Source organism: Mytilus californianus, unplaced genomic scaffold (assembly GCF_021869535.1).
Source record: "Mytilus californianus isolate M0D057914Y unplaced genomic scaffold, xbMytCali1.0.p SCAF_5, whole genome shotgun sequence".
Taxonomy (NCBI): Eukaryota; Metazoa; Mollusca; class Bivalvia; order Mytilida; family Mytilidae; genus Mytilus; species Mytilus californianus.
In genome coordinates, this window is record NW_026262701.1 from 71,450,393 (window position 1) to 71,512,271 (window position 61,879).

General features: G+C 32.2%; 1 protein-coding gene and 1 long non-coding RNA gene across 7 annotated transcripts; both read left to right on the top strand.

Moving 5' to 3' along the window:
- The first annotated feature begins 1,684 nt into the window (after positions 1–1,684).
- Positions 1,685–58,321, top strand: LOC127702998 (E3 ubiquitin-protein ligase CBL-like). 6 transcript variants are annotated; one of them, XM_052207363.1, is made up of 14 exons: positions 1,685–2,223; positions 10,913–11,059; positions 20,456–20,587; positions 24,472–24,609; positions 26,212–26,431; positions 29,153–29,290; positions 30,588–30,728; positions 35,255–35,397; positions 36,099–36,113; positions 39,241–39,335; positions 39,866–39,880; positions 44,576–44,734; positions 50,968–51,076; positions 52,865–58,321. In XM_052207363.1, exons 1-14 carry the CDS (start codon positions 1,700–1,702, stop codon positions 53,088–53,090), a joined length of 2,202 nt encoding a protein of 733 aa, XP_052063323.1. In that variant the 5' UTR covers positions 1,685–1,699; the 3' UTR covers positions 53,091–58,321. The 6 variants fall into 6 exon arrangements, with proteins under 6 accessions (XP_052063323.1, XP_052063327.1, XP_052063325.1 ...); XM_052207367.1 differs by having other exon boundaries at positions 50,989–51,076; XM_052207365.1 differs by lacking the exon at positions 39,866–39,880.
- LOC127703009 (uncharacterized) lies at positions 42,920–44,013 on the top strand. The gene is made up of 2 exons (XR_007982635.1): positions 42,920–43,279; positions 43,447–44,013. It is a non-coding gene; the product is annotated as an uncharacterized LOC127703009 (long non-coding RNA).
- Positions 58,322–61,879: the final 3,558 nt, after the last annotated feature.

Sequence of the window (61,879 nt, forward strand, 5' to 3'; positions counted from 1 at the left end):
TCTAACTACGTCCTTATTACGACTGAGTTCATACGGTTCTACTTCAACTAGTTTTGGCCAGGACTACACTACGAATGTTTGAGCATATTCAAAGCTCCACGATCATGAAGACTTGGCATGTCCTTTTTACGACCTTACCACGATCTTACTATGACTTTCAAAATTTTATAATTTCTGAGATCGTAGTGGGATCGTGGTCCTAGTGTGATGGGGATATAAGTAATTTTTGTTTGTTTATCATATCAAATATATTCCATTTTTTCTCAATATAATCTTATGACAGTCAGGGGCGTAGCTGCCGTTAGGCACTTTAGGCACGTACCTATACACATATTTAAAAATAAAAAATAAAACAACATTATCTGTAGATACATGGGAACTCGGTAAAACGCTTTAATTATCAAATGTCATTTGTACACTAGTCTATCATCCTTAGTGAATTGAGTATTGAATAGAATGTCATTATATTCCACCTTACATAAACTAAAAACTAGATCTTTGGTTCAGATCATTTCATTTCTATCAACAAATACTTGAATTAGCCTCATCATGCTCAAAACCCTGCCTTTTTTATATACATGATTTATTTTTTATTAATTGTTGTTGACTTTTAACTAGCTTTCCACTTGGTCCTTATCCTACCTACAATAAATCCTTGCCGAAGTTAGGCGTTCGTTTGGTTGTGCGTAATGTATAATTACGCAGTCACGTCTGGTCAGAATGGGGACGTTAAATCCGATGCCGCTAGTGTAGAGAGAATGCCACGCTCTCTACACGTTAAGCAACTTGCAACAACTCTTTGAGGGGTTCGTAGGTGGTCTACTGACAGGCAAAATCTATGTTCCTATCCAAGAAAACCACATTTTCTATGCATTGCATTTCTAAAATTCCAGACCTTCATCCTCGACGATCAGGACCTAGCTACCTGTTGTATTTATTGTAAATTTTGTTTTTGTCCTGTACAATCATGAACTATTTGCCATGTTTAGCAATTAATCAATCAATCGATCAACTAGCTTTCAGCAACTTCGAGTACTCTCAAATCTACCCTAGACCTGCTGGGTGCATTCAGCGGCCCCAGATCCCCTGCCGCAATTTTTACCTACAGTTTATTGGACATGTAGTTACGCTTCTCACAGTCTTGGCGCCCAGAGTACCACCCACCTTTGGCGAGTCACTGACAAACTTTTTGTATCATTCCTAAATTTGTGACACCAGTAAGCCATTTATCGGTTCCCTGATATCTTGCCAATGGTAATACAAGTGTGATATTCCGATAGGAGGGCTCTTGCAAGGCGACTTCTTATAAAAAAAATATAAGCGGGAAACGGAAAACTTAAAAAATGATAAGCGGGATACGGGAATCTGACAAAACAATAAACGGGATCCGGGATTAGAACCCCCCCCCCCCCCCCAATGAGACCCCCTAAATTTTTTTAAAATAATTTATAAAGTAAAAATTTCAAATCTTGTAATTATTAAAATGTAAAATCAAAATTTCAGTTTATTATCCTGTTAATAAATGTTTAAAACTACAAATGAGATGACAAAACTTTTAATTTGAGTATCAAGGGTAACTCGATTGTTTCATAAATATCGCGGCATTAACTTAATTCACCATGATCAGCGTAGAACGGAACAGGGAAATCCCCCAGGTTGTTCACTATAGAATAAGGTAATAACCAGGAAGGAAAACAAAATGGCGAACAGGGATAGACCGAAGAAAGAGTTCGGTGGTGTTTTGGGCATGTTACAAGTTGTTTTCCCACAGCAAAAGCTTGTAGTCGATAAAAAGACAATAGAAAAATCATGGAAGTTAATGGACAAGGTTGTGAAATCGTGCCAACACCCGAGAATGAACCTAAGAAACAGTCCTCCATTCATTTTGGATATCTTACCTGACACTTATCAACACTTGCGTTTAGTGGCTAACCGTTATGACGATAAAATAAACACATTAAACGAGAATGAATATTTTAGAATATTTATTGAAAATTTAATGAACAAATGCAAAAATACAATCAAGCTTTTTAAGGAAGGAAAGGAGAAAATGTTTGATGAAAATTCACATTACAGAAGAAATTTGACAAAACTGTCACTTGTCTTTTCACACATGCTTGCAGAATTGAAGGCCATTTATCCTAATGGCACATATGCAGGCGACACATTTAGAATAACTAAAGCTGATGCTGCTGATTGGTGGAAGGATTCATTTGGAAATAAGTAAGTACAATGACAATGTATTTGCAATAATATTCATGTATTTATCCAAGAAACAGATATTCTAAGATCATAATCAACCAACTCCTGATAATGTGCACAAACTTCACCACTTGGAACCCTTATTTAATGTTCAACATCTTCTTTGTAAGCAGCAACCCTCTATCAAGGAAATTATGAAAGAAATGCAAGCTCTGGAAAATCGTATCAACTGGGAGATACTATATATATATAGCTATAAGCTACATGTAGTCCATATATAGAAATAAGAAGATATGATATGAATGCCAATGAGATAACTATCCATCAGCGTTAAAATGATGTGGTAGGAAGCAATTATAGGCCACCGTACAGCCTTCAGCAATGAAAAAAACCCATACTGAATAAAAGCTATAATAAGCCCCAACATGAAAAATATGAAACAATTCAATTGAGAAAACTAAGGTCCTAATTTATAACAGCAATTTACGAAATAATAAATATGACAAGACATGAAACAACGACAACCACTAAACTTCAGGCTCCTGACTTGGGACATGCACACAAAGAATATGGCAGGTTAAATATAATGTACGTTTGTGAGCACCCTCCCCCTAACATACATGTATGCATGTGCTGTTGGGATCTATCTATGTTTGTATAGAAATGGAAAGTTAACAATTGGGAATCTGAAATCATCTCTTTTGTCTTAAAGTTAAGTTCTCTACTGACACTCACTGTCAATTTCTAGATGCAAATCAAGATATGAGGCAGACTTAACTGTGTCTGTTGTATCCTATATTTCAAGTTTGATTGGATAGATGTATTCAGTATAGTCATCAAACTTTGCACTTTTTAGTGGAAAGATGTTATCTACATAGCTGAAACATGAAGTTAATGGATAATACTTACACATACATGTACTCAAAAATATTGACAGAAAGAATGCTGACTATTGATGGTGACATTGGTGTATATTAACATTAGTTAACAGCCCTGCAGTAATGGCATATATATATCTTTACTGCATTATCATGATTATCATAATTATAAATAACTTCATATTAGTGCATATACATCCTATACAAATGTACTAATTTGATAATTACAATGCTATAGTTAATGTTATATTGTCACAGTACATTGTAAAAGGCCATTGTTTAATAACATCCTTTACACTGACTGACCCCGGATTAACAGGTGTACCCATTCATAAGAAAGGAACTGGAAATTGGTCTATACAATGATGTACAATGTATACCAGCAGTCACTTTTGGTTGTTTATTTATATATACCTGAATCATGATAATGGTAAAAAGAATAACAAATACTGTGAGCAAGAGGTAGAGAGTTTTGCTTGTTGTGATATAAAGAAGGGTTCTTTAAGCTTTAGATAGAACACTGACATACATATGTACACGATAAACACGTATGCATATGTACATCTACATTTTAAGCTGTACATATGTAAGTGAGTATGTTTATTTTAGGTTTTATCCTGATGCTGGAGTTGTCAGTGTTAAAAGTTGCAAAAATCATCAACCTACAGTGACCTGTATTTTCGGTTAGGGACCAACTGGCCATTTGTCTAAGTTGTTTTTTGTCAGTCAGATATATTTTTACTTCGTTTTCTACAATAGTATTATACATTGTACTTGTTGATGATTTTCGGCATTTAGAAAACGGTTGTCAGGTTAAACAAAAAGGACATTGCTGTCAAGAACTAATTAATTATGGTGAAAATTATTTTTCAGTGAGAAAAAAAGTCTGGGCCAGCCCTCCAAAATTAGGGTACACACAAATTTCTTTTTTATGCCTAAATTGACATGTACACAATGTACAAAATGTATGTCATATAACCATGACCCTGATCTCAGTTTCATGCTCTTGTAATCAGGTTAGGATTTCGGGATAAGGTCTGTTTTCCTCAGTTAGTTTGATAATTATAGAGTATCTGTGGTTTCTGAAACAAGACAGAGTTCAGTTATTCAGCTACAATCTCATCGAAGGGAGATAATCCTGAGATGTCTTCTATGCAGTATTGGATTTGCTCATTGTTGAAGGCCGTACAGCGACTTTTAGTTGCTAACATCTACTTCATTTGGTCTCTGGTAGATAGTAAATTGTTTCATTCAAAGCCTCATTTATATGAGATCTAGCTATAGCTGATAACTTCTTAAATAAGTTAAAAGACCATTGGAAATCAATCTGCTTATCATTCTTTTCCCAATCATGGTCAATGACCTCATTTGCTTATGACATCATGATGCTGCCACTCTACTTGATGGAGAAAACCATTCTCAGGCAAGGATAATGTGCACAAACTTCACCACTTGGAACCCTTATTTAATGTTCAACATCTTCTTTGTAAGCAGCAACCCTCTATCAAGGAAATTATGAAAGAAATGCAAGCTCTGGAAAATCGTATCAACTGGGAGATACTATATATATATAGCTATAAGCTACATGTAGTCCATATATAGAAATAAGAAGATATGATATGAATGCCAATGAGATAACTATCCATCAGCGTTAAAATGATGTGGTAGGAAGCAATTATAGGCCACCGTACAGCCTTCAGCAATGAAAAAAACCCATACTGAATAAAAGCTATAATAAGCCCCAACATGAAAAATATGAAACAATTCAATTGAGAAAACTAAGGTCCTAATTTATAACAGCAATTTACGAAATAATAAATTTGACAAGACATGAAACAACGACAACCACTAAACTTCAGGCTCCTGACTTGGGACATGCACACAAAGAATATGGCAGGTTAAATATAATGTATGTTTGTGAGCACCCTCCCCCTAACATACATGTATGCATGTGCTGTTGGGATCTATCTATGTTTGTATAGAAATGGAAAGTTAACAATTGGGAATCTGAAATCATCTCTTTTGTCTTAAAGTTAAGTTCTCTACGAGATCTAAATCCTGAGATGTCTTCTATGCAGTATTGGATTTGCTCATTGTTGAAGGCCGTACAGCGACTTTTAGTTGCTAACATCTACTTCATTTGGTCTCTGGTAGATAGTAAGTTGTTTCATTCAAAGCCTCATTTACATGAGATCTAGCTATAGCTGATAACTTCTTAAATAAGTTAAAAGACCATTGGAAATCAATCTGCTTATCATTCTTTTCCCAATCATGGTCAATGACCTCATTTGCTTATGACATCATGATGCTGCCACTCTACTTGATGGAGAAAACCATTCTCAGGCAAGTAGCGTAAGATGGAAATTATCACACAGAAATTGCGAAAGATCATTACAAAATTGCAGAAAATAGCTATAACATTTTATATATATGGATTATTTACATGGAGTATGACGTCATATTAAGGCTTGTGATGCTTGACACTGCTCAATTTCTTTGAATTGTATACAATGTATATTTCATCGTTCATACTCATACAGTACTTTTTAATACACTTTTAGGAATTTATTTCATATATATAATGTCCAAAGGCCACATTTGACTTTCCAGGACTCTTTCTTTGAAGTGAGCTCTACAGTAGAAAAATTACTGACTTGTGTTGAATTTGTCGTTCATCCACAAAGGAGTAGGTTCTAAAATGGCCCTTATTTCTAGCTGAAATTTGAAATTAGGATTAATTGATCTAGATCTCAATGAATCATAGCTAAAACAATGACTAGATAGAAAAATATGTCTTTTTGTTGAAAGTTTACATACTTACATTCTATTCATGACTTCACAAATAGCTCATTATGATTTTCCACGAAAATTCAATGAAAATGGGTAAATTTCCATTGATTTCTTTGATAGTAAACATAGAGCGCTGTGTTATGAAATTTTACATATATCTGGCTTAAATATTTAGTTTGTCGACTCCTGTGCTGTATGTTTCCTAAGTTATCAAAAGAATATTGCTTTCAAACTTGCACTCAGAACATTTGTAAGCTTGTAAATATAAAAATAAGAAGATGTGTTATGATTGCCAATGAGACAACTCTCCACAAGAGACCAAATGACACAGAAATTAACAACTATAGGTCACTGTACTGCCTTCAACAATGAGCAAAGCCCATACCACATAGTCAGCTATAAAAGGCCCTGAAATAACAGATGTAAAACTATTCAAATGAGAAAACTAACGGCCTGATTTATGTACAAAATAATGAACGAAAAAAAAATATGAAATGCAGCAACAAAGGACAACCACTGAATTACAGGGTCCTGACTTGGGACAGGCACATACAGAATGTGGCGGGGTTCAACAGGTTAGCAGGCGCCCAACCCTCTCCCTAACCTGAAACACGGTACTTATACATCCCCAAGCTTACTTAGCTTAGTGAACAGGAATGTTAACTTTTCCTACATGTATATAAAATCTGTATAGGGACCAAAGGCCTAATGAAATAATATAATGAATGGTCCAGGCCATCATATGTCATCATTCATCCTTATAGAAGATAGTACATGTACAGTGTCCTTGTATTAAGTAAAAATCTTTTGCAGTGGGAATCAATAGCTCATTGAAATTGTGTCTTTCTTGATTGTTGGACAAAGGTATGTTTATAATTCAAATTGAAATGACAGAATCATTTTCCAACTCTTTACTAGACACAAACAAAGGAGCTGTGTTTTGTTTAGATCCGGTTTAAGAAAAATGAATGTTTATTCGAAAAGTAAATAAATATAAAATACTTAGCACTTAATCATGCATAAAATTGGATACATATGGCCCTGGACACTGCTACAAACTAAATTATATCAGAAAATTAAAATCTTTTATAATTTAGACATATGTTTGATGAATAGAAAAGAAAGTGGTTAAGAAATTAACTACCATTACATATATATATATACCCACTAAAACATTACGTTTAAATTAAAACATTAGAAGTTACGGAAGCTGTGCAAATTACCAGACATTGATCTGTTGCATGAACATGATGAAAGATTGATAATTTATAAAACAAATTTGCAACAGGAAACGAACAATTATTTTTTGTAGATACTTGACCTAATTTTTGCAAACTTGTCTGATATCCTGTTTCTGTCAATATGTTACTACATGTACATGTATAAAATCTATATTTATGTCATTTTTACTATTTAAATGATTAAATTTTTTGTGCGTTTAACTGCATGATCCAATTAAGGGCTTTTTTTGGTAGTGTTTCGTTTGATTTGTTATTTTTTGTGGTTGATGAATATGAATGAAAGGAGGTGGTTTTTTTTTGGGGGGGAGGGGGGGGGGGGGGGTGTTATACATTTACATCAATTAGACAACAATTTATCAACAGAATATGTAAAATGTATATATACATATGTATAACACCATAGAGACATATACATATGGTGTTGGTTTTGCTCATTGTTGAAGGTGGTACATACAGTGAACTTGAGTTGTTTATATCCTCTTCATTTGGTCACTGATGGATAGTTATTTCATTGGCAGTCCTACCTTATTTTCTTATTTTTATGTTAAGAGACAAGAATGGTGGGATTTGGACCTTTTAATTAGCATATACATCATGTACATGTACATATATATATATATATATATATATATATATATATGTTCTGAGTTGGTAGATTCAGAATTGAATTTTTAGGATAATATACACATTGATACACTCCTTTTTCAGTACACACAATTTTCCATTTTCTGTATATGTCAGTGACTCAGTACATGTGTAAATTAACTGTTTCAAAAGATTTATGGAATATTTTTGACAGTTAATTATCAATTCATGGGGTAAATTAAAAAAAAAAAGAGAATAATAGTGATTCATTTTTACTGTTATACCAAAAGTAAAAAAGGCATTTTGTTTTTTACTGTCCATCTGTCAAACTCAAACTGCCTTTACCATGTTTACTATATATTATCAATTGGATATTCTATTCATTTTGAAAAAAATGGTACCAGTGGTTAAGGTGGGGGGGGGGGGGGGTGGGGGAAGAGATTTGTTCTGATATCACTATAATTGTGTTGTTTAGGATTCACTTTCGTTTCTTGTCTTACTTGTATAACTTTCAACTTATATAAGAACGAAATATCCGAAGTAGAGAACCATTTTGTTGGTAGTGGAATTCAAGCCTTTCCTTTTATTGGGACATATAGGGTGGTTGTTAGCAAAGTTTGAATAGTTTTTATACGCCCGTTTATGGGACGTATTATGGTATACCATTGACCATCTGTCCGTCCCTCAGTCTGTCCGTCGTCAACATGTCGGACAATAACTCAAATAAGCTTTAACCAATATGCATGAAACTTTGGTGAATTGTTTATATCTATTGATGTGAGCTCCCTTTCGTTTTTTATAAATTTCAGATCTACCGTTTCCGAGTTTTGAGGTTTTATTCATTAAAAAAGGGGTGATTTTCCAGTTTTCCGACAATAACTCAAGAATGCTTTCACCAACTTTGAAGAAATTTTGGTGAATTGTTTATATCTATTGACATGAGCTCCCTTTTGGATTTTTATAAATTTTAGATTTAACGTTTTGGAGTTACAGGGTTTTATTCATAAAAAAGGGGGATTTTCCAGTTTTTGGACAATAACTAAAAAATGCTTTCAGCAGTTCTCATGAAACTTTGATGAATTGTTTATATCTGTTGATGTAAGCTCCATTTAGAAGTTTATAAATTTTAGATTTTACATTTCTGAGTTATGGGGTTTTATTCATTAAAAAAGGGGGGATTTTCCAGTTTTTGGACAATAACTCAAAAATGCTTTCAGCAGTTCTCATGAAACTTTGGTGAATTATTTATAGCTATTGATGTAATCTCCCTATTGATTTTCATAAATTTCAAATATGACATTGAGAAGAAATTGAACTTTATTTGTTTATAGTCTGACAACAGATTTACTAAGTATTGCACAACAGCACAGTGTATTGCACAAAGGAAGAAATCTTTAATTGAATATAAATTCAATTCATATAACCAATTTCAAGTTCTTTGACTACATTTATTCAGAAACCTATAATATGTCAAATATTTAATTACAATCCAAATTCAGACCTGTATCAAGCTTGATTATTGTGTCCATTTTTGCCCCAACTGTTCAGGGTTGGACCTCTGCAAGCGTATCCAGCTGCGCTCAGCGAAGCAGTTTATTCATTTTTAAAACAAGTTTAGTGGTCTTAATATATGTCTGCTTGTACAGGTATGTATTCTGGGAGGCTGTGGTTTAGTTACAGCAGAAAGGATAAAGAAAATAATTGGAGGCATGATCTTGTAAGGCCAGTAACTGCTGTTATCTTAGATTGTTTAAGGGTTCCAGAAAACAATAGACACTTGAATGTTTTGCACTTTATGATCAGATGACAGACCCTTATCATGCTTATCATCATTGTATTTTCTCATGAGTAAAAATGTCAAATATATATATGTTATATCAAAGGAGGTCCTTAATATGAATTCCGCACATCAATGATTTATACAAAAATGTATTTATGGAGCACTTAATGTATTACTTCAATTCAGGATATCCTGGAATATTTCAGGAGCTCAATCTTGTTTGTGCTCCAATGAAATGTTTATAAATTCCAACCCTAAATGAAGATGCTTAAGTTTTTTAATGAGCTCAAATTCTGCTTCATATAAGTAGAATGTATTCTGAATTTGCATAATGAAAAAAGGGAGAGAATATATACGATGGGGGCAATCTAAAATAAGTCTTAAAGAAGTCCAATTTAAAGGATAACACAATGGTGAAAAAGACAAATGATGAATAGACAGAAAACTTCAGATTTAGCATAAAAAAAATGGTGTGAACTCAGGTGCTACAGAAGGGTATGAAGTTGGAAGTTCTGATATGTAGATTATCAGGTTTTCTACATGCATTGATAAAAATATCACCCATGAGCAAAAAGCTTCATATTGTGTTGCACAGCTAAAATTTTATGATACATTTTTGTATCTACATGTGTATATGCAGAAAACCCAATAATCTGTTTATGGTGCTACATTGTATGTCTGGTCTTTTTTCCCTACATAAGACAGTTTTACTCAGTTTTTCTCAAAAATTATGGAGAGTCTGATCAGGATGATATAGGCAAAGGGAAGCACAATAAATTTATAGAAGCACCTTTAAATCTTAAAATATACTAAATTCAAAATCTCCCTTTAAATGTTCAAATGTATTAAATTTAAAATCTAGACAATTTGTGGGCCTGACTTCTGAATCATTGTATATCATTTCAGATCTTCAGGAAGTTTAAATACGATCTAATGTCAAAATCAAATACATGTTTTGCATAAGAAAATTAGACTATTTGATTCATATTTATAGGGCTGCTGGCAAAAACATAACTTTGACAAAGGAAATTTATGTTTATCAATGTAATACATGCATTGTTTTGATTTCTGTGCAGATTACATATATTTATTTTTATATTGTCTTACTATATATATATCTCTATTTCCTTGAGATTTAGTTTTTAGGGTACATGTAGATTAAAAAGCATAGGCATACAAATACTTCCTTCTAGTTAGAATATAAAATGTCCTATAAATAAGATCAGATAGGTGTGCCATTTGTTTTTCTTTTGGTAAATTTAAAAATTGGTATTACTGATCCAAAATTCAAGATGGCCTCCACCTTTGAGCACATTTAGATGAGATTCTTTTTGATGATTATGTTTTTTTATATTAATTACAGATGAACTAAACTTTAGTAAGTATTTTTTAATGTGAAAATTTAATTAAAAATTTGTCCTCTATTTCTTTTTCAGAACGATTGTTTCATGGAAGATATTTAGACAGACACTTCATGAGTGCCATCCTATCAGTTCTCCATTGGAGGCTATGGCTCTTAAATCGACTATAGATTTGACCTGTAATGACTTTATATCAATATTTGAATTTGATGTGTTCTCAAGGTAAGTTTTCTTTAAAGATAATTAAAAACTATAAATTGTTTTTCAAACAAGAAGGTGTTTCTCAGCTACAATCTCATCGTAGGGTGACAGCCCTGCTATGAGATGAAACCGAGAAACATCAGCAATAATTTTCTATCTCAAGCGAGTAGCATGATATGAAAATTATAACAAAAAAAAGATGAAAGTAAAAATACAAAAAAATAGCCATAAAAAGTTATCAAAGGTACCAGGATTATAATTTAATACGCCAGACACGTGTTTCGTCTACATAAGACTCATCAGAGACACTCAGATCAAAATAGTTATAAATCCAAACAAGTACAAAGTTGAAGAGCATTGAGGATCCAAAAATTCCAAAAAGTTGTGCCAAATACGGCTAAGGTAATCTAGTCCTGGGATAAGAAAGTCCTTAGTTTTTCGAAAAATTCAAAGTTTTGTAAACAGGAAATTTATAAAAATGACCATATAATATTGCCATACATCAGTATTTTAACTGAACATAAAAAAGAATAAGGTTTTGCAGTTTGATTGGTACCGTTTATGTTATTACTACCACTGGGTGGATACCTCTGCTGGTAGACTGTTAGTCCTTTATAGTATCACTAGCCCAGTAGCAGGCATAAAAATATGGATATTGTTTTATTTAAATTTGCTGTTATAAAATTAAGATAATACATTACTGCCATACATTAGTATATAAAAATCTATGTTATTATTACAACTGGGTCGATAGACTCGATACCTCTGTTCTTATACTGTTAGTCCCAGATACATGTACATGTAGCAATGTGTAGTATGACCAGCCCAGTTGCAGGCATGAAAATGTGGATATTGTTTTATTTAAATTTGCTGTTATAAAATTAAGATAATACATTACTGCCATACATTAGTATATAAAAATCTATATTATTATTACAACTGGGTCGATAGACTCGATTCCTCTGCTCTTATACTGTTAGTCCCAGATACATGTACATGTAGTATGACTAGCCCAGTAGCAGGCATGAAAATGTGGATATTGTTTTATTTAAATTTGCTGTTATAAATTTTGAAATAATTTCAAATTAGATAAATGTATCTTCCTCTTTAACAGCTGAGATTCATTGTACTGGTTTGGCTTTACTTGTAGTCCATTTTGGTTTAAGGATGTACTTGGGTCAGGTTTAGGAATTTTTGTCAGATGTTCGGACTCCTTGATTTTTTTCCTACGACACAGAGTAAAATATTTTAGCCCATAACACCAATTTTTCTTTTCATATAAGACTTCAATAGCTCATAAAAGGTCATTTACCAAAATTTAAGCAGATTCTAGATTTCTTTTCTTTCGATTTGAGACCCAAATAATACCAATGCAAATATAAGTCAAAAGTCTGAGTCAGCCTTTTCCCGCCATTTAAAAAAAAAAAATATCTTGAAAAGGAGCTCCATAACCTATCAATATTTTTAGCTTATTTTGTTCCTTAACTAATGCTCTTCTGACTTGTAGTATCAATTTTGAATTCTAGATTTTTATACGCCCGTTTACGGGACATATTATGGTATACCATTGTCTGTCTGTCCGTCCGTCTGTCTGTCTGTCCGTCCGTACAATAACTAAAAAACACTTTAACCAATTTGCATGAAACTTTGGTGAATTGTTTATATCTATTGACATGAGCTTCCTTTCCATTTTTATAAATTTTAGATATCACGTTTCCGAGTTATGTGCTTTTATTCATTAAACAAGGGGGATTTTCCAGTTTTCGGACAATAACTCAAAAGTGCTTAGAGCAGTTTTGATGAAACTTTGGGGAATTGTTTATATCTTTTAAATTAACCTCCCTTTAGTTTTATTATAAATTTCTGATATGACATTGAGGAGTTATGGAACTTTATTCTTTAAAAAAGTGACGGGTGTATCATGCGCTCATTAATCAGCTGTTCAACGTTTTTGTTAGGTTTTGGACTTACAATTATAAAGTCTATTTTGGCCTTTAGCATCACTGAAGAGACATTATTCATTGTGTTATTTGTCGAAATGCACATCTGGTGCAGGAAAATTGTACTATTAATTGAACTTCATACTCAGAACTTGATTTGATCTTAGTGAGGGAAGGAAGTAGTTAAAAAAAATTAAATAAAAAAAAATGAATTAATAATATTTTTGATACATGTACTTATCAGATGGAAATGATAAGAGACTAACAGGAAGATTTAATCTATGACATTTATTTAATAGTAGTATTAGCTTTCCAAGTTCTTAGACAAGATTAAATTTCACCCAAAAAGGTTTTATTGGAATTAAATGTGAAATTTTAAGGTTGCTACCTGAACCTGTAGTGTTTTTTTTTGCTTTATGAAATTATTTTCGTTCATTAGTAAATTTACAACAATTTGAATCATACTGTTAAACATGTTAAATTTGGATAGACAATGGTTTAAAAAAAAATCCAATTCACGATTATCTCAATATTTAGAACCTGTATACAGTCATTCCCAAGGGTGCCGTACATTGGGCAAAGACCAGTAATAATTGGTTTGATCCAGATAAATGATATGCATTACTGGACCAAATGACCAGAAAAATTTTGAATTTTGTCCTAATCATATGTGTAAATGTCCAGTAAAAAAGAGTCTGGTCCAGTTAAGAAGATTAGTTTACTGGACCAAATGTCCAGTTGATTTCTCAAAGCCTTGGGAACCACTGCTGAATATATATAAAATTTGGAGAAAAATGGAATAATTTTCTTCACACATTGCGAAGTCCTTTATTGTTCAACGATTAATAGAGTTTTTTGAAGACACAAGCAGTTTTTCGTGCAATTTGTTATTACTATTGCATATAACAATTGCTTCTCTCGAAATATGTTACAAAAGCCGTCATGTGGTAGAACAGTGGAAATTCTTATGACAAAATATTACCTCCCCTGTAAACACTGAAAACTAGATCTTCTCAATGTTTGTCCCATTTTAGCAAGGATGCTATCAATTATGGATTCAAGGAAAAACGTTCTGGTAAATAGTAAAAATTGAAATAAATTGAAATAAAACAAAACTTCCACTCAATGTTATCATTTTCCTCCTTAAGTAGCAAACAATGAGTATAGCAGGCTATAGAAGCTTGGTGTAAAATTGGTTTAAAATGTTGCTATGCGAATAAATGCCACGAGTACCAACTTTAATTTATTTTTTTACTGTCTGTATACCTCTCTGGAACATGCTAATTATTCGTATATATAAACAAATAGATCAGAGAAAGTCAGGGAAAAAATTCCAAAGGAATCGATTGATATGCAGCAAAGATTGGCACTTTTGAAATTAAGTTACTAAGCAAAATCAAACAGACCTTATCTCGATGTAAACATTGAATGTGAATAGATCGAGAAGACCGCAAATAATTGTACAAAATTCAAGACATACTTTTCTTAAAATTATATACAAAATAGTAGAAAGATACATACTTTATAAAAAATGTTATCTTTAATTTTTTAACCTGCACAGACAGACTTTTAAATGTTTATATTCACGAAAAGACAATAGTTCTCTATTGAATGTACATGTAACAAGAGCAGACCGGTGTCCTCGATAACTTAGGTGTGAAAAAAAAGGCATACTTTGGGAAATTGTAACATGCTAAGGACTTTTTGGAACACTCAGAAAATTGGTGACCCGAAAGATCTTTCAATTTTGTATGTACATGTTTTTTTCCAATTTTTAGGCAGTTAAGCTGCCTTATGCGAGCACCCTAGATTTGTGTTCTACCCAATAAATGCTGAAATACGTGCCATTGTTATTATCTAGCTGGATATAATGTTATTTATAACTAATTGAATAGTTTTTTCATACTTTTAATTCTGGATTACAAAAATATGACCAGAAAAAACCTTAAATGATCGTCGAACCACCCAAAAGTTTTGAAGTTGCACATAGGAAGTAGAGCACATTAGGAATCCTTATGTAGTTTATTATCCCCTGTGCTTTTGGCTAAGATGTCAAAGAACAATTGTATGAAATATTTAAAGACAAGTAGTTTAGATTTCCCAAATGGCAAAAGTCGTAGGAATATTGTTTGTCGTCAATACGTGGTACAACTACGTCAGTAGTCTATTAATAAGTTCAACTGTTCATGCTGTTGGCGGCAATTTCAAATTAGAAGACGAAATTTTCGTATCATTTCAATTTGGAGGCAGGGGTTCAAATTAGCGGTGGTCCGAGGTCCGCGACCTTCCACTTTTGCAATCGGACTCTCGACTTGGTTACTAGCTACGCCCGACGGACCTTTCACTTGAAAGAAATTAAAAATAACTTTGCAAACCTTTTTACCAAAGTCTCTAAATAAACGATCTCAAAACGTATTTTCATCTTTATTATTCATAACAGCGATGTTCATTTTGTTCAACCGCTAGCTTTATACAGATAATCGCCGACAAGTAATGTGTAAATTCGAGTAAAATCGTATCTGACTGACAAAAACAACATCGAAAAACAATGGATGCCGTGTAGACAATTACAATATCGGGTCCGATTCCGGAAGCGGATAAGGGTAATTCCGGGTTTTGGAGATCAACTACAAAAAAAAAATTTCAGGCAGGTGACAAAATACATCTATGCATGGTAAATAAATATAAACACTAGAAATGGAAACCAAAAGATATATGTAAAAGAAAGAAAAAGCAAAAAATATTTGATACAGAAACTCAAAATTACTTTCTGACAAATTTTAATGTCCAAATCCAATACAATGTGACAGCTGGGAACAGTATATCTAACAATATATATGTTCCTGGTGACAGTATAAATCTTCTTTATCAGTGATAAATGTTGATAATGCATGTAAGATTCTTTTAAAGTGTAAACATATTACTGCAATTTTTTTCTCAATTTTGAAGGGTCAGTTAAAATAGCTGGAAGTTTCTTACTTTGTTTTCACAAATAGTGCAACTAGATTATATGATACCTGAATGTAAGCAAATCATATGATATATAGGTTGAATCCTTTGGGTCACTCTACCCCCTCCTGTTTGATAACTTTGAAACGGATGAGATCCCCACTCCTAAACCATATATATTCATGTATGGGACAATATAACTAATCAAATGAAATACAGGGGAGTCCCTGGGGTCACCCCAACCCTCCTGTTTGGGAACTTTGAAATGGTCGAGATCCCCACCCCTAAACCAAATATATTCATGTATGGGACAATATAATAAATCAAATGAAATATAGAGGGAGTCCCTGCGGTCACCCCACCCCTCCTGTTTGAGAATTTGGAAACGGTCAAGATCCCAAGACAAGACAAGACAATTTATTTAAACTTAAGCACACGTATGGTGCTACAAGAGGATAACAATTTTACATTAACAATTACATATATACTTATACATTTACAAGCAAGACACACAATAAATAAATAAGTGATATCATACAATAAAATTGAAATAAACCATATTTGGTTGATTTGTTTGCAAAATTCTTAATTGCAACGTGGATATGAAGTTATTGTAACATGCTTTGTATTATGAAAATATTTTTTCAATATGTCTTAGAAACATGCACACTTTTGTTAGCAGTGGCACGTTACAGTGTGATAATAGACCAGTAAGTTTCAATTGGGAAGGATTTTGTGTGTAATATGTAGGTATATACCTTTCTCTTAAAGACATAATTTGTTCATTGGAGCATACAAAAAAATAATGATCCCATAAACCATACATATTCATGTATGTGACAATATAACAAATGAAATGAAATATAGGGGGAGTCCTTGGGGGTCACCCCACCCCTCCTGTTTGAGAACTTGGAAACGGTCGAGATCCCCACCCCTTAACCATATATATTCATGTATGGGACAATATAACAAATCATATGAAATATAGGTTGAGTGCTTGGGGCCACTCTACCCCTTCCTGTTTGAGAATTTGAAAACCGTCGAGATCCCCACCCTAAACCATATATATTCATGTATGGGACAATATAACAAATCAAATGAAATATAGGGGCAGCTCCTATGGTCACTGTAAACCATCCTGTTTGAGAACTTGGAAACGGTCGAGATCCTCACCCCGAAACCATATATATTCATGTATGGGACTATATAACAAATCAAATGAAATATAGGGGAGTCCCTGCAGTCACCCCACCCCTCCTGTTTGAGAACTTGGAAACAGTCGAGATCCCGACCTCTAAATTAAACCATATATATTCATGTATGGGACAGCAGAACTTATCAAATGAAATATTGTCCTGTTTGATAACTTGGAAACAGATGAGATCCCCACCCCTAAACCATATATACTCATGTATTTGGCAATATAACAAATCAAATGAAATATAGGGGAAGTCACTGGGGTCACCCCACCCCCTCCTGTTTGAAAACTTGATAACGGCCGAGATCCCCACCCATAAACCATATATATATTCATGTATGGGACAACATAAAAAATCAAATGAAATATAGGGGTAGTCCCTAAGGTCACCCCATCCCCTCTTGTGTGTGTTTTAAGAACTTGTAAAAGTTTGAGATACCAACTCCTAAACCATATTCATTCCTGTTCGTCATTTCAAACAGATTTGAATGACATACAAGGTCAATCTCATAGGCATCACATATGCATATCACTTTACTAGACCTAATCAATGTGTACTAGACTTTGCCCAATGTCAGGCGACCATGGGAATGAATAATTATGGGAGCTTTGTTTGGGAGACTTTGTAACAGCATTCTGTTACAATTATTTCTTGTTTATTATAAAATTTTATTGATGCAAAAAATGAGTAGGTTTAAAGAATTTACCTTAATTATATTTTGAATAATTTCTGGTTCTATAAAAAATTTCATTTTAATATGGCTCATTTTAAAGAAAACATATCTTTCAAGCCCAAGAATGTTTGACCAACTTTATTATAATCACCTGTCATTTTATTCCAAACTTAGACATCATGGACTTGGGGTGAAGGCGGGGGTTATTTACATTTACTATGGGCAGGTCAGTCAGACCTCACCTTTGATCCCCGTAGTAGTAAACATTTGTCTGATTTGTGTCTCATAACTTTTGCACTGTAGAACACAAACTCAGTTTTCTTTCCAGGGAAACAAGTCCATGCATGCTATTACAAGCTCGTACTAAGTCAACTTGAACTACTAACAGTCAACTAATACCAACGTTAACTATCAACTAGAACAACTGCAATCATTTCGAACTTGTACCACTGCAGACACATGACCATTAAAAATATACTTGATATATGCGTTGCTTTGGAAAACCTTGATAAAATATGAATTATTTGCCTTAATAATTAATTCATTAAATGAACATAAATGCACAATATATGAATGTTTAATGTTTGTTCTTTAAATCTTAAAAAAAATGAAGCAACATAGCCACAGTTTTCATAATTATGTTTGCCTTGGTTTTTGGTTAACTGCCTACAGCGCTTACAGTGCTTTGATTTTTATCAATATGCAGCAAAGATTGGCAGTTTTTAAATTTCAGTTTCACAAGCTTCTTAAACAATTATCTCGATATATACTGAACATAAAACGTCGTGTATTTGCATGTACATGTATATTTCTAGTAACACAGTTTAACAAATAATTTCTGTAAAATGCACAATTATTATTTAGAAATAACTTTTGATCAGTATCGTCACCAGTATTGTTTTATTATTGACTTTCTCGACTCTATCATAAGAAGAGTGAATTTTCTTTTGTTTTCGTTCACTGGATATCCCACTAAGAATGCTTGCCTCAAGTGTGGGAAGTATTGTGATCTATTCAAGGCCTGGTCAAACCAAAGAAATAGAACTGAAAATTAGGGGAGAGGGTACCTATTTTGTGTAATCAACTCCTATAGTATTCTACCAAGGTCTCTAAGTCTTCACAGAAAAATTGCACACATGATGAAGTTATGCACCTGCTATTATGGAAATGTTTGAGGTATTATTTTCCACTTTTCCAGACTTGGGAACTTAGTGATTTATCTGCAAAATTTCCTAAAGCTGGTACCAATTTTTTCTTCAAACCCAGAAAGAGATGGATTTTGGGAATGTAGCACAAAGCACCCTGTTTACTACTTGTACTATCAAAAAAGTATTAAAATTACAAATGCATGTTATTTTTCTAAAATATGATTTAAAAAAGAAAAGAATACTTAATATTCAAAAAAAAAAAAAGATTATAAGGCAGATGTAACCTTGCTATAAATCTCAGTCCTGTCCCAGTTAACCACTCGAGCAGGAAACCAGATAATTAAGAAAAAATTCACGGGCTTGAATTTATACTGATTTTACCACGGTTGGCCCTTTATGCTAAATATTTTACCTGGAGCGATAACGAGGGGTAAAATATCAGCATAAAGGGCAAACCTGTGGTAAAATCAGTATAAATTCAAGTCCCCATGAATTATTTCTATTCTAATAGGACTAATCAGCAATTCTTTTGGATCGAAGCGATATAGGTGAAGGCAAATATTTGCCATTCCCATAAATTAACACACTATTACATTGACGTAAAAGAATGGAGCAAACTGAACTAGTGAAATGCTTAAACTAGTTACAATAACGTATTTAGATAGGTTTGGATGAATTTAAATGATAATCTTACTTATATGTAAAAAAAAAATTGGCTTATAACACGTTTTATCATCGTTTGTTTATGTTTCCTTGTTTTGATGACTTTCAGTTTCACAATTGTGCATTTTTCCGTAAAATGTTTATATTCTTACGTCATCGTTCAATGATGTTGGGTAGCTCATTCATAAAAATGCATATGATGTGGCAGTATTAGTGGCGGATCCAGAAATTTTCATAAGAGGGGGCCCACTGACTGCCTAAATAAAGGCAACAGTAGTATACCTCTGTTCGAAACTCATAAATCGATAGAGATAAAAACAAATCCTGGTTACAAACTAAAACTTAGGGAAACCCATCAAATATAAGAGGAGAACATGTACAACGACACAACAAAAACACAACATTAAAATGTAACACGCACAGAAACGAACTATAATATAACAATGGCCATTTTCCTGACTTGGTACAGGACATTTTAAGAAAAAAATGGTGGGTTGAACCTGATTTTGTGGCATGCCAAACCTCCCGCTTTTATGGCAACGTCATCCACAACACCAAAACGACAAGAGGGGGCCCAATCAAGTCATGCTTCAGTGATTCCCTATATAATCAACCAAATTTTTCCCATTAAAGAGGGGGCCCGGGCCCCCTGGCCCCCCCCTAAATCCGCCTCTGAGTATGATCGGAACAGCCTAAACAATATATTCATATATATTATTTTAACAGGGGTGTGTACTCAAAGCGTTTGAAGAACGTCATATTAGAATTACAGATTTGATCACATGTTATTAGCTAAAAATAATTACTAGTATTATGTTATATCAAGTATTATTTTTTTTATCCAGATTATTCCAGCCATGGATCAATTTACTACGGAACTGGAATGTTTTGGCAGTGACGCATCCTGGTTATGTAGCTTTCCTAACATATGATGAAGTCAAGGCTAGACTTCAGAAATATGTCGGCAAACCTGGAAGGTAATTAAATCACTAAGACATGATTTGTTTAGAATTGACATCGCTGAAATATAGAGCTATCCACTTGCCAGTGCTTGTATATCTCCTGACTGGAGGTGGAATAGGATCCCAGTTACAGGAAACCAGTCCAGTACACACGAATAAAGTCCCTTAATAAATCAACCATCTTTTAAATGGGATATTGTACCGAGATGAAATTATGTAAAGATGATTGAATTTGTAGTATATATAAAGGGTATTCATTAAGCTTACAACTGTTAAATTTTAATTGATTCTAAAATGTAGAGAGTGGATGATTGTCTGAGTATATGTTCCAAATTTCATTTTCAATTTTAACCAAGAAGTTGATTAAAGGACCCTATTAATACTCAAAACAGTATTGCTCTCTTAAATGCTGTCATGACCTCTCAAGAATTCTCCAGGAAACCATGAAGGGGGATACTAGTATGAGAAAGTAATTGAAATTTTTGAGTCAGATTTTTAGAGAGTACTCCCCCTGAAAATACAAATTTGCAGCTGAGGTTTTTGGACATGTTATTTTATAGATACAATGTACCACAATGTACATGTATTTAATAAAACTCCAAAGTCATACTACCGGTACTGTTCATTTTTATAAAGAATTTTTTTATTCTTTATCAAAAAAGTAAAATCACAAAAATACTGAACTCCGAGGAAAATTCAAAAAGGAAAGTCCCCAATCAAATGGCAAAATCAAAAGTTCAAACACATCAAACGAATGGATAACAACTGTCATTTTCCTGACTTGGTACAGGCATTTTCTTATGAAGAAAATGGTGGATTGAACCTGGTTTTATAGCTAGCTAAACCTCTCACTTGTATGACAGTCACATCAAATTCCATTATATTGACAATGATGCGTCAACCTTATTCTTTTATCTATATTATTAATATTTCTATAAAGTATAAGTTTGATGTTTTTTAAGTCTTGTTTTTTATATGGTTTTCTTTATGTATGTTAATAGTCATATTGTTTTAAACAACAGTTTTATCTATATGAAAGATCTTTTGTCTATAACAAAGTTATTGGTTCAGATTTCTGTTGCATGCATTGATGCACAATGTTGTTTTCTGTTGAAAATATGCACACAATAAGTAACACATAGAGTGTTTGTGTAATAGAATTAATTACATTTAACCATACACTACTGCAAATTTGTTGTATCATTAGAAACAAACAAAGTCCTAGAATTTTAGATTCTGAAAGAATAGGAAATAATATAACTAATATTTCAAAAGCTATTTCAGTTTTTGTTTCCATAACAATTTAGTTGACTGTTATAGAGTTTCTGTGTCAATTGTATAATCCTGTCCTTTTTTCTTTTTTTTTTTTAGAATATGAAAAAAAAAGCGTTGCTCTGGTATCTTTTGACAATTTTCAATGATGCTTTTAAAAATTGTTTGATAATCTTTTAAAAGTGTGTCAACTTTGCTCAATTATCATTCCTTTAGTTTACATAACTTATACATGTACCACAAGGTAGATTATACATGTACCACAAGGTAGCTTATACATGTACCACAAGGTAGACTGTAAACAAGTTAAAACAAGAATTTACTGTCGAATAACAACAGCATTCTCTGTATAGCGAAATTAATTTTTCACAAGAAAATGGAATAAAATGAAAAGTTTTTCCTGCCTGTTGGGCCTTAATAATTTTCACTTGTTAGGGTGAACCAACATTCATTTTTCCATGGTCTAAGATACAAAGTTCATGTTTTGGACTATATCATTTAATATGGAGATTGTCGTTTGAAATTGAAACCTTCAAGTGAGCATGCATAGAACAAATAGTAATTAATTGATATTCAAACTTGGAAGTATAAATAACCTGACCACACTAGTAGTACAGGCTTAAACATATTGATGGTCAAACCATTTAAAAGAGTAAAAGAATTTGAAACCACTTTCAAATTGACAAAGGTTGTAACCTGCTGACATTTTGAGAAACTGACAACTCTTTAGAAGTTTTTTTAGAAGATTCATACAAATATGTGTACATTTGGAGAAGGCTCCCTTAAATGGGGAGGGTTAACAAGTGTGATGGGTCCATTAGAAAATGTTTCATCAGACTGTGGGATATTCTGTTTTTAAAGCAGAAATTTTTACCATTCATATCTACATGATCTAGATTTTTTGTTTTTTCATAGTCATATATTCAGTGCACAAGGGTTATTGACTTGTATCTAGTATACTTTTTGTTCATAAGTATAAAAGGTATTATCTTAAACCAGGTGAGGTTTTTTTTTTTAATTGTGAATGTAAATTAAAATTCTAAATGTTGAAACCTAATATTATAAACACATTACATAAGTACAGTTTATAATAGCAAGATTATGTAATATACTGGAAAAAAGGAAGGAAGTTTATTCTATAGAGCATTTGTTTATCTACACCATGGAGGAGGCTTTAAATATTCATTTACCCCAGTACATATTTATTACGTATTGAAGGATGGTTCTAAATGCTGTTTAATTAAATATTTATTGTTTCCATGGAGTGGGTGTAATACAGATGTAATTGCTGTTATTCCCGATGTTTTAAACCAAAACTTATTAACGTTGGCCACATGATTAAGACAATGTATACTTTAATAAAGCTGGAAAATACGTACATGTTGTACATCACAATGTTTAGATAGCTTTTTAATTAAACATTGATGCTGTCGCCAACAGGTTGGGCACATTTGATAGTTCAAATAGGGTATTCAAAGATGTCACATTTCAAAATACATGTAATTGTAAAATAACATATTTGAAACACTTTATTTGTATTCACATCCTGAGTTTGGGTGAAATATTTGCAAACTGTTTTGTAAGCAAGTGATAATAAATTGAAGCCTCATATTGATTTTATGAAGGAAAATAAAACTCAACCTAAACCAATCTAGGTTTTTCTGGGGTCTCCTTGATTTCCACTTTCTATTTTCATGAGATGTAAAAATTACTTTTATATATTCATAATATTGATATGTAATTTACTATCTTCAATTGCAATTTTCAGTAGAATTTTCAAAATATATTGTATTCATTATAAGAGAGCCTTCTGGGTGGTAATATCTCAACACAATTTCAACAACTAGTCAGATTGCCTAAGCATGATCGTTTGTATTTGTATCTGTTACAAGTGCAGTTTTCATGGTTTGGTAAAGCTTGTCATAATGTTGGGAAACTTACAGTTTTAATGATGTGAAATTGCAAAATCTGACTCAGTTGAATCTTTTTAAATCAGGAAGCAACTCATGTTTGTAGTGTCTCTTAAAATTTCCCTTTTTATTATAAGATGAAATTATATACTCTTCAGATGGACTTTCTCAATTGTTACTACAATTGTAGTTAGTTTCATTATTGTGCTTCCTTAAATTTAAGGAAAAAAAATGGGTCAATTTGACAAGAACTGTAACAGATAGACACTTTGGTGTAGTGACTGTAATCAGATATGATTTTAAAATCTTCTGATAATTTTATATTCTTGTCAACAATCGTCATGGTTTCCTGTAACTTATATTTGAACCTGAAACCTTGGAGGCTGTCAACAATGTATTTTTCAATATCGACTTGTACAATTATAAATTATCCACTAACCCTCATACCCCTGTGCTGCTTTTCCTAAATCTGGCTATTTTATTTTATTTTTATTTTTTTATTTTTTTTGGGGGGGGGAGATGTGGAGAGAGGAATTGACGAGGATGTTACAATAAAACTATCTGAAAAGTTGAAGAAAATTAAAAATGAATAAACACCAGACCAAACAAAAAGAAAATATTTGCATACCATTGATACATTATAATCAGTACAAGTATATCCTTTACTTTCTAATTACTACATCTAATTATAACTTTGCCTTTTTGTTTTTTTAACAGTTATGTGTTCAGATTAAGCTGTACCAGATTAGGACAGTGGGCTATAGGATATGTAACAGCAGAAGGACAGATACTGCAGACGATACCACAGAATAAATCCCTTTGTCAGGCATTACTGGATGGCCAGAGAGAGGGATTGTAAGTTTAATAATAGGGGCAGTTATGAATTCACCGTTTCATAATCTAAAGAATTGTGGGTAATTTCATTGTCGTACCCCAAAATGAAAATAACGTCACATAATTGGTTGAATTTCAATTGTTTGGGACATTGTAAGCAAATTACAGAGTTTTGGTGAATGCTTTTATAAATATTACCCAGAATGCATTAGAATCTGAATTGTCACCAATCTAAAACAAATATCCCAAAAAACATTTTAAATACTTGTATGCATGCATAAAAAGCATGGAAGTATTTCAGATCATGTGTCGGAATACATAAACAGTGTTGTGTATTATTTATATCTTTGTACCAAACTTCTGAGGTTATATTTATATATAGAAAAACAACTAGTGTAGACAATGAAAATTTATCACAAAAATCAACAAATCCAACAAAATGATTTTATTCCCGAATTTTTTGACTGTTTTTTTGAGATCCCATTTTAAGGATGTATTCTTCTGACGTTTTAGTCTCGTTGAAATCTCGTTCTGGAATTATTTCTAAAATATACGATACAAGTGGAAAATATGAATGAATTTAAAAAATGTTATAATCAAACTTAACTCTGTGAAAAAAATGTGTATTTACAATGAGTAGTTTTTGAGAAATCAATTTTTCAAATTTTATTACCAATCAAGTCAGTCTTTTTAGCCAAAAATTTGAGAAAATGGGTGAGGGGTACAAGAAATGATTTTACCAGAAACATGTACATCCCATATCACTTTTTTCTTTTCAAATTTCTTAGATATGTATTTTTTCAATCATTTATAACAAAGAAGTTGAAATAATATGTATTTTGTTCTTAAAACAGAGAAAAATGACAAATTTACAAAATTGACAGCATGGTAAATTTGACACAAAAAAGCATCAAAATATGATAAAACTTTCTTATATTAACACCTACCTATAGTTTTTTAAGTTAAATTTATTCAAATTGGTCCACTCCATCCTTATTGAAAGTATGAAAAAAAGTTTAATTGTGGAACTATGATTTTTTTCACAATAATAGCCCAAAAATAGGTAAAAATTGATGAAAAATGGAAAAATCATCAAAATTGGGTACTTTCAAAGGGCCATAGCAAAAAAAGAAGTGCACCACCATATGATTTTTTCTTCACCAATTATTTTTTTTACAGTCATATAAACCCAAAAATCAGGTTAAGAAAAAAAATTTAATTCTAGAAATTTTTGGCTCCTCAGAGGTGTAAATCCTTAATAGGCAATGTCTGATATTTTTACAGATCAATACAGTACAGTGATGCATAAAATATCTACAGTCAATAACAAATATTTAAAAATTACATGGTAATAAAATGGAACATACCATGTATTTTTGTCATTTATTTGAAAGATGGTAATCAAAATCATACAAAAATTACCATCTGCCATATTGAAATAAAAAAAATGTATAATGTCAGACAGCTACAATACACATGAATGTATACCAAATTTGGAAGAAAAAAAATGTTAAAAACATATTTCTTCTTTATCTCAAATACTGTTAAGTTCTTTTCTTTTATTAGACGATGTTCCAATTATATATCAGTAATGTAAAATTTTCACCATTTGCTCTGTTTCAGTTTTAAATATCCAGATGGCAGAAGTATAAACCCAGACTTAAGTTATTTAGTTCAGGATTCTCAGGAGGATCATATAAAAGTTACCCAGGAGCAGTACGAACTTTACTGTGAAATGGGATCAACATTTCAGTTATGTAAAATATGTGCAGAAAATGACAAAGACATTAAGATTGAACCATGTGGTCATCTATTATGTACACCGTGCTTAACACAATGGCAGGTAGGTCACAAAAAGTAATTGAAAAACAGAGGTAATTGTATCAGATAGTTTTTGTCTTGCCTGCAACGAATGTAAAATAATGCGAGACTTCAAGATGCTAATCCGGTGGCAGCTTAAGGTATTCATATAAAGCTTTATATTTCAGAAGATGAATAAACCTTGATGCTTCATACCTTGTATATAAATGCCTTATATTAACAAGTTTATGACTGTCATATGTCTATTGTCCTTTACCTCATTTTCATGGTTAAATTACTGCTTAAAAAACTGTATTGTTATATACCAAAAGGATGACTGAAAAAATTTATTTAACCAGTGTGTTTTTACGTTGACTAGCTAATTCATTGATAAGTGATCACCTTTAAGTTTTTGTGATTAGGTCAGTTTCTCAGATACTCTCTCTTACTAGAAGGTAAACTGTATTTGGTGCATGGAATGACTGTAAGGTATACATGTTGGTCTTGCAGGGTTCATCTGACCTTGACCTCATATTCATGGTTCATTGGTCGATATTAAGTTGTTTTTTTCTATGCCCTTTTCTTAAATATAGCATTTACACATAGCAGTAGCTCAACTATATATGGTGTATGGAATGATTATAAGGGTATATATGTCCTACTGGCAGGGTTCATATGACCTTGAACTCATATTAATAGATCATGATTATGTTAAGTTTATGTGAAATCTGCAGTATAACCTTGATCTTAAACAAAGTTCAACATCAATTTTAGTCATAATTAGTTATACAGGCAAGACATCTCAGCATATGCACTCTTGTTTAATCATGTGTGGATTTAAAAGGACAAAATAAGCTAATTTCTCTTTCAAAAGGGAAAATTTCAATATGAAAGGAAAGAAGGGAGACACTCAGTGAAAAAGGCCGAAAATATTATTACGATGTTTTCTCTAAACTGAAAATATAAATCTTCTTATGAAATATATATGCACAAAACATGTACAAATTCAGTTATTTAATTTTCATTGATTAATAAAAAGCCTTTTGATATCTAGTTATTTAATGCAGTTGTAAAGCTTGATAAGATGATCAAGGAAGTTAAAAGTGACCTTTAATTTTTATCGACACTCAGGAAACCCTGCATTCAAAATGTAGGGTAAAACAAGTCCACTTTGAATTATGTAAACAGTTATATATATATATAAGGACAATCATTTATGGTGTATTATTTGTTACTCATGTTATTCACACCATTGGTTGCAGTGTATTTTTTAAGGGTACTCTGTGTTTAAAGAGGAAGAGAAAAGGAGGGGGCTCTGTTGTAAAGTTCTTAAATACTGTTAGGTTGAAGATTATAACTTGATGAAAATCATAGGGTTTATAGACGGTGATTCCATTCTACTTTTACAAAATTCTTAACATGAATTGGGTAGACTGTTCTGTGAAGTTGAGGTGTTTGATTTCTTTTTCCTATGTGGCTATAAATTACATTGAAATTGGCATAATATGTACTATCTCAAATGGGTTTTATATATATTCTTGATTTTTAAAATTATGATTTTGAAAAAAATTATATAGGTTCTAAAAAGGAAGAAGCTCTATTTAAAAGACATGAGATTTCAAGCAGGAAAGGAAATGAAGAATACACATAGATGAGACAGCAACCAAACAACACATAAAACTTAAGACATCTAGAAATGTACATACTGTCTTAAACAATAGACAAGTGTCTTTACAATATTTCAAGCTTTAAATAAGATGATTTTCATGTCAGTTTATTCTTTTTCTAAAAACTAGTATGTTCATTAAATGTGATGAAAGATGCTCAAAGTTGTACATAATTGAGAAAACTGGTCTGTTTCAAATTTGGAAAAAGTGCTTTATAAATCCTTAAAATTCTTATAATTTCTCACGTGAATTTCAGTTGTTTGTATGTTTTGCTTCCTCGTTATGAATAGACAAACTACTTTCTGTAATTGTGATTTTATCATTTCCTGCAGTTTATTTGGAATTGGAACAAAACTTAATATCAGTACCTGTCTCTATTTGTCATTGTTCATAAGTGTCTTTTTCCAGCATTATCAAATAAGTTTTGTCACCGTCTATATATCTGTCTGTCCTTATGTCCATTTGTTACATTTAATTTCTGTCCCATTTGTCTTGGGAACTACAAATAATAGCTTCAAAAATTGTTATTGGGCTTTATGTCAGCATGCTATACCATTTATCACAGTTTCAGATCCAGCACTCACCAACTTCCTGTTTACCGAATATTTATACATTATTCTATAAATACATACTGGCCATGTATGAAATTTTTGTTGCATTTTTCTACTGAACTACAAATAAGAGCTTCCTGAAATTATCCATCATACTTTACTGTATAATGCGTTTTCAGATTCAGTTGTTCAACTTCCTTTTTTACGAATACTTAAAGCTGGGGTATTTTTAGTGAGCAATAGCTCACAGTTCTATTTGTTATTTATTGGATTCGTATTTTAGTTAATTTCATTGACACTCAACAACAAAAAATCTTTCAATAGACCATGTAACAAAAACACAATGTTAACTGTAAGTGAAAAAAGTACATTACATTACATTAAAGGGTATTATTTATTATTTCGAAACTTTGCATTACATTACATTAATATAAATTTTTGTTACAATGTATTTCAGAACTCTGCATTACGTTAAATGTTATAATTTGCTGTTATTTCCCTGGACTCTGCATTACAATAACTAATAAAATTTTGTTGTTATTTCAGGACTCTGATGGTCAGGGATGTCCCTTCTGCAGGTGTGAAATCAAAGGTACAGAGCAGGTGATTGTTGATCCGTTTAATCCACATCCACAGAAACGGTCACATATGATGATAGTCACACATGACGATGATGATGACGATGTAAGATAACATGTTTTGTAAATATTTTAAATTGAATGTAACAATGTTACAGGTAGCAGTTTGCAGTGATGTCGCAAATATTATTGCAAAAACTTAAGACTATACCTGACCTCTGTTTAGCAATAACAATAGCTTGGGCTGCTTTTATCAAGTCAGTTGGAGATCACTTATAAATATATTTGTATGTCTTAACAGTGTGAATTAAACAATTTATGAGCATGACACTGAACTTTGATTTGCATACATTATATTGTGTGTTGTGTTTTGTAGCTTTTATCAAAATTTAGTTTGTTAATATGTGTAGATCGTTTTGTTGTAGAAATTTGATTCTCACAATTTTTTTTTCTGTCTGCATTTAAAGGAGACCTCAGTTTGACTCTTAATGAAGTAAACTAATGCATTCTTGTATTGTTATTATATTATTAAAGTTCATGAGGCGTTTCTAAGTGATTCTTTCATGAGAAAATGAACATATTTCTCTGCTTTTTTTTTATGCTTTTTTTTTTATTCCTGTGCTTATCATGTACCTTTAGCAGATGACATGCCTGCCATGGAAGTATTATGCTGTGTCTTTTATCTGCTATATTTTAAATATGATCATTTTATTCCACTTTTTAAGGAATTTTGTAATTTGGAATTTATCTTACAATTTTTTTTTAATAATGCATAACATATAGTCATTTCCACTTATATTTTTACAAGCAACTTAATCTTTGCCAAAAATTATTTTGTTTTCCTGACATCCAGGTACTCAATGCGCTTTAACTTCATACATTATTTGGCCTTATTAACTTTTTTTTATTCGAACGTCACTGATGAGTCTTTTGTAGACGAAATGTGCATCTAACGTACAAAATTTTAATCCTCATATCTAGGATGAGTTTATTTACTTGTTAAGGTGGTACATAACACTACAGGGAGATAACTCTGTAAAAATCAGCTGATTGTTTTAATCACATTCTATTGTTAAGGAAATATTAAGCCTATCAATGATCAAAATTAGTGTTTGTCAAACTGCTATCCTATATATCCAATGAAATTTTTCTGATTAAGTGTGTGTTTCAAGTTTTTTGAAATTTTTATATTTTTTTCAAAGGGTCAAAGTTGATATTTTGTCAAAATTTTATGAAAATTAAAAAAGCCAAATTAATTTTAGTCAAGGTGTTTGGTACCACCTTAATATAAATTCATACAAATCTCTCCTTGTAAAGCTATATTTGTATTTTTAAATTCTTGAATAAATATGTTAGAAAAGTCCTTGCTTTGGAAAGTCAATACATTAGGTGTTTGTTTGCAGGACCATGTAGGAATGAGTAGTTCACAGGCCCAAGGGACAAGTAGTCCAGTATCATCTGGAGTTAGTTCAGGAACTAATAGTCCACAGGCCTCTGGGTTAAGCCCTACAACAGCTAGTGGAGGGGTTAGCCTTTCACATGGGGTTTGTATTGCACTGATGCTCACTATGCATGTACAGAATAATCCTGAATAATCAAGAATAATCAAGAATAATCCAGATTTATAATCAAGTATTACACTACAGGTTAAGTGGGTTTTGCCATTTCTACTTGCGCACTGTGATCATTTAGCTCATTCAAATTTGGCATGGCAAATAAAAAAAAAAGGAAAGCTTAAATAATTTTTCAAAAGGTGTTTTATTTAATAGTATAATAGTGGAAGAAAAAAAATAGCATGTCTACATATGGGACTATTTGAAAGTTTTGACCACGATGTGGTCTATTCCCCACAGTGAACTAATGTGGATTCATAATAATTCGTGAGATACCAATTTACGTGGGTAACTGTGAACCATGAGTTTTAAATGTCCAACAGAGTCCAAATTTTCTATAGACTTTTATGCAGACTTTGGCAAAACCATGAAATCAAATATCCATGAAAAATACTATTGACCTTAATCCATCAAAATTGGTAGTCACTAAAATGAATGAATCCACAGTATTAGAAATGACAAAATCCACATGGACCGTAGTGTGTAATTAATAATCTAAAATTGCTATCCATTATTACTAAAGTTAATGACTTTTTTCATTTTTAAAATAACTTAATTAAACTGTTTTAAAATATAACTTCTGATCAAGCCAAAGATTATTTCTTATATTAAAACATGATGAACGAAAATATGTAAGAAAGAAGAAATCAGGAATGGTTCACCCTTTAAACAAGTTAAACATACATAGATTATGATAGTTCAGTCTGCACCAAAAACTTTTTCATCTACTAGTCCAGAACCTAAATATCAAAACTTGTCCCTATATGACTATATAAAATTTTGAAAATTTTCACTAGTCCGAATCAATATTTACTAGTCTGGGGCATCGGACTAGTGGCTAACAGTGCAGACTGATAGTTATGGAGACACCAGTTTACCAACACCTGTTGTTTTCATAGATTTGAACATATCTCAAATAATAAAAAAAAGTATGTTTAAATTCGTCTTCGTGTAACCTGTTGGAAAACCCTTAATTTATTCAAGTTTTCTCCCTTTCTTTTTTTTTCACTTACCAACTGGGTTAAGTTGAATAAATTTGAAGTTTTACATGTACTTTTGTCATTTAAATATTGACATGGCTACAGTCTAATTATATTTTAATTTTTTTGTTTGCATTGCAAGATTGCTGTAGTTGAAAATTTAAAAAGCAAACACTTTGATATTATTATTATGGTGTATTTTTGGTATAAGTTGATATATCTATCTCTTATATGTGCATTTTGTAATATAATCTGCTGCATGATAAATATTTTTTTTTTCTGTTACTTTTGATCTGTCTATGTTTTTGTCTTTGAAGCCTTTCAGTCAATCAAATTTTCTTTTTAATGTTTCTGTATTTTATTACTATTTTTATCCTAACTACTTCTGCTGGTTTAGAAACTCATGCAACATTTCAATATACTTTAGAAACAGATTTTATTGATAACTTTTTTTTAAAACTGGGTCTTTCAGGATTTATAGAGCTTGAAAAGATTAGTGACATATGCCTGTTAAAGATATTTTGAAATGAACTGGAACTAACATTTAAGGGCATTTGTATCAAAATATATTTTATACCAAGTTTGAGAGGCATTTTTCTAAGAATTCCAACAAATTATAATGATTTTCCTGAATATCATTTTCAATCATCGTGAACAAATTAATTATTCAAATAGAATACCCATATGACATATATGCTTATTATATATAGTAAAAAGAAGCATTCTTTTTCACATTTGAAAAAAATTCAAATAGCTACAAGTTATAAATTGGGCATTTACATAATTCAATGATTTCCTTAAAATGTGTACAGTATCAAGCACGACTAGGACATTCACTTAGCTATATTCTGCAGGAAGTATTTTTTTTGTACTTTATTGAAGTAGAATGTATTTACATGACTTGTATTATGTCATGAGTAAGGAATTATATATAAGTTCTGTTTTGCTTAATTTCTTACTTGGATTTGCTAGATTAATGCAAAAAAAAGAATAAATTGTGTTTACTTACAGATTAGACATTCTAATGCAAAATAACTTAAAATATTAATAAATATTTTTTACAAATAAGTAAATGATGAAATTTTTTTAGTTTAGATCTAAAATGTTTTTTGGGGCAGCCCCTTGAAATAAATCCATACCTGTTGATCCACCCAAATTAGGAAGAGACATGTCGAATTGCATTTTTCATACCCTTCAAAAGATATAACTCCTGAAATTTGGTCAAATTCTGTTTCATTGAACAAAATCTCTCAATACAAATTTCAAAGTGGTTGATATACTTTTGATATAGTGCCAAATTTAACATATTTATTGACCAAAAACAAAATAAAGAATAGAGAGTAATGATGTGCTAAAATATAAAGAAAAGAGAAAAATGGACAAAAAAAAAGTATAAAGAATAGAGAAAAATGGCCTGAAAAATTAAAGAATAGAGAAATGTAGGACCCCCATCTAGACCGTCATACATTAGTTTATATAATAAGGCTTTAAAAAAAGGTTGTGTGTTGAAGAAATCAGCATGATGATTAAGTTCCACTTGGAATACAAATTCACACGAATCAGTCCAGTAGTTAACCCTTGGTGATGATAAAAAAAGGCATTGAAAAATGCTTGTAGTACTGCTTCGAATACTAGCTGTATTTAGTGAAAACATCTTATTTTTACATAAAGAAAAGTAATTTAATCTTTTTAATAACAAGATTAGATTATTTCGCATATTTTTAATGATTCTTACAGATATACATATATATTTTTTGTGTATAATAGTGATAATGTAAATGATGAAATTTGAACTGCAACGGATAGAAATCGACCTTATGCAACTGAATATCAATACATCTGTTAACCTATTTCTGGTTGAGCAAAGTCTATAACTGTTTGAAAATTACGTTTATATAAGAATCCTTCAAAACAAACCAAAATTTGTCTCTGATTTTATATTTAAATGTTCCAAAATCAATCAAAGTCTTATACATGTACATGTAAACAAGCACTTGCATTAGGTCGACTTCTATCTGACACAGCTCATTTAATCAATTTTTGTGTGTAAATTCTCCCCCTTAAGAATTATAAGGAAGGAGGTTTCACACAATATAATAGCCTTATAAGGTTAGCAGGTATGCTTTTTTGTGGATATGGTGTCAATTCAATTTTATTTATACATACCAATTTATATATGTACTAAGTTGAGGGTTAATTCACCATTTCAAAATCTAATGCATTCTGGGTAATATTTTCAAGCAGGTACACCAAAATTTAAACGTCCTAATCAATGAAAATGCATACAATGACTTAACATTATTTTCATTTTAGGGTATGGAGATCAATGAAATTACCCATAGTCCTTTAGATTCTGTAACGATGAATTAGTGAGGCCCCTCATGGGGGTGTCCAAGTAATCACATAATCACAAATTTGTTGCCAATATAATCACATAATCATTATTTATTTTTTAAAACAAGGTAATCAAATAATCAAAAATACAGTCCTAGATTATCAAATAATCAAATAATCATGAAATATTTGGTCTGGTAATCAAATTATCACTATAAAAACGGCCAAGTAATCACATAATCAAAAATGAACTCTCCCTGCTTCATTGTAATACAATACAGTATAGTCAAAATTTTAAATTCAACCATATATTAACTGCTTAGCTTTTTCAAATATACATGATTAAAATTTTTATTTCAAAGTATAAACAAATATCTTGTCTTAAATTGGTAACTAAATCAGGGCAGACTTTCACATGCTTCAGGTGGCAGGAAATAAGAATTTGTAAAACACTAGACACTTTGATAATTGTGTCATATTAATGCAGGATGGTCATATTTTCATCAGATATATTATACTTGTGCATGTATTTTTAAATTTTGAATTTCATTATGAGATAGCTCAAATTTATTAAAATTAATAAGTTGTGTAATCTTTATATTGAACAAATTGAAAGGAGGAAATTCTTAGATCACCCCACAATTTTCCAAATTATTTTCTTTAACCAAAATCAATTTGATGTAGATAATTTTACAAGCATAATTAAATGTCTTTCCTTTACCATATCAGCTCAGTTTTGAAAATACATGTATAAATTGAAGGTAACACAGAAATGACAGATATTTTACTGTGTCAAATTATCGGAAATAACAAAGTTAACAATATTACAACTTACTAAAATTCATAATGTTAAATTGAAAGTGTAACTTTCATTCATTATGATGTTACAGTAGAAATGGTAGTTTTAGTTTCTAAAAGGCGTTACTGTCAAAAATTGTTTGCAGTTTTGCCATTAATTAGGACAAAATGTTTACCTTTTGACCCATTGAACAGAATGCACGACCAAGCTTTCCACTGGAAATATCATTGCTTTTGAATGTTCCCTGAGTCAAGTTTATCTGAATGCAGGAAATAATTTCTTGGGCCTTTGATTACATGCTTCACCTAACACATTTTTTTTCATTATATCTTCATACATTTCAGATGAGAGAAAGATCCTCACCCTTTGATTCTCCTGGAGTAGGGAAGAGAGACTTACCCCCACCACCACCGCCAGTGCCACCTAGACGTTCCTCACCAGTTCCATCACCTACAGTTTCACCAACATCATCACCCAGACCACCATGGTAATGTTGGGAGATATACGAGGGTCGTAAAGGGGGGGGGGGGGGGTATCTGCACGGAAGAACGCTAAATAAAATTGCCATTTCATGATGAACGAACAATTAAAAATTTCTTGCATGTTGATCTTTTTACCGATTTCACGAAACACTATGAATAACGAACCTTTTTCACGGCTGCACGTGAAATAAAAATGGCAAAACACATTGCATGAAAATAACCCTTTACCACCCTCATATACTTGTGCATGGGTCAAAATAATAGCTAGGGATCACAAATGAAATAGGAATGATTATGATGAGGGTGATTTTTAACGACCTTGCCTACCCATGAGGGTCTTGCACGGTATTATATCAATGATAAATGCAAATTATTTGATTTGAAAATGGTATTGAGTAAATCTATGTTTCAAAATAAAAAAGACTATGGGTTATTTCATTGTTTGTACCATGAAACAAAAATAACAATGTCATTGGTTGAATTTTCATTAGGAAGTTGCTAGAAATTATAAGTTAACCAAGAAAGGATTTGATTTTAAAACCACGAATTAGGATGCCATTGTACTGGTTATTAGTGATTGGAAGGGTCTTTACAAAAAACAAATATGCCAGACATGAACCAACGATAACTGTACTTCATGCTTATTAGCAGTATGATATAGTTTCACAAAACTGACTTAAAAACCTCTGAATATATTATTTTCCAGGCCCGAGGCCATCAGGTAATGTACTGTCTCTTTTTCTGAACTGTTAGCAGTCTGGACTTGCTTTCATAGCTGACTGTTTCCATTTAAAAAAACATCTTAAGTATAATTGTAGGCTGAATTCTTCATTCTAGCTAGTTTTTCTGTTGCATATTTATTTTTATCCTGCAAGGAACTTTTTATATGCGGTTCTAATAAAGGCTTGCAAATTTTATTTTAGAATAATATACTCCCACTTTTGAAGTGTGGGCTATATTGCATTCACCTTGTCCCTCAGTTTGTCTATCCAACAGATATCTTTGAAACTACTGAACAGAATTACTTCATATTTGGTCATCAGCTACAATCCCGTCCCCTTTTCCCGAATGTGACCTACCGAAAATTAGACTTGTGACCGGATTTGTACTAACATGAGCAACACGACAGGTGCCACATGTTGAGCAAGATCTGCTTACCCTTGTGGAGCACCTGAGATCATCCCCAGTTTTTGGTGGGGATCGTGCTGCTCAGTCTTTGGTTTTCTATGTTGTGTTTTGTGAGCTGTTGTTTCTTTGTCTTTTTCTTTTTTAGCCATGGGGTTGTCAGTTTGTTTTCGACTTGTGAGCTTGAATGTCCCTTTGGTATCTTTCACCCCTCTTTGACAGTGATGGGTTAGCACTTTTACGATCTGTCGGATACCTACTTCTTGTTTGCCAATACTTTGAATTTTCAATATGCTGAATGAACTTTTCATTTCTCAAATACTATTGAATGGAATGACTTTGTTTTTGGTTAGCAGCTCAACAGTGATAAGTTAAAAGGTAAAACTAGTTTTCAGTTGTCAGGCAGCTACTTCCTGTTAGCCAATACTTTGAATTAAGAATAGGGTTATTGCTTCACATGATGACAGCATGTGCAATTTTGTTTTTTTAAAAGTGTACAAATTTTGTCCCCTAGTATCCTACTTGAATTATGAATTAGAGGCCTCAGTGGCTGAGTGGTCTAAGTAGTCAAACTACTGTATCACTAGCCAGTCAACACTGAGGTTGCGACTTTGAATCCCTCACGGGGCAGGTGCACTCGACTCCAATCTTAATCGACTAGGATTGTCAGTTTTCCTACTGAAGGTCGGTCGTTCTCTCTGGGCACTCTGGCTTCATCCACCAATAAAAACTGACTGCCACGAAATAGCACAATTGTGTTGAAAGTGGTGTTAAACACCAATCAATCCTACTTGTATTATAAAGAAATTAGGTCCACCTTTGAGCAATAAAATTTCTATTCAAAATAAAGGCAACAACAGAATTTTTACACTTCTATGTGTAAACTTTAAAAAAAAGCAAAAGTAATCAGCAAGACAAGATCTACAAGTAGGTTAAGGATGTTCCATAAAAACATACATGGGACCCAGAGAAAGCACTTTGAAATCTCTACTATGGGTGGGTATCAAGTACAGTGGAAATGTAATTGAAATTCTAAATTTGCATCTATAGGTGGTTACATCTTTATGAAAGTGCCTTCCCTGGGTACCATGCATGTTTTTATGGAACAGCCCTATAAATAACATAGATACATATGTCAGTTGTCTTCTTGTTGGAGTTATTGTCCCTAAATGATGATTTTCACCCTTCCTTGTGTTTTGGGCAAAAACTAGAAGATAGAAACAACAGATAACAGATAAAAAAAATTATCAGTAATAAAAGATCAATAGTAAAGAGAAATTTAGTCATGTATTATATTCAATTTTACAATGTTGATGAGTGATCTCAGTTGCTCCGGAAGGGTAAGCAGATCCTGCTCCACATGTGGCACCCATCTTGTTGCTCATGTACATAGACCTAGTAGAGCCACACTTCACGTTTGTGATTAGTTCACTTTGTCCAGTCTCTGTTTAAACAGTTTATTCTGAAATTTCTTAAAATGTTTTTGTCATTATATACGCTGCTTTTAGAAGCCATTTGACAGTAATTCATCACAAGATGTCAATAAGATGGATTATTTGATTTTGTTGATATAAATATTTGTATTGTGAAACAAAGGAGATGGGTTAGATATTTGGCCAGAGAAACTTGAGTTTTTGAAAACTGCTGTAAATTTGGAAATTATATGATGTTTTTAGTATTGCAAAAATATGGGAGGAAAAAATCACAAAAATACAGCATCATATTTTTGTCTCGCCTGCAAGGAAAAGTCTCTGAAAGCGTGACCTTGAGATTGCTTTTTGGCAACAGTGTCAACAATTGTTAAATTTTCTGCTTAAGTTAGTTTGATAGGAACTACCTGTTATAGATCATTGATATTTAATATAAAATTGCATTACTATCGGTACATTAAAGTTTGCTGATTATTTCGAGGCCCTGCCCACTAGCTCATCGTCCAGCGACTGAATTAATTAGCAATTTTCAATGTTAAGTTTTCTGCTTAAGTTAGTTTGATACTTTGATAGGATGTACTTGTGATAGATCATTGATATTTAATATGAAGTTACATTACTATTGGTACATATCAGTTTGATGACTATTTTCAGGCCCTGTCCCCCCCAGGACATGGTCCAGTGACTTTGAATTAATGAGCAATTTTCAATGTTAAGTTTTCTGCTTGTCAGTTTGATAAGAGCTACTTGTGATAGATCAATGATATTTTGTACAAAGTTGCATCACTATCAGTACATATCAGTTTGACAATTATTTTCTGGCCCTGCCCACTAGATAGTGGTCCAGTGACTTAATTAATTAACCATGTTGCTGTCTGTAAGATTGTCTTTTTCTGAATTTTATGCCGACAGGGGAGACATATCTCTGTGTCAACAGTTTATGAATTTTTCTAGCATTATTTATAGGTAGCATTTTTATGAATATCATAAATATACTGTAAACCAACTTGTATTTGTGTATACCGGGTACTTTATTTCGTGTTATGACCTTTCTAGCCCTTTTCGCAGCGATTTAATTTCTCCATTTTGAAATTTACTTGATGTAATTAAATAAGGAAAGTTTTACATGTTTGTGATGATTTATATTCGTGTTATTTTTCTACTTGCAAAAGTCACAAAAATTAGATGGTTTACAGTAATTAAAATGTAAATAACATGAAAAGATGTCTGTAGAAAGTCTGTTTTCATTGAAAGAAATATTTCATTAGATGTACATTTCCTATTTTTCTGTAGTCGGAGACAGCTGCCTCCAACACCACCTTCTGAAGATAAAAATATTATACCTCAGCCTACCAATAAAACAGTATGTACAGATCCTGACGGGTCAGGTAAGTTATTTAGACAGCCAATTTATGAACATTTGATATGATTCAGAGGTGCAAAAATAGCACTATGGGAAATATTTATTAAATTTTGTTGGGAAAAAAGAGATTCTATTTTCTGCAATTTTGCAAACCCTAAAAAGCCCTTTGTGATGTCTCTTCTTTGTTAAAAAAAACCTATTTTCACAATAAAAGTTCTCTAAAAATTTAGGTTTTTGCAAACATTAAATACCACCTTTATTCTATGGTCATCTGTTCATCTAATCAGTATATGGTTAAACTGCACAGATTTTTTTTTTGTATCTCACATTGAGGTGCATAAGGGATATTGACATAAATATTTAAACAGCTTTAGATAAATTCCTGATGAAATGACCAGTTGGAAGAAAGTCAGCAAACACTTTTTGAGTTTGGGTGAAATAAAAGAGATTGACAAAAATGCCATTGAAAATTCATGAAGAGGACTTCAATCTTATTAGCAGAATGGTATAGTTTCACAAAACTAACTTAAAACCACTGAATATAATATATTCCAGGGCCAAGGCCACCAGGTAATGTACTATCTGCTTTTCTGAACTGTTAGCAGTCTGGGCTTGCATTCACAGCTAACTGTTTCCATTTTCCATATTCTTCATTCTAGCTAAATTTTCTGTTTCATATTTAATTTTATTCTGCAATTAAATTTGTATTGCTGTACAAACAAAGGCCTATGTACACACGTTATTTCAGAATATTATACCCCAACTCCACATTAGGGCTATATTGCATTCACCCTGTCCCTCAGTTTGTCTGTCCCTCAGTTTGTCTGTCCGTTCATCAAACATATTTTCATCACACAACTCAGAAACTACTGAACAGAATTTCTTCATATTTGATAAGATGGTTTTTAATGTGTGAGCACTTCTTGCATCTGTCAGATACCCACTTCTTATTTGCCAATACCTTCATATTTGGTAAGATGATTTTGAATGTGTGAGCACTTTTTGCATCTGTCAGATACCCATTTCTTATTTGCCAATACCTTCATATTTGGTAAGATGGTTTTTAATGTGAGCACTTTTTGCATCTGTCAGATACCCATTTCTTATTTGCCAATACCTTCATATTTGGTAAGATGGTTTTTAATGTGTGAGCACTTCTTTCATCTGTCAGATACCCATTTCTTATTTGCCAATACCTTCATATGGTGAATATGTTCGATGAACTTAAAATTATTTGTCAATCATTTCTCAAATACTATTCAACAGAATGACTTTGTATTTAGTCTGCAGCCCAACAGTGATAATGTATGTACAACTTCCTAGGTCAAAGGTTAAGGTTAAAAACTTTGGTTTCAGTTGACAACCCCATGTCCTATGATAAAGATACAAATTTTTTACCACACATTATTCACAGCGGGGCCCACAGAGATGGCTCCCATCTCAATGATGTCTAGTTCTTCCTGTTTGCCAATACTTTGAATTAAGAAGGGGTTATGGTTCGCATGAGAACATGTGCAATCTTGTTTGTTTAGTGTACAAATTTTGTCCCCTAGTATCTTTGCTTTTTCTTCTTGTTTCTTAGCTACAAAAAAGGAGCATATCTTTTAGAATTGTATCATTCCTAAATCATAAAAATTCTGATCAGATTTGTTGTAGATCAAATAACATATTGTTTTAGCTTTGGGTAAGGACTCCGACATGGTGACAAGTGGTGAAGCTTGTTGATCAACCATTTTGCAGTAAATTCAAATGTAAATTCAGAAATCGTTGCAAAGTTTTTTAATAATGCCAAAAATGTGATAGACATAGGTTTGCAATGATAAAAATTGACATTCATAATTTCCGCAGTGATTTTCCTTCACAAAATTTTTCCAATCGCATTTATCATGTTTATTAGATTTCACATTATTACCAGTTATCAGTGATTCACAATGATTAATGTGCAAATTAATTTCTGAATTTACAGTTGATTTAGTGTTAACTCTGTATTAAATCAAAACGCCTGCTCATCCATAATAATAATTTGTGATGGAGATTGTTAAATGATAATGTCTTTAACATAACACAATAATTTAATTGTGGATGTAACGCGTCTTCTGATTGGCTGACGTTGTTTTGTTTATCAGCTCATAGACATAATTTCGTCATGTGACCGTGACGTCACCAACGTTTTTTCATGGTTTACTACGGTTTAAAATGGAATTTAGAATTAAATTATAAGAAATGACTGTAATATTTTGTCTGTCTATTCAAAATAACATAAAAACTGTGGTGCACACTGTAAAATAACCCGCTACGCGGGTTATTCAGTGTGCACCACATTTTTGATGTTATTTCTTCATAGACAGAAAAAATATTACAGTCATTCCTTAAATATCTTGTTAATAATCTAAAATGATACCTGTAAGGAATAAAAAATGGAAAATTATTATGCAAACAGAAGGATAAGAAAGGATCATTTTACTGACAATGGAATTAAACAAAAGTAATCGCAGTCAGAATTAAGTGTCACTATTCTAGTGAGTCATATATTGATTTTTATGTTCCACCTTTAATACATGTAGTAGAAGGCATTACGTTTTCAAGTCTGTTCGACAGTCGGTTCAGCCTTTTATCAGTTTTTATTTGTCCTGTATCAAGTTTAGGCTTTTTGGTTAAGAAAGTTTAACATGAAGTTGTGGTCACATCAATTTGAAACTAAGTACACAGTCATGTTCATTTTGATGTAAACTTTTAAAATAATATGCCAAATAACGGTTTTGATTCTGATTTTAAGATTCATTGAACATGGAAGTGTGATAGTGTGAAATCATTACAATCTCTAAAGAAAGTTTTTGGTTTAGAAAATTTACCATGAAATTGAGGTCACTTTAACTTGAAACTTATTGCAAATATTCATTATGATGTGAACTACATAAATTATGGTCTGCATTACTAGGAAGATGGTCATTTTAGTCAACATTTGTAATTAATGATATGAATATACAATATATGGTCAATGTCAGAAAAATATAAACTTTTTTGTATAAGGCTGAGAAACTGGTGAAGGCCTCGGTACAACCTCCCCCTTTCCCTGTTTTGTGCCAAATACAAAAAAGTTTATATTTTTCTGACATTGACCTTATATTGTTTTAATACTGCAACTTAAATTAATGCATTGATAGCTATTTAAATTGTAACACAAATTTCAAACTTATTTTCATCCCTAAATGAACCCCTGATTGTGGAAAAAGTTATCTATGATGAAATTGACATTGGACGAAATATAGCTTTGTTACTATATTTAGGAAATAAACACAACTAGTTGCAGTATAAAATCATATATATTTTTGTTAATTATAAATCGCTGCGTCATTAATATAACTGAAATTCATTTAAAAAACTAATTTATTGTTCTTGACAAAGCCACATACATATATGAAAGTTCTTCTGCAGTTCTTCAAGACAAAACGACACAACATTTCATTTATTTTCTGTTCTTGAAAAAGCCACTGAAGTTTTACTTTTTGAACAGTTCTTAACCAAGCTACTCTCATTTTTGTCTCGCCTTGACAAAGTCTAAAAGCGAGACATAGGTATGCTGTTTCCGGCGGCGGTAACGACGGCAGTGTCAACAATGTATTAGTTTGTGATTAGGTCTAGTTCATGGTGAACCACTAGCGGTAGGTCAATGATATTTGGTATGCAGTTGTATTAGCATTGGCACATCTCATTACCATGGAGATTATTTGGCCCCGCCCCCTCAGTCAAGGTCTGTTGACTTTGAAACTTTGCTAAGTTTACATGTATTAGTTTGTGATTAGGTCAGTTTATGGGAAACCACTAGTGGTAGGTCAATGAAATTTGGTATGCAGTTGTATTAGCATTGGCACATCTCATTACCATGGAGCTTATTTGGCCCTGCCCCCTCAGTCAAGGTCTATTGACTTTGAAACTTTGCTTAGTTTACATGTATTAGTTTGTGATTAGGTCAGTTTATTGGGAACCACTAGTGATAGGTCAATGATATTTGGTATGCAGTTGTATAAGCATTGGCATATCTCATTTCCATGGAGATTTTTGGGCCCCGCCCCCTCATTCATGGTCTATTGACTTTGAAACTTTTGCTTAGTTTTCATGTATTAGTTTGTGATTAGGTCAGTTTATGGGGAACCACTAGTGATAGGTCAATGATATTTGGTATGCAGTTGTATAAGCATTGGCATATCTCATTTCCATGGAGATTATTTGGCCCCGCCCCCTCATTCATGGTCTATTGACTGAAACTTTTGCTTAGTTTTCATGTATTAGTTTGTGATTAGGTCAGTTTAAGATGAACCACTAATGTAAAGTCAATGATATTTGGTATGCAAATGTATTGGCATTTGCAAGTTTTATTTCCATGGAGATTATATAACCCCAACCCCTAATTATGGTTCATTGATTTTGAAACTTTTACATAGTTTACAAGTTAATGTTTGTGTTTAGGTTTGTTTAAAGGGAACGACTTATGAAAAGTCAATGGTCATTTGGTTTGCAGTTGTATTAGCATTGGCAAATCTCATTTCCATGGCGATTGTTTAGCCCTGTACCTTCAGTCATGGTTCATTGACTTTAAATATTTGCATAACTTACATGTTAAAGTATTGCTATTTTAATTTCAACATTTGCATTATCAAAATAACAAATAGGCAAGACATATCTCTGTGTTAACAGTTTTATAGTTTTTCTTTTGTATATATTGACAAATCTACTCACAGTTTGGTTTCTGAAGCTACTCATACTTAAGTTTTTGTTCTGTTCTGAACAAAGCTACTCATACTTAAAAGTGTGTGTTCTGTTCTTGTCAATGCTACTCATACTTGAGTTTTTGTTCTGGTCTTGACAAAGCTACTCATACTTAAGATTTTGTTCTTTTCTTGACACCCATCTCCATTTAGTTCTCCTTGGACATAATAATTGTATCACTAAAAAACATTACTCTAACTTTCATGGAAAATATGGTAGAATATTAGTTTCTATAATGGCCATGGCTTGTTAGAACTCATGGTTCACAAATGAACAAAACTTTGTGTACCAGTACTTACTACATGCTCAAATAGTTCAGCTTTCAACAGAATTATAGATAATCGTTGTAAATGTTTTATAAACAGAAACAGTTGTTAGATATGTTGATATTGTATATATTTATTACATGTAATGAACAGATCAATACAGTGTTGGTTTTTCAAGAAGGAAAAATGAAGGAATTTTATTAAGACAGTATCTTTTTATTGTGTTTTTCAGGAATATCTTACGCTGAATTACGTTACGATGTCCCAGCATCCTCATCATCATCATCACATCCAAACACAGCAAATAATTGTTTATATCTGTCTCAGCCTGAAACAGACAGCACAATGATGGACGAATCACAGCCAGATGAATATTCAGTGCCAAAGGGAGGTAAGCTGTTTCAAAGTATCAAGTGGCATAAAACCGAAACATGAAAACAAATTCATTTAACTTTGAGCACTAGTTTTTGAGTTTTATACATGATTTGTTGAACTTTTAAATAGAACTTTCCTAAATAATCTTATATTTTGCAGTATAAATTAAGTAAATGAACTCTTTTTTTTTCGCTATGTGAAGACACTTTTTATTAATGTTTGATTTATTTACTCCATTACAGTTAAAAAAAAGCATTAAAAATTCTAACACATCTGCTTCTACAGTTGCTTACCATGTTTTGATATGCTTTTGTTTGTTCCAACTGGACAGCCCTTTAGATGGTCAGGATTGTATGCAATATTTGCCAGCATTTCACCGTCAATATAAACATGATTTGCCTCATCTTTTGCTTTATATATGGCCATTTAAGATAATAAACATTCAATGCAGTTGTTAGCTTTTCCCCCCCAAAAAGCTGCTAAAATGCAGTGATAAGTTGTAAACAAATGAGAGTGAACTGTAGTTAACTTTAAATATTCCCTGTGAAAAAGCTTCTTGTCCAAATAGTTAAAAAAAACTGTTGTTAGTAATATCCCGTTATTAAATACGGAAAAATGGGAAAGGGTTTGCAATCCTTGAAAGATATCTCCTTATTCAAAGGCATTTTTGTCTGGCCTGCAATGAAAGTCACAGAATGCAAGATATAGGGATTACAAATCAGTGGTGGTGTAAACTATGTGTATTAAGCTTTATATTTCAGAGGGCTGAAGACCTGGATATGCTTATAACTATGTATAAAGATTTCTTATGTTAAAAAGTTTCGGTCTGTCATTCATCCTTTGTCCTTGACCTCATTTTCATGGTTCAGTGACTGCCTGAAAATAAAATTCAGTTTTTTTGTCCTCCGCGCTGTGGAGGACATAGAAATACTGGGCGTCCGTCTGTCCGGTCTTGTTAGCACTCTCACATGTACAATTCTTGCCAGATTTTTATGAAACTTATATCAAAGGTTTATATCAGCAATGTCTTGGATAAGTTAGAAAATCAGTTCCGATCAATTATTTTTAAAAGAGTTATGTCCCTTGGAAACATTAATTTTATGGAAAATTGCATTGTTAGCGCTCTCATGTATATTGATTGATTGATTGTTGGTGTTTTAACGCCACTTTTAAGCGCCACTTTTGGGCTATTTCGTGGCGGCCAGTTTTTATTGGTGGAGGAAGCCGGAGTGCCCGGAGAAAACCACCGACCTTCGATAGGAAAACTGACAATCCTAGTCAATTAAGATTGGAGTCGAGTGCACCCGCACGAGCGGGGTTCGAACTCACAACCTCAGTGTTGACTGGCTAGTGATTACAGTAGTAGAACTACTTAGACCACTTGGCCACCGAGGACCCCCTCTCATGTATACAATTCTTGCCAGAATTTTTTGAAACTTACATCATAGGTCTATATTAGCAATGTCTTGGACAAGTTTGAAAATCAGTGCCGATCAATTATTTTTGAAAGAATTATGCACCTTGGAAATAATAATTATATTGGAAATCACATTGCAATTGCTGTGAAACCTACATTTCTCTTAAGATATTAATAAAAAGTTATAAAGAACAAAAAAAGTGCTTTTTATACGACCGCAAAAATTGAAAATTTTTTGGTCGTATATTGGTATGACGTTGGCGTCGTCGTCGTCGTCGTCCAGCGTCGTCCGAAGACACATTGGTTTTCGCACTCTAACTTTAGTTTAAGTGAATGGATCTCCATGAAATTTCACCATAAGGTTCAATACCACGAAAGGAAGGTTGGGATTGATTTTGGGGGTTATGGTACCAACAGTTAAGGAATAGGGGCCAAAAAGGGGCCAAAAATAAGCATTTTTGTAACTTTCAGACAATAACTTGTGTGTTAGTGTATGGATCTCTCTGACATTGTACCACAAGGTTCCATATCACAAAGGGAAGGCTGTAATTGATTTTGGGGGTAATTGCCTCAAAATTTTAGGAATTAGGGGCCAAAAAAGGGGCAAAAAACAAGCATTTTTCTAGTTTCATGACAATAACTTGTGTGTAAGTGTTTGGATATTTCTGAAATTGTACTACAAGGTTCCATATCACAAAGGGAAGGCTGGAATTGAGTTTGGGGGTAATTGCCCGAAACGTTTAGGAATTGGGGGCCAAAAAGGGGCCAAAAATAAGCATTTTTCTAGTTTCCAGACAATAACTTGTGTTCAAGTGTATGGATCTCTCTGAAATTGTACTGCGAGGTACCATACCACAAAGGGAAGGCTGGGATTGAGTTTGGGGGTGATGAATCATAAGGGGGTTCAAAAAATTTGGGGGGGGGGATTTTTTTTTTTTTTTTTTTCTTTTTTTCCTTTTTTTTTCTTTTAAAATTTTCCATTTTAAGTTGGTTATTTCTGATTTATATTGAAAAGCAAATAATAATGATATGGTAGGAGATACACACCAAACAGGATGTGTAAATTATTATATAATAAGTATTGTGCAATAGCAAGAAATTTTCAATTGCACAGTATTGCACAATAGCAAGAAATCTTCAATTGCACAGTATTGCGCAATAGCAAGAAATCTTCAATTGCACAGTATTGCGCAATAGCAAGAAATATCCAATAGCACAATATTGCGCAATAGCAAGAAATTGTCAATTGTACAGTATTGCGCAATAGCAAGAAATATTCAATTCCACAGTATTGTGCAAAAGAAGATACTTTGTATAAATTGCTTATTTCTTGATCAATTTCAATGGGGTTTTATTCTTGAATTCTTGGGATTCTTTAATATGCTGAATCTAACCGTGTATTAAGTTTTTGGATTTTGGGCCCCGTTTTTAAATTGGTCCACATTGAGGTCCAAAGGGTCCAAAATTTAACTTTGTTTGATTTCATCAAAAATTGAATTATTGGGGTTCTTTGATATGCCGAATCTAACCGTGTATTTAGATTTTTAATTTTGGGTCCCGTTTTTTAAATTGGTCTACATTAAGGTCCAAAGGGTCCAAAATTAAACTTAGTTTGATTTTAACAAAAATTGAATTCTTGGGGTTCTTTGATATGCTGAATCTAAACATGTGTTTAGATTTTTGATTATGGGCCCAGTTTTCAAGTTGGTCCAAGTTGGGTCCAAAATTAAATTTGTTTGATTTCAACAAAAATTGAATACATGGGGTTCTTTGATATGCTGAATCTAAACATGTATTTAGATTTTAGATTTTTGGCCCAGTTTTCAAGTTGGTCCAAATTGGGGTCCAAAATTAAACTTTGTTTGATTTCAACAAAAATTGAATATATGGGGTTCTTTGATATGCTGAATCTTACCATGTATTTAGATTTTTTATTTGTGGGCCTGCTATCAAATTGGTTCATATTGAGGTCAAAAGGGTCCAAAATTAAACTTTGTTTGATTTCATCAAAAATTGAATTATTGGGGTTCTTTGATATGCCAAATCTAACCGTGTATTTAGATTTTTAATTTTGGGTCCTGTTTTTTTAAATTGGTCTACATTAAGGTCCAAAGGGTCCAAAATTAAACTTAGTTTGATTTTAACAAAAATTGAATTCTTGGGGTTCTTTGATATGCTGAATCTAAACATGTGTTTAGATTTTTGATTATGGGACCAGTTTTCAAGTTGGTCCAAGTTGGGGTCCAAAATTAAACTTTGTTTGATTTCAACAAAAATTGAATATATGGGGTTCTTTGATATGCTGAATCAAAACATGTATTTAGATTTTAGATTTTTGGCCCAGTTTTCAAGTTGGTCCAAATTGGGGTCCAAAATTAAACTTTGTTTGATTTCAACAAAAATTGAATATATGGGGTTCTTTGATATGCTGAATCTTACCATGTATTTAGATTTTTTATTTGTGGGCCCGCTATCAAATTGGTTCATATTGAGGTCAAAAGGGTCCAAAATTAAACTTTGTTTGATTTCATCAAAAATTTAATTATTGGGGTTCTTTGATATGCCAAATCTAACCGTGTTTTTAGATTTTTAATTTTGGGTCCCGTTTTTTAAATTTGTCTACATTAAGGTCCAAAGGGTCCAAAATTAAACTTAGTTTGATTTTAACAAAAATTGAATTCTTCGGGTACTTTGATATGCTGAATCTATATAAACATGTGTTTAGATTTTTGATTATGGGACCAGTTTTCAAGTTTGTCCAAGTTGGGGTCCAAAATTAAACTTTGAATATATGGGGTTCTTTGATATGCTGAATCTAACCATGTATTTTGATTTTGGACATTGGACCATAATAGGTAAATTAAAAAAATTGAAGTTCTTAGACCACATTCTTTCTGTGTCAGAAACCTATGCTGTGTCAAATATTTAATCACAATCCAAATTCAGAGCTGTATCAAGCTTGAATGTTGTGTCCATACTTGCCCCAACTGTTCAGGGTTCGACCTCTGCGGTCGTATCAAGCTGCGCCCAGCGAAGCATTTTATTTTTAGTTGTTGCCCTTGTACCTTGTATAGATAAAATATGTGCAACATTGGGGACATTGAAGCTCTGTTCTTTTATTTAATGTGAATTTCTCCTTTATTATAAGTAATAGGATAACATGATTAGGACGTTTTCCAGATAATGTACTCTGGTAAGCAATAGGTCAACTATATTTGGTGAATGGAATGATTGTAAGGTGTACATGTCTGTCTGGCAGTAATCATTTGTCCTTGACCTCATTTTCATGGTTCATTGGTCAATGTCAAGTTTTCCTGGTTAAGTCTGTTTCTCAGATACTATAAGCAATAAGATCAACTATATGTGATGTTTGGAATGATTGTAAGGTATACAAGTCTGTTTGGCAGGGCTCATCTGACCATGACCTCATTTTCATGGTTCTTTGGTCAATGTTAAGTTTTCCTGTTAATGATTGTAAGGTGAACATGTCTGTCTGGCTTGGTTTATCTGATCATGACCTCATTTTTATGGATCATTGATAAAGTTCAATTTATGTGATACATGTAGTAAAACTTTCTTTAGGACTATCAACATAAAATAAATCATGAATAGTAAAGCAGGCAAAACATTTTAGCATGTGCACTCTTGTTTATGACTGAAAAATGATATGAAATCCAAATTTTTTAAATCATAAAAATTGGTACCTATAAATTTATATGAATATTGAGTAATTCTGTAACAAGCTGATGTTCATTTGTAGTTTTTTTGTTGTTATTTTAAAGGCACTTACCACCAGTGTTGTTCTGGTGTTATTTTGTTTAAATTACATCTGAAAAAACATAGTCGTAAGTTCTTTTGAAACAACGGAAAATAACAAATGTGTATGGACCTATAATACTGCACAAAATGCTTAAATTTAAATCAACATGTTTTATATCTTTCATGCTTATGCTTATGCCATTCACAGAATGAACTTTCTTCACTTCACAAGCAAAATATATTCACTATAACCTAAAGAAACTTATACATAATTGAGTTGTGGATTTGATTGCTTCTCTTGTTAAGGGCAGGTTTCAAATAAGGATGTCTCAAAGTAGGCTTTGATATCAGTTGGCAAGATGTTAAATTAGAAACTCTATCCCATAAGTATTGGCCAGACACAAATATGTTAGTGCCAAAAACAAACTAAGGAAATGCACGAATTATAAATATAAAAATAAGTCGAAATGTTATCATTGTCAATGAATTATAAAGTTTATTTGTGCGCACATCTTTTATGGTTAAAGTATGCCAGATACTTCAAAAATGAATTAACAATTTCTCACTACATTACTTTCAAGTGCATGGAATTTATTTACAATGTTTATAAATAGTCTGTTTTGACATCCACTGGGGCTAAAGAGATAACTAAAATTTCCATTGCCATTGAAGATTTTTGTTACATAGGGACAGTAGTAGTGTAAAAGAAGAGATAATTTAAAGTTTCATTCAGATTTGCAGACTTTTAACAGAAGGATGGCCTTAGGACTTAGGTGTTAGAAAAGTTCATAAGAGTTCATAGTTTGCTGCATATTTTAATGGCTTCTGATGATATTAAGCAGATCCTAGAATGAAGGTTTACTTCGAGTTTTTTTGCTCATTAGTATTTATTTATTTGTTTGTTTTGCTACTACCAGAATTACTCCCCTTGTATGATGCTATCATCTGATTGCACAGCTGAATACTTTTATATCTGACATATAGTTAACTTAAAAAACATACAACATGCTTACATGCAATGCTTTTTTCCTTATATCTGCTTTGCTTACGCATTCCTTCTTTGTTATTTACAGGGACTATTTTCTCCCTCACAGGTAAAACACCAGCACACAGGGTACCAACTGATTACGACCTTCCACCATTACCTGCCCCTAGGAAAAACCTACCAGGAGATCCATACAAGTAAGTCAAGTTTTTGTCTTGCCTTCCCTCTATGTCATGGTCCAGCAATTTTGAAATGATTATTTTCTGCTGACATGCGGGACATATTTCTGTGTCAATTGTTTATTCTTATATTTTACGTCTTTTTTTTATATTCATCTATACTTTTAGTGTAAACAATAGAACAAATTTGAAATTTATATTATAACAAAAAATTGGTAATAAAATTCGATGACAATACAGACTGATTTCTTTTCTTTCATTATTAGTCTTTTATTTGAACAGCCATTATACTGTACAAATAAACTTTACTGCTTATCTCAAGCATTTCTAAAGTCCTGGGTAGTCTTGTGGTAGGGTGATTGCCTTGAATGCTGGAGGTCGTGGGTTTGAACCCCAGCCAGGTCAAAGCAAAGACTTCAAAATTTGTATTTGCTGCTTCTCCGCTAGGCAGACAGCATTTAGGAGAAAGAGTTGGTTAACTCAACAGTCTAAATAATGTGTATCACTAAGTTCACATGTCTTCCAGCCGACTGTTACCTTGTGAATTAGCACGTTAAAAATCTGGTTTAGAGTGTCAGTCTAGTACGAAGCAGGGTATATATATTCATATCACATTATCATGTACTCTTCCTGAATATGCATTTAATTTGCCACTGGACATTAAACAGCCATCAATCTAACAAGAATTTCTTCAACAAACTACTGTTACAAGAGAAATATGTTATTGCATTTACCATATACAAGCACTATTCCTTAACAAAAAAAAATAACCAACCACCCTTGCATGAAACTTTGCATAGAGTGGTTCATTTTTAGTCCCCTACCGACGAAGTCGAAGGGGACTTTAGGTTTGCACTCCGTCTGTCTGTCTGTCAGTCTGGCAAATCAGTTTTCCACACTTTTGTTCTTCGTGCTTGAAGATATTGATTTAATATTTGGTGTATTGTTTTATCATGTCAAGTTACAGATCAAGTTCAAATTTTGTTCCTGTCTGATGATTTTTTGCAGAGTTATGGTCCTTGGACTTAGAAAATTCACTCAAATAGTTTTGCACACTTTTTTTCGTCATGCTTGAAGATATTGATTTGATAATTGGGATATAGTTTTATCATGACAAGTTACAGATCAAGTTTTAATTTTGTTCTGGTCTGATGATTTTGTGCAGAGTTATGGTCCTTGGACTTAGAAATTCCACTTAAATAATCAGTTTTCCACCCTTTTTTTCGTCATGCTTGAAGATATTGACTTGATATTTGTTTTTAACCGGTAGGGACTATGTATTGCCATGCAATACTCTCAGAATGCTTGTTTATTTGGAGATAAGTTGTGGTATGATTGACAATGAGACAACTCTCCTACAGAGACTAAATGACGTAGAAGGTTATCAACTATAGGTCACCGACAATAATGCCTTCAACAATGAGCAAAACCCATACCAAGCTATTAAAGGCCACAAAATGACAAATGTAAAACAATTTTAACATGAAAACTAAAGACCTGATTAATGTAAAAAAAACAATAAAAGAAAAAATATATGATAAAACAGCAACAAGCTACAACCACTGAATTACAGGCTCCTGACTTTGGACAGGCACTTACAGAATGTGGCAGGGTTTAACATGTTTGCAGGTTTGCATACCCTCCCCCTAACCTGGGACAGTGATGTAGTAGCACAACATAAAAACACACTATAAAAATCAGTTTTTTGACAACCAAGGATAGTCTTCTCATGAGCAATTATACCACAACTGTTTATGTTTGTTCACTCAAATAACTTCTGATTATGTATTTATCTTGTTTTTTTAGAAAGGGAGATAATTCAGATATACCTTTACCTGTACGAAATCGTGATAGCAGGGAAAGATTAAAAGAAAATTGTGATAGTAATAAAGAAAATAGTGTTGATGAACAATCAGTGGACCATTTAGTACAGAAAGGTTATGACCGGTTACGAGTGGTTGATGCACTTAGAGTAGCCAGAAATAATTTACGAATGGCAGAAGACATTTTGGAGACATTTGTTAGAAATTAACACCCCTTATATGATTTCTTCCGTTTATAATTATGATTTGTCACAGACACTTTTTGTTTTGTTTTTCCATATATTTGTTTTCAATCAAATAGTTTCCAAGACCCATATTTTTCATATTTTGAAAATATTTTGATAGGTTTATTACATGTAATACACATCTGTATAGATTAAAAAGAACACCAAATTTTTATAAAACAATTCATAGCTGGTTATAGATATTTATATAAGTATTCTTTCAGATGTTTACACTAGTTTTCTTTGACATGTTTACCCAAATATTTTGTCAAATTCAAAACTGTGGTGTGACAACAGTGCTTCTGTGCAGGAATCCCAATAGGATCATATTTCCAGGATAAGTCTGATGTGTCCAACTAGAATATCACTGAAAGGGACTTTGTTGGGTTCTTTTTCACATGATGAAGAAAAAATTTCTGTTATAATTTTTTCTTGGACTATTTTCCCAAACGCAGGCTCATTTTTTACGGCCATTAGAATGAAATGAAGAGTATTTACTGTAAAAAAAGCTCTAGTTGAAATATCCTGTCATCAAAAAAGTTGCTAGTAATGGTTACTTGGATGGCAAGATGGCTGAGGTTTACCTGAAAATGTACAAATATACTAGAACAGGACATCAATCTATCTTTTTGGAGTTGTTTCCCATATTCAGCTGGATTGCGACTTACTCATGATTTTACAGAATCATGTTGTTTACATAGCAACCAACCAGTGTATCCATGTTCAAAGTATTGAAATGAAGAATCTAATAGGTTTGAAATAAATAAAAAATAATTTTTATCCAAAGTTAATATTGAGAATATATATGAAAAAGAATGTGAAAAAGAACTATAGAAACTAGGAAATTTTCATATGTTTGATAAAAATTTACACATATTTCACATATTACATTTTTGTTTTCATTTTTACCATGAAAAGAAAACGAGCTTTATAAGGCAAAACATGCTTTTACTATGTTATTTGTATGTTATTGGAAAATGATGGATAAATCATGGACTAAAGTCCACTGACATTTCACCCTTCAAAGTAAAGAAAATGTATCTCTGTATCAAACTCAATCATTTTCATTATATTTTGTGTTAAAATTTCTTACTTTAAACTCCTGATGGTTGCCAGGAATGGCTTGGATGTCTAGTTTCAAATGAAAAGAAGATGTATGGCTTGCTAACATTTTTTGGAAACCATGTTACCACTGTATAATAATGAGTTACATCTAGCATCTTGAGAGTATGTTTACAAGTCAAGGGCACATCTATGGTCCCTAACTTTGTATTTTTTTTTTAAAGTGGGCATAATTTGCCACAAAGTTCAGTCTCAAAGGAAAGTAATGTTCCTGATATCAGTGCAATAAATCAACTTATCTTTCATCAACCACTCGTATATAGATATGTTATTTATTTGATAAGTTTCTTGTCTTGTTTGCTGTGTACATATAAAATTAACAAAATTATTCAGAATATTAAGAATTTTAGATCTTCATTGATGTGACCATAAACTATATATTCTCCTTGACTTGCTAGTGGGTGATTGTCAAGAAGTTGAAAATCAGTTTTCACATATGAATTTTTTTTTAGCTTATTATTTCACAACTCTAGGAATGGGGCTATATTGCAATCTCACTGTCTGTCAGTCCGTTTGTGCAACAAACAACTTTGTCATACATTTTTCCAGGGATGACTTAAAACATGTAAGCACTTTTTCGGACACCTACTTTCTGTTTCCCACTAATAATATCGAATCCACAGTATTCTGGTCCTATATCTTTCTTTAAAATCTTATTCAGGGCCAATAACTTTGGTACTGAGAGTTTAAAATCTTTATTTGTTTATTTATTTTTACATTTTTCCTTGTACATAAATGTGACAAATTCACTGAAAATACTTTTCTCCAGAGCATATTTCCAATACTCAAGGTTACTTTCACAACAGCAAATTGAAGTAGGTAATTTTAGATATTTTAAATACGAAAAGAAAGTGACAATATCTTATCAGCTACCTTGTAATCGTAAAATCTGCTGGAAGAAATCAGATTTATACATGTGCTCTTGTGTCCCTATTTGGGAAGGAATTTTTGTTGTAGTTATATGGTTATTAAAAACGCAAAATTCTATTGGTTTATGTCCTGTTGTGTGATATTCTGTTAAAATTACTATATTTAAAAAAATCGTATTGATTCAGCTTCATTATCAATATTGCACGTTTTCCCCTATTACATAATTATTAGTGTCTTTTGTAGGAGATAGATTGAGGTTTGAAAGACATTTGTCCATGAAACAATTTCTCATTTCGATACAACAAAAGTCCATAATTGTATATTACATGTTTTTGCAATTGATTGGATATAACAGTTATATTCTGATAACTTAATGTACAATGTATATCTACCAAATCTATTTTTGATGCAGGCAAATTTTAAAACAGAAAACTTGTCTCCAAATTAGCAAGTTGTACAGCTTTTTCTAAGGTGAGGTAGAAATGATTTTGATTTACTAAGCGCTTTGGGTCAGAGGAAGAAATTCAAATTGTCTCCCATTAACTAGGTGGTGAAAGGTAACATGTTTGGGTTTTTCATTCATAGACATCAAAACATTTTTTCCTTTGAATTTGTGTTAAGAATACTTACATTAATTTTCAAAATAATTTCCATAAAAACCAAATGACAGTTAGTTTTCTCATGTCAGAACCTTTTATAGCTGACTATACATATGGGTTTTTCTCATTGTTGAAGGCATCCACATCATTTTAACTCGGGTGGATAGTTGCCTCATTGGCAATCAAACCATTTCTCTTTATTTTTTACTGTTGACAGGTGTCATTTATAATGCATTGTTTATATTGAATCATCATTATATGTAATCTATACAAAATGCCATACAGTATTGATAAAATACTTTATGATAGTATTCTTATTTTAATGAAACATGATTTTGTTCGAAGAAATTATACGGTTACTGCTTCAATCAAATGGTCAGTCAGGAATGTACTATTCTTGCCATGTTATTCAAATATATCAATTTATTTATAAGCTACAAATTTTAAAGTCTGCCATTAAAAAATATATGTTATGTTCAGTATATTAAAAAGTAGTTGAGTATTAAGTAAAGGTTTTTGATATTCATGAGGGGCCTGATGGGGGGTCTCATCACGATTCACGAGTTGATTTTTTTGTCAATCACGATTCACAGAAAATAAATTTCCATGATCACGGATCAAGAAAATATAAAAAGAGTAATAAATCTGTAGAAAAACGGATCACGATAGCGAAAATGCGCCGATCACGAAGAACGAAAATAACCCATCAGGCCCCTCATTCATCACCTTCATCAGCCACAAACATAAATTTTCAATCTTTCCTACTACTCTGTCTAAAAAATAACATGTTCTCATGAAAGATGAATGGTTGGAGCCTTATGACCAATGGAAACTTTCCGGATTTGAATTGCCAGATTTTAGTATTTTCCTATGTTTTTTTTTATGCTCAACAATCGTATGGTTAAAAGTGTGACTGACTGTTGATTGTGCCATTTGATATTCATTCATTTTTTCTATAAAAAAGCCAGACTTTAAATTTTCACAAGAACATTAATGTCAATTTTATGTATTTATTTTCTTTAATCATATTGAATTTAAATAGAATGAATAATCTTTATTTGAAGAAGATAACCTTATTAGTTGAAGTTATCTTCCTGAGAGTCCTCAAATAATGATAATAAATTAAAAGTTACAAATTAGATTTAGAACTTTTTACAACTGAAAGGGATTATCCTCTTTAATGAAATGGTATGGGCATTGAATCTCAAATATGAACATCAGACTTGTTAATTTTGATAGATAAATACAAAATACAGAGGTGCTGGACCATAGATGATAAATCCTGGATAGCTACCTGTTTCAGAATATATTCAGATACATTAAGACAGTCAACTTAATTAGAATTATTCGATTGATAGATTGTTGTTTGTTTAACCTCCATTTTAAAGATAATTATTAGGATATTTTGATAATGTATGGTATCTTGATAATGTATGGTATCTTGATAATGTATGGTATCTTGATAATATATGGTATCTTTATAATTATGTTATGATTTTCCATTTATATTTTTCTGATGAAATCCAAATTTGGACATATTTGTTATAAAATATACCAAATAAACATTAAAGGCGGACACTCTCCAAATTTGGACATATTTGTTATTAAATATGCCAGATAAACATTTAAGGTTGACATAAGTAGGCAGAAATTTTTCCAGATATTTCAATACATTTTCTGGACCTACTAATTTTCTGGTTTTTTATAAGCATGACCGCTAGTAATATTTTTATTTTTACCTTGTTATTGAAGATAAAGGATGAAGAAAAATGCTAATGTATCTAATAGAAAAACAAAAGATATGGGTTATCCATCCATGACACAAAATCAGTAAATGCACAACAACAAAAAAACCCACAAAAAGTAAAGGAACAGCGCTTTTATTGCTGTTCATCTCAAATTCACAGTGAGACCTCAACACGAAGCAAAAAAACTCTCATCTCACTGCAAGTTTAAGACAGCCCCTAGCACCGCCTTAAGCGGAATTCTAGACCATGATTGGACACATGAGTATGACATGATTACATTGTAAAAAATACCTAGATAGTCTGTGCAAAGCAAACATGACTTCAACAAAAATTTGGAAACGCTGTTTATCTGATTAATTTCTTTGAAGGACTCAACTAGTTTTAACAGTTTTTCCTAGTCCCAAATATTTGATTTAGAAAAAAAAAAAATTCTAGTTTGATTTTTATGTCTCAAAATTAAAAATATTGGACTACCGGTAATCTTGACTGGTCTGGATACTATAAAACACACAACACAAAATTGTTTTTCAAAAAGTTGTCTTATTTCAACTATTTGTCTTCAATTTGCAGGTTATAAATTAACCCGTTCTCAATTCTTGATAGATAGCAACCATGCTCACAAGGTGTTACAGATAGAAAGGTGGAAATTTTTTCCAAGAAAATAAGGCTATGAATGTTTATTTTATTATTTTTTTTTGTCAAAATAGTGCTCTGCCATTAATTTATGAGCAGGTCCGCTTGTATATTATCATAAACTTCTTTATTGCATTTTAAATGCTACTTGTATACTGTAAATATGTAAATTGTAAAATATAATTTATAACAAATTACTAGCGCTAATTTTTCTTGTTTTATTATATAAAAGTTGTACTTTGAATCTGTCAGAGTTTGTTTTTTTTAAAACGTTTAATATGCTGCATAAATGATAATGTGGACATTTCCTGAGATCTGTGATTGTGTATAAAATTTTTATCAGTGTGTATGTATGTAACAGTGTAAGTTATAGATTTTGAGAATTTTCAAGGTCTTTGCTACTATATATTTTGCAACCTATCTGTCTTTTTGTAGGCAATGCATTAAAAAATTTTGCTCAGCCAGTGTCATTTTACACAATATATTTTAAAAACCAACAACTTCAAATACATTTTTGTCAAAACAGTTTCAATTATTAATTGTTATTTTTATTACATATTTCATAAAGTTCATACATTTCTTTGATAAATTTAGAAAGTGGTAATTCTTTACTTAATGAAAATACCTATTTTTCAGATACTTTTGTCACGTTTTTATACGACCGCAAAAATTAAAAATTTTTTGGTCGTATATTGGTATGACGTTGGCGTCGTCGTCGTCGTCCGGCGTCGTCCGAAGACACATTGGTTTTCGCACTCTAACTTTAGTTTAAGTTAATGGATCTCCATGAAATTTTACCATAAGGTTCAATACCACGAAAGGAAGGTTGGGATTGATTTTGGGGGTTATGGTACCAACAGTTAAGGAATTAGGGGCCAAAAAGGGGCCAAAAATAAGCATTTTTGTAACTTCCAGACAATAACTTGTGTGTAAGTGTATGGATCTCTCTGACATTGTACCACAAGGTTCCATATCACATAGGGAAGGCTGTAATTGATTTTGGGGGTAATTGCCTCAAAATTTTAGGAATTAGGGGCCAAAAAAGGGGCAAAAAACAAGCATTTTTCTAGTTTCATGACAATTTCTTGTGTGTAAGTGTTTGGATAAATCTTAAATTGTACTACAAGGTTCCATATCACAAAGGGAAAGCTGGAATTGAGTTTGGGGGTAATTGCCCGAAACGTTTAGGAATTGGGGGCCAAAAAGGGGCCAAAAATAAGCATTTTTCTAATTTCCAGACAATAACTTGTGTTCAATTGTATGGATCTCTCTGAAATTGTACTGCAAGATACCATACCACAAAGGGAAGGCTGGGATTGAGTTTGGGGGTGATGAATCATAAGGGGGTTCAAAAAAATTGGGGGGGGGGGGGGGGGGGGTTTCTTTTTTTTTCTTTTTTTCCTTTTTTTTTTCTTTTAAAATTTTCCATTTTAAGTTGGTTATTTCTGATTTATATTTAAAAGCAAATAATAATGATATGGTAGGAAATACACACCAAACAGGATGTGTAAATTATTATACAATAAGTATTGTGCAATAGCAAGAAATTTTCAATTGCACAGTATTGCACAATAGCAAGAAATCTTCAATTGCACAGTATTGCGCAATAGCAAGAAATCTTCAATTGCACAGTATTGCGCAATAGCAAGAAATATCCAATAGCACAATATTGCGCAATAGCAAGAAATTGTCAATTGTACAGTATTGCGCAATAGCAAGAAATATTCAATTGCACAGTATTGTGCAAAAGAAGATACTTTGTATAAATTGCTTATTTCTTGATCAATTTCAATGGGGTTTTATTCTTGAATTCTTGGGGTTCTTTAATATGCTGAATCTAACCATGTATTAAGTTTTTGGATTTTGGGCCCTGTTTTTAAATTGGTCCACATTGAGGTCCAAAGGGTCCAAAATTTAACTTTGTTTGATTTCATCAAAAATTGAATTATTGGGGTTCTGTGATATGCCGAATCTAACCGTGTATTTAGATTCTTAATTTTTGGTTCCGTTTTCAAATTGGTCTACATAAAGGTCCAAAGGGTCCAAAATTAAACTTAGTTTGATTTTAACAAAAATTGAATATATGGGGTTCTTTGATATGCTGAATCTAACCATGTATTTAGATTTTTGATTATGGGCCCAGTTTTCAAGTTGGTCCAAATCGGGGTCCAAAATTAAACTTTATTTGATTTCAACAAAAATTGAATATATGGGGTTCTTTGATATGCTGAATCTAACCATGTATTTAGATTTTTGATTATGGGCCCAGTTTTCAAGTTGGTCCAAATCGGGGTCCAAAATTTAACTTTGTTTGATTTCAACAAAAATTGAATATATGGGGTTCTTTCATATGCTGAATATAACCGTGTATTAAGTTTTTGGATTTTGGGCCCCGTTTTTAAATTGGTCCACATTGAGGTCCAAAGGGTCCAAAATTTAACTTTGTTTGATTTCATCAAAAATTGAATTATTGGGGTTCTTTGATATGCCGAATCTAACCGTGTATTTAGATTCTTAATTTTTGGTTCCGTTTTCAAATTGGTCTACATAAAGGTCCAAAGGGTCCAAAATTAAACTTAGTTTGATTTTAACAAAAATTGAATTTTTAGGGTTCTTTGATATGCTGAATCTAAACATGTATTTAGATTTTTGATTATGGGCCCCGTTTTCAAGTTGGTCCAAATCGGGGTCCAAAATTAAACTTTGTTTGATTTCAACAAAAATTGAATATATGGGGTTCTTTGATATGCTGAATCTAACCATGTATTTAGATTTTTGATTTTTGGGCCCTGTTATCAACTTTGTCCACATTGAGATCTAAAGGGTCCAAAATTAAACTTTGTTTGATTTCATCAAAAATTGAATTCTTGGGGTTCTTTGATATGCTGAATCTAACCATGTATTTAGATTTTGGATATTGGACCATAATAGGTGAATGTCCAATTTAAAATTTTTAAGTTCTTAGACCACATTCATTCTGTGTCAGAAACCTATGCTGTGTCAAATATTTAATCACAATCCAAATTCAGAGCTGTATCAAGCTTGAATGTTGTGTCCATACTTGCCCCAACTGTTCAGGGTTCGACCTCTGCGGTCGTATCAAGCTGCGCCCTGCGGAGCATTTTATTTTTTTTATATCAATCTTGACATTGCAATGCCCGTCTGCTGTTGACATCTATGAAACTGGTGGTTAGTAAGGTGCAGATAATCGATTATCACCATAGCGATAACCCTTTCTCTAATAGTCATTTTGGAAATAATAGTATTTTATCGCTATTTTACGAATTTTTCCTTTGATCTTGCTGACTGATAATTTCCTTTCTCAGCGGAGTCGAGTGATATGAAAACGGAGTCGAGTAATATGAAAATTATCACTAGAAACTAAGGGAACACGTGCCGTTGTTAAGGAAATTAACATCGTCTTCAAAGGTAAAATAGCGATAAACAGATTATCATAGGTCATCTCAACTCGATTGCTTTTCTCACTTTTGCCGTACCGGCTCAAGCGAGAAAATCAATCTTGTTGAGATTACCAACGATAATCTATAATCTCTGTGACTGCAAGGTTTGTAGTAGAATGTAGAATTTGGTTTAGCAAGTAATGTTAGTAGTATATTGATTTGAATACGTTATATGTTGAACATACGACATGACTCTGAATGACACATCAATGATAGTAAATATTGTTAAGAGTTTACTGTATTTGGTGCTTTTTATGTTTAATATTGTAGATATCATTGTTAGTCCTTTAATTGTATCAGATTTAATACATTGTTAAGTCTTCAGAGGGCAGATTAAAGGG

Excerpts from the sequence above, each read along its gene's own strand:
- LOC127702998 (XM_052207363.1), top strand. The coding sequence starts at position 1,700 with ATGGCGAACAGGGATAGACCGAAGAAAGAGTTCGGTGGTGTTTTGGGC. Across the intron at positions 26,432-29,152 it reads CGTGCTTAACACAATGGCAG|GACTCTGATGGTCAGGGATG; the intron begins GTAGGTCACAAA and ends TTGTTATTTCAG. Across the intron at positions 30,729-35,254 it reads GGGTTAGCCTTTCACATGGG|ATGAGAGAAAGATCCTCACC; the intron begins GTTTGTATTGCA and ends CATACATTTCAG.